Source organism: Sphaeramia orbicularis, unplaced genomic scaffold (genome assembly GCF_902148855.1).
Source record: "Sphaeramia orbicularis unplaced genomic scaffold, fSphaOr1.1, whole genome shotgun sequence".
Taxonomy (NCBI): Eukaryota; Metazoa; Chordata; class Actinopteri; order Kurtiformes; family Apogonidae; genus Sphaeramia; species Sphaeramia orbicularis.
In genome coordinates, this window is record NW_021941584.1 from 129,213 (window position 1) to 201,301 (window position 72,089).

The 72,089-nt window shown below is 40.3% G+C and overlaps 2 protein-coding genes across 2 annotated transcripts; one reads left to right on the forward strand and one right to left on the reverse strand.

Annotated features, from left to right (window-relative positions):
* The first annotated feature begins 10,017 nt into the window (after positions 1–10,017).
* On the forward strand, positions 10,018–20,943 carry cunh1orf174 (chromosome unknown C1orf174 homolog). The gene is made up of 5 exons (XM_030130016.1): positions 10,018–10,315; positions 11,502–11,558; positions 17,558–17,899; positions 18,579–18,715; positions 18,789–20,943. Exons 1-5 carry the CDS (start codon positions 10,307–10,309, stop codon positions 18,847–18,849), a joined length of 606 nt encoding a protein of 201 aa, XP_029985876.1. The 5' UTR covers positions 10,018–10,306; the 3' UTR covers positions 18,850–20,943.
* On the reverse strand, positions 19,717–39,616 carry LOC115416268 (DNA fragmentation factor subunit beta). The gene is made up of 7 exons (XM_030130015.1): positions 39,461–39,616; positions 37,930–38,056; positions 32,765–32,950; positions 28,817–28,896; positions 27,618–27,779; positions 27,429–27,529; positions 19,717–21,276 (listed from the first exon to the last, which is right to left on the reverse strand). Exons 1-7 carry the CDS (start codon positions 39,581–39,583, stop codon positions 21,042–21,044), a joined length of 1,014 nt encoding a protein of 337 aa, XP_029985875.1. The 5' UTR covers positions 39,584–39,616; the 3' UTR covers positions 19,717–21,041.
* Between the last annotated feature and the right edge of the window lie 32,473 nt (positions 39,617–72,089).

Here is a 72,089-nt window from a genome sequence, read left to right on the forward strand (position 1 = left end):
ATACAGACTAAATGTCCACAATAATAGACATTATACAGACTAAATGTCCACAATAATAGACATTATACAGACTAAATGTCCACAATAATAGACATTATACAGACTAAATGTCCACAATAATAGACATTATACAGACTAAATGTCCACAATAATAGACATTATACAGACTAAATGTCCACAATAATAGACATTATACAGACTAAATGTCCACAATAATAGACATTATACAGACTAAATGTCCACAATAACAGACATTATATAGACTAAATGTCCACAATAATAGACATTATACAGACTAAATGTCCAATATAATAGACATTATACAGACTAAATGTCCACAATAATAGACATTATACAGATTAAATGTCCACAATAACAGATATTATATAGACTAAATGTCCACAATAATAGACATTATACAGACTAAATGTCCACAATAATAGACATTATACAGAATAAATGTCCACAATAATGGACATTATACAGACTAAATGCCCACAATAATAGATATTATACAGACTAAATGTCCACAATAACAGATATTATACAGACTAACAGTCCACAATAATAGACATTATACAGACTAAATGTCCACAATAATAGACATTATACAGACTAAATGTCCACAATAATACACATTATATAGACTAAATGTCCACAATAATACACATTATACAGACTAAATGTCCACAATAACAGACATTATACAGACTAAATGTCCACAATAATAGACATTATATAGACTAAATGTCCACAATAACAGACATTATACAGACTAAATGTCCACAATAATAGACATTATACAGACTAAATGTCCACAATAAGAGACATTATATAGACTAAATGCCCACAATAATAGACATTATACAGACTAAATGTCCACAATAATAGACATTATACAGACTAAATGTCCACAATAATAGACATTATATAGACTAAATGTCCACAATAATAGACATTATATAGACTAAATGTCCACAATAATAGACATTATACAGACTAAATGTCCACAATAATAGACATTATATAGACTAAATGTCCACAATAATAGACATTATATAGACTAAATGTCCACAATAATAGACATTATACAGACTAAATGTCCACAATAATAGACATTATATAGACTAAATGTCCACAATAATAGACATTATATAGACTAAATGTCCACAATAATAGACATTATACAGACTAAATGTCCACAATAATAGACATTATATAGACTAAATGTCCACAATAATAGACATTATACAGACTAAATGTCCACAATAATAGACATTATACAGACTAAATGTCCACAATAACAGACATTATACAGACTAAATGTCCACAATAATAGACATTATACAGACTAAATGTCCACAATAATAGACATTATATAGACTAAATGTCCACAATAACAGACATTATAAAGACTAAATGTCCACAATAATACACATTATACAGACTAAATGTCCACAATAATAGACATTATACAGACTAAATGCCCACAATAATAGACATTATACAGACTAAATGCCCACAATAATAGATATTATATAGACTAAATATCCACAATAATAGACATTATATAGACTAAATGTCCACAATAACAGACATTATACAGACTAAATGTCCACAATAATATACATTATATAGACTAAATGTCCACAATAATAGACATTATACAGACTAAATGTCCACAATAACAGACATTATACAGACTAAATGTCCACAATAATACACATTATACAGACTAAATGTCCACAATAACAGACATTATACAGACTAAATGTCCACAATAATAGACATTATATAGACTAAATGTCCACAATAACAGACATTATACAGACTAAATGTCCACAATAATAGACATTATACAGACTAAATGCCCACAATAATAGACATTATATAGACTAAATGTTCACAATAACAGACATTATACAGACTAAATGTCCACAATAATAGACATTATACAGACTAAATGTCCACAATAATAGACATTATACAGATTAAATGTCCACAATAACAGACATTATATAGACTAAATGTCCACAATAATAGACATTATACAGACTAAATGTCCACAATAACAGACGTTATACAGAATAAATGTCCACAATAATAGACATTATACAGACTAAATGTCCACAATAATAGACATTATACAGACTAAATGTCCACAATAACAGACATTATACAGACTAAATGCCCACAATAATAGATATTATACAGACTAAATGTCCACAATAATAGACATTATACAGACTAAATGTCCACAATAATACACATTATATAGACTAAATGTCCACAATAATACACATTATACAGACTAAATGTCCACAATAACAGACATTATACAGACTAAATGTCCACAATAATCCACAATATACAGACTAAATGCCCACAATAACAGACATTATATAGACTAAATGTCCACAATAATAGACATTATACAGACTAAATGTCCACAATAACAGACATTATACAGACTAAATGTCCACAATAATACACATTATACAGACTAAATGCCCACAATAACAGACATTATATAGACTAAATGTCCACAATAACAGACATTATACAGACTAAATGTCCACAATAATACACATTATACAGACTAAATGCCCACAATAACAGACATTATATAGACTAAATGTCCATAATAACAGACATTATACAGACTAAATGTCCACAATAACAGACATTATACAGACCAAATGTCCACAATAATACACATTATACAGACTAAATGCCCACAATAACAGACATTATATAGACTAAATGTCCACAATAATAGACATTATACAGACTAAATGTCCACAATAATACACATTATACAGACTAAATGCCCACAATAACAGACATTATATAGACTAAATGCCCACAATAACAGACATTATATAGACTAAATGTCCACAATAACAGACATTATACAGACTAAATGTCCACAATAATACACATTATACAGACTAAATGCCCACAATAACAGACATTATATGGACTAAATGTCCACAATAATAGACATTATACAGACTAAATGTCCACAATAACAGACATTATACAGACTAAATGTCCACAATAATAGACATTATACAGACTAAATGTCCACAATAATAGACATTATACAGACTAAATATCCACAATAATACACATTATACAGACTAAATGTCCACAATAATACACATTATACAGACTTAATGTCCACAATAACAGACATTATATAGACTAAATGTCCTCTAACATTAACCTTTTTTTTGTAACATAGTATAGCAAACTATTACAGGGCCACAAACAAATTAATTTTACAAAAAAAAAGTCTCCATTTTGAATGTCTGGGGTCGCCAGAAATTTGTGAATTTAAAATGGGGTCACGAGCCAAAACAGGTTGGAAACCACTGCTGTATATTAACTGTAACTTAACTTTATTTACACTTACAACAAAGAGATACATTTGTAGTTTTCATTATTTATAGGTTATTCTGATAGTATTTTACTGGTCTGACCCACTGCAGATTGAATTATCCTAAAATGATTTGAACATCCTTGACTGTTGATGTCTTCAGTGTCATTTCTGCATTTCACACATTCATCCCAGGGCCAGACTGGACCTTCTGGTGGGCTGGATTTGGCCCCTGGGCCACATGTTTGACACCTGTGGACCAGGTGTGTGTGTGTCCAGGTGAATGTTCTGCAGGTAGACTGGTACAGGTGGACTGGTGCAGGTGGACTGGTACAGGTGGACTGGTACAGGTGGACTGGTGCAGGTGGACTGGTACAGGTGGACTGGTGCAGGTGGACTGGTACAGGTGGACTGGTGCAGGTGGACTGGTGCAGGTGGAGTGGTGCAGTTGGACTGGTACATGTCAGTGCCAGCAGTGCGCCTCATCTGTTGAAGCGGTGTGTTGTGGACCAACTCTGCTCTGACCTACTGCCTCTGTTCTGGTTTCTGTTCTGTTCTGGGTGGCCTGGGTGGCCTGGGTCTGTTGTGGTTGACCTGGGTCTGTTCTGGGGTCTGTTCTGGTCGTCCTGGGTCTGTTCTGGTCTGTTTCCGGGGTCTGTTGTGGTCGGCCTGGGTCTGTTCTGGGGTCTGTTGTGGTCTGTTCTGGGGTCTGTTGTGGTCGGCCTGGGTCTGTTCTGGGGTCTGTTGTGGTCTGTTCTGGGGTCTGTTCTGGTCGTCCTGGGTCAGTTCTGGTCTGTTCTGGGGTCTGTTCTGGGGTCTGTTCTGGGATCTGTTCTGGGGTCTGTTGTGGTCTGTTCTGGGGTCTGTTGGGGTCTGTTCTGGTCGTCCTGGGTCAGTTCTGGTCTGTTCTGGGGTCTGTTGTGGTCTGTTCTGAGGTGTGTTCTGGTCATCCTGGGTCAGTTCTGGTCTGTTCTGGGGTCTGTTGTGGTCTGTTGTGGTCTGTTCTGGGGTCTGTTGTGGTCGGCCTGGGTCTGTTGTGGTCGACCTGGGTCTGTTCTGGGGTCTGTTCTGGTCGTCCTGGGTCTGTTCTGGTCTGTTCTGGGGTCTGTTGTGGTCGTCCTGGGTCTGTTCTGGGGTCTGTTGTGGTCTGTTCTGGGGTCTGTTCTGGTCGTCCTGGGTCAGTTCTGGTCTGTTCTGGGGTCTGTTCTGGTCTGTTGTGGTCTGTTCTGGGGTCTTTTGTGGTCGGCCTGGGTCTGTTCTGGGATCTGTTCTGGTCTGTTCTGGGGTCTGTTCTGGGGTCTGTTGTGGTCGTCCTGGGTCTGTTCTGGGGTCTGTTCTGGAATCTGTTCTGGTCTGTTCTGGTCTGTTCTGGGGTCTGTTGTGGTCTGTTCTGGGGTCTGTTCTGGGGTCTGTTCTGGTCATCCTGGGTCAGTTCTGGTCTGTTCTGGGGTCTGTTCTGGGGTCTGTTCTGGGATCTGTTCTGGGGTCTGTTGTGGTCTGTTCTGGGGTCTGTTCTGGTCGTCCTGGGTCAGTTCTGGTCTGTTCTGGGATCTGTTCTGGTCTGTTCTGGGGTCTGTTGTGGTCTGTTCTGAGGTCTGTTCTGATCGTCCTGGGTCAGTTCTGGTCTGTTCTGGGGTCTGTTCTGGGGTCTGTTGTGGTCTGTTCTGGGGTCTGTTGTGGTCGGCCTGGGTCTGTTGTGGTCGACCTGGGTCTGTTCTGGGGTCTGTTCTGGTCGTCCTGGGTCAGTTCTGGTCTGTTCTGGGGTCTGTTGTGGTCTGTTCTGAGGTGTGTTCTGGTCGTCCTGGGTCAGTTCTGGTCTGTTCTGGGGTCTGTTGTGGTCTGTTGTGGTCTGTTCTGGGGTCTGTTGTGGTCGGCCTGGGTCTGTTGTGGTCGACCTGGGTCTGTTCTGGGGTCTGTTCTGGTCGTCCTGGGTCTTTTCTGGTCTGTTCTGGGGTCTGTTGTGGTCGTCCTGGGTCTGTTCTGGGGTCTGTTGTGGTCTGTTCTGGGGTCTGTTCTGGTCGTCCTGGGTCAGTTCTGGTCTGTTCTGGGGTCTGTTCTGGTCTGTTGTGGTCTGTTCTGGGGTCTGTTGTGGTCGGCCTGGGTCTGTTCTGGGATCTGTTCTGGTCTGTTCTGGGGTCTGTTCTGGGGTCTGTTGTGGTCGTCCTGGGTCTGTTCTGGGGTCTGTTCTGGAATCTGTTCTGGTCTGTTCTGGTCTGTTCTGGGGTCTGTTGTGGTCTGTTCTGGGGTCTGTTCTGGTCATCCTGGGTCAGTTCTGGTCTGTTCTGGGGTCTGTTCTGGGGTCTGTTCTGGGATCTGTTCTGGGGTCTGTTGTGGTCTGTTCTGGGGTCTGTTCTGGTCGTCCTGGGTCAGTTCTGGTCTGTTCTGGGATCTGTTCTGGTCTGTTCTGGGGTCTGTTGTGGTCTGTTCTGAGGTCTGTTCTGATCGTCCTGGGTCAGTTCTGGTCTGTTCTGGGGTCTGTTCTGGGGTCTGTTGTGGTCTGTTCTGGGGTCTGTTGTGGTCGGCCTGGGTCTGTTGTGGTCGACCTGGGTCTGTTCTGGGGTCTGTTCTGGTCGTCCTGGGTCTGTTCTGGTCTGTTCTGGGGTCTGTTGTGGTCGGCCTGGGTCTGTTCTGGGGTCTGTTGTGGTCTGTTCTGGGGTCTGTTCTGGTCGTCCTGGGTCAGTTCTGGTCTGTTCTGGGGTCTGTTCTGGTCTGTTGTGGTCTGTTCTGGGGTCTGTTGTGGTCGGCCTGGGTCTGTTCTGGGATCTGTTCTGGTCTGTTCTGGGGTCTGTTCTGGGGTCTGTTGTGGTCGTCCTGGGTCTGTTCTGGGGTCTGTTCTGGGATCTGTTCTGGGATCTGTTCTGGTCTGTTCTGGGGTCTGTTCTGGGGTCTGTTGTGGTCGTCCTGGGTCTGTTCTGGGGTCTGTTGTGGTCGTCCTGGGTCCGTTCTGGGGTCTGTTCTGGTCTGTTCTGGGGTCTGTTGTGGTCTGTTCTGAGGTCTGTTCTGATCGTCCTGGGTCAGTTCTGGTCTGTTCTGGGGTCTTTTCTGGGGTCTGTTGTGGTCTGTTCTGGGGTCTGTTGTGGTCGGCCTGGGTCTGTTGTGGTCGACCTGGGTCTGTTCTGGGGTCTGTTCTGGTCGTCCTGGGTCTGTTCTGGTCTGTTCTGGGGTCTGTTGTGGTCGGCCTGGGTCTGTTCTGGGGTCTGTTGTGGTCTGTTCTGGGGTCTGTTCTGGTCGTCCTGGGTCAGTTCTGGTCTGTTCTGGGGTCTGTTCTGGTCTGTTGTGGTCTGTTCTGGGGTCTGTTGTGGTCGTCCTGGGTCTGTTCTGGGGTCTGTTCTGGGATCTGTTCTGGGATCTGTTCTGGTCTGTTCTGGGGTCTGTTGTGGTCGTCCTGGGTCTGTTCTGGGGTCTGTTGTGGTCGTCCTGGGTCCGTTCTGGGGTCTGTTCTGGTCTGTTCTGGGGTCTGTTGTGGTCGTCCTGGGTCTGTTCTGGTCTGTTCTGTTCTGGGGTCTGTTGTGGTCGTCCTGGGTCTGTTCTGGGGTCTGTTCTGGTCTGTTCTGGGGTCTGTTGTGGTCGGCCTGGGTCTGTTGTGGTCGTCCTGGGTCTGTTCTGGGGTCTGTTCTGTTCTGGGGTCTGTTGTGGTCCTTCTCTTGTACCTGGACGCTCCAGCAGCGACACCTCCAGCCTTCCACTGTATTTCTGTCCACCTCTGCACACACAGACACTCATCCTTTCACGCCTACACTACTGACACACTGATGTTCACTGGATTTTCAGTTGCTTTGTTTTAGATGAAAATGAAAGACCACCTTCTCTGTCTCCACTTTTTTTTGCAGTCTATGAACCAGACTTTGTTTCTTCTTCCTTTCTTATAGTTCTATCATAATCGTGACTCTATCTTTTATTCTGTCCTGCACTTTATTCTTCCCCCTCACTTTTATCACACATGATTTATATTTAAAGATGGACCACAGGATGTTTTTGAGGCTCCAAAGGAAACTGTTGAGACCACAACTATTCCTTGAAAAATGTTAATATTGTAGTGTTTTTAAGAAGAAGTGAAATGCAAATTATGGGTGTTAAGCCTTTCTGGAGACAAAATCTAGTGGTCTCCCATGACAAAAAATGATGTTGAAACTAGCAGCTTTCCATTGAAACATAGCCCAGTCTTTATGCTCTATCAAACTGATGTTGGTTTAGGAGATGAGAAGTGACTCACTGCAGCAGTTAGGCATAAATAACTTATGTGCTTAGTTAAATCCAGCCAAGTCCACAGAAAAACCTCACAACTATTTACTTCTATATTATGTTATGTATTATTATGTGTATGTGTTAAGTTTACATGTCTCTGTTCTAAGAATCTGTCTGAGTGTTTTTAATGCACAACAGAGCCCAGCAGTGTGTAAACAAAACAAAAGTGTGCATTTCTTAAAAAGCTTAACCCATCCAGACCCACACAGCCACTGGTGACCAACATCATCTACTGACCTAAACTGTTTCATACCTGCTGATCCACTATCCTGTAGGGCTGCACGATTTTGGCAAAAAAAAAAAATCCCGATTTTTTCCTCTAAAAACTCGATTTTCGATTTTGATTTCGATTTTTGCGTAAAACTACAAAAGACAACAGAAGTCAGCATGTCGTTTTCGTGAGCAGCCAACAATGCAAGGCACTGCTCTGACCTCAAATCTGTGATGGTATCACGTGATGAACCCACAGAAGTTTATTTGTTCTTAATTAAATTTTTATTGAATGAAGTAGAGTATACAAACAATGTATACAACAAGAAAATAACATAAGTTTGCCAGGGGGAATACACTATAATACAATGTCCAAATCAGAGCAAATACTTATGTTTTTTATACCTTTTTTATACCAGCCTTTTTGTTTCCAGATTTATCGAACAGCTTTAAATAAAGTTCAACATCTTTCAAAAAATAAATAATATTTGGTTTTGTGTTACAGAACTTACATTTGTGAATGAAAAATTTAGCAAGTAAGAGGACTAAATATATATATATATATATATATATATATATATATATATATATATATATATATATATATATATATATATATATATATATATATATATATATATAATTTATTTATTTTATTTTATTTTTATTTTTTTCCTCTGGGTATCTGGCCCACAGCAGTGATACCAGTGTAAGTCAGTGACAGGCATCAGTCGTTCGTGCGTGGACCACGTTATTATGACTGATCCACATGTGGTTCTATTTAAACTGGGGGATCCGTGCGTGGAACAGACCGACCCAGGACACGCTGGAGGGATTCTGTCACTGGAGCTGGTGGATGTGTGTGGGCACAGGGCTGTGTGGGCTCCTCTGCTGAGGCTGATGACCCTGAGACCCGGACCCAGTTCGGAAGAAGACAGTACGGTACAGATCCGGGACAACGCAAGATGAGTGATCCGCATGCAGTTCTATTTCAGTTGCGGGATCCGTGCGTGAAGCCACGGCTTATATTGCTGCAAGTACTGCGGGCTCATGAACAGATTTAACGTCCGGTCATTACACGGACTTCTGTGACAGACATCTGTCACTGAGAGGAGGAGGAGCCTACGGGAGCCCGTAAGCGCGCGGCCCGCAGGCACGAGACAGATGAAATCGATTTTACGATTTCCCGTTTTTAAAAATCGTCCTAATTAAAAAATCCGATTTCGATTTAAAATCGATTAATCGTGCAGCCCTACTATCCTGTCAATCCATGTCAATAATTGGTGTAAATGTAGTTCTTCATCTTTTCATGGTCATCAGAAATGACCCATCTGGACGTTCAGAAGCTCTGTAGTTACCGTGGAAACACCGTCATCTTCTACAGCATTGATTCCCCAGTCAAACCCATGGAGTTGGACCAATGACAGTGGATGGACACACTGGGTTTTACGTTCAGTTACTGATATCTTTGCTGAAAAAGTCATGTTTTATTCAGTTTTCTCTGTTTTTGATATGATAGCCTCAACTTTAATCTGATCTTTTATGAACATCTACATGATCAGTAAATGAAATAAAGGAAAATACATGATTTACACTGAAAAAATGCAAAAAAAGGAAGATAATATTATAATCAGTGGTGATAAATCACTTAAGAAAGGTTTAATACAGAGAAAAGTTCATTTGGGAACTGCCACAAAAGTAGCACCGGGTCTTTATGGTTTAAGTATTAATAGCAAAATGAAAATATTCCACTGCAAGTAAAGATTCTTTCAAATCCCTTTTGGTCAATTCATTGTTTGTTTCCAAAGCTTGAGAAACTTGCGGAAAGAGTGACACTTTATTTTTACAAGCAAATGCTTTCCAAACATCCGGCCCTTCTCTGTTACGTGATATCCACGATAAACCGAGAGTAAGTTTCTCTGGGCCAGATTTAGTTTTTAATAGATAACCCGCACTAGAGTTTTGGTGATCCACGTTACGCAGTGTGTCAGACTACCGCATTTACGCACATGACGTACGGTCATGAAAGCGGAAAAGGGCGGAGTTCATCTCCAAAATAAAACTAAGATATTTTTGGGAGATTAAAAAAAAAAAAACCTGCTTGAGAACAGGTGATCTGTATATCAAACACAATTTGACAGTCGTCATAATTAATAAGAGTATTAAATAGGTTATAAAAGGTCCAGTGAAATAGTGCACGACAGCCTGCAAAGACGCGCATGAATCTCCCGCAGCTGTGAAGCGGCCGTTAGCGGCACTTCCTGGAGACGCTGTGACCTCCGCGTGAACTTCCGGTGCAGGAAACCTACATCCGAGGAGGCGGAGGCACGGAGGCCAGCAGCGACGACGCCACATCATTTGTTTATTGTTTGTTTGACGGTCTGTTCTTCCACTGGAGCCAATTTAAAGCTCTCCTAAAACGGACAAGACAGATAAATTCTCCATTTCCCAGACCAACGGGTCTGGGTGATGCTCAGGGTAAGCTAAGCTAAGCTAAGCTAATTCACCCACAGACTGCTGGTGAATGAGCTCGCGACTGTAGGTTACATTACCGACTAACCTTGATATTATGTCGTCGATAAAAAAAAAATATGTGATGCTAAAGTAGGATTCGCTTGTCGTTTGTTTATTCCGCCTTTCCCATTATCGTGTCTTGTCGTTTTTTCGCCGTGTCAGTTTTATACGTCTGGAATGAAGCTAGTCTTTACGCCTTTTCTCTAATTCATTGTTATTTGGAGAACATACCCTCAGAAGGTGTTCATCCGCTGACCTATTTACATTCATTAGACTTAATCGAAGGCACTTCAAAGCTGATTAAGAAGAAATAGACCTCAATTGAGTATACGTCCACTCGGCGGATTTAACAATACTCAGTCACCTTTGGTCCTCTGACACTATTTTAAGACAAATCTGAGTTAAATCCATGGTGGCACGGTGCCTCAAAGCTCTACAGGAACTTTATAAAGTGTGTTAAATCCCTTTCGGTCTTGAATAATCGCTCATGAGTTCTTCAACACGTAGGGAGGGGTTTGGCAGAGGTTAGGGGCCGTGTTCTGGGTGTCGCATATCTAACAGTTTAGCCCCAAAGCGACTTCTAAAATAAAACCACCCGGTTTAGAGTGACAGTGTGTAAAAGGAAGGCTCATCCCCACACATTAGGACGATCCGATTCTTGTGGAAACTAACTGAGAAGTTGAGTAACAGTGGTGTGTTTTCCAGAGTCTGTTATCGTAACAGATGCCTCCCTCCTCCTTTCAGATCAAGTGTTTTTCCACTGTTCACTCAACTGGGGCTCTCAAGTATTTGAAAGTGCAGTACCACTGAGGAACACTAGGTGACAGCAGTACCAGTAGACCCCAGTAGACTTTTATGGAACTAAAGTTAGTGCGGGGCTGTTCAACGAAAATATCACAGTATTTTAAGGTTCTGACAGTTTCACATACATCTGTCTACATTGGTTTGCAGGTTATTTTGTTGTTAGGAATATAACACACAATAACACACAGGGTAAGGTATCCTTCCCTCTGCCCAAATGTTACTTCTTCCTCTAAAAAGCCAAATCTGTTACAGTCAGAATGCAGTAGTCTGCAATCCAGTGGCATCTGTGGCTTTAACAGACATCTGACGCAATTTACTAAACAAATCTAATTGTGTTGAATTACAGATGCCGGGTCAACTGGACAACCTGAAGTCCAGAAAGAGGAAGAGCAACTCCAGAAAGGTTTGTGTTTCCTGGTTATAGGACACAGTGTAAAGTGAAGACTGAAACAGTATATACCCTCTGGGAGATTTATTTGCTGTAAAACTATGCCCAGTCTGCATTTGACTGTTGTTTTCATCATTTGTTAATATTCATGCGTTTTACTAAACCAGTGAACAGGACTGATGTCCTTTTTGATAGGTATGTGTTTGTCCTGTTAAAGATAAATCAAATATTTACCATTCATTAGTGAAATGTAGAAAAACTATATATTGCTGACTTGAAAACCTGCAACATCAAATGTTTCTACCAATGTTCTGTTTCATTAAGAGAAGATAAACGTCACTTGCAAGTACGTCATCTGAATGAACTGGCATTAGAGCCCGACTGATATGGGATTTTTGGGGCTGATACGATACTGGGGGCAAAAAAAAGCTGATATTTGATATATCGGCCAATAACTGATATTTTGGCCGATATATGAAATATGAGCATTGATATACACAGGAAATATACTGTGCATGAACATAAATTCTTATAATACCCAAAATATGATTCAACACAAAGAAGCAGACGACTACTAAATTAAAATAAGGAACTTTAATTAGTAACACTGTCAACATAAGGACTGTAAACCTGCTGATAAATAAGAAAAGGCAAACTGTAAACAATGATAAATAAGAAAATCAAATTGTAAACACAGTGATATAAGTAAACTGTAAACACAATGATATAAGAAAATCAAACTGTAAACACAATGATATAAGAAAATCAAACTGTAAACAATGATATAGGAAAATCAAATTGTAAACACAGTGATATAAGTAAACTGTAAACACAATGATATAAGAAAATCAAACTGTAAACACAATGATATAGGAAAATCAAATTGTAAACACAGTGATATAAGTAAACTGTAAACACAATGATATAAGAAAATCAAACTGTAAACACAATGATATAAGAAAATCAAACTGTAAACACAATGATATAAGAAAATCAAACTGTAAACAATGATATAGGAAAATCAAATTGTAAACACAGTGATATAAGTAAACTGTAAACACAATGATATAAGAAAATCAAACTGTAAACACAATGATATAAGAAAATCAAACTGTAAACAATGATATAGGAAAATCAAATTGTAAACACAGTGATATAAGTAAACTGTAAACACAATGATATAAGAAAATCAAACTGTAAACACAATGATATAGGAAAATCAAATTGTAAACACAGTGATATAAGTAAACTGTAAACACAATGATATAAGAAAATCAAACTGTAAACACAATGATATAAGAAAATCAAACTGTAAACACAATGATATAAGAAAATCAAACTGTAAACAATGATATAGGAAAATCAAATTGTAAACACAGTGATATAAGTAAACTGTAAACACAATGATATAAGAAAATCAAACTGTAAACACAATGATATAGGAAAATCAAATTGTAAACACAGTGATATAAGTAAACTGTAAACACAATGATATAAGAAAATCAAACTGTAAACACAATGATATAAGAAAATCAAACTGTAAACACAATGATATAAGAAAATCAAACTGTAAACAATGATATAGGAAAATCAAATTGTAAACACAGTGATATAAGTAAACTGTAAACACAATGATATAAGAAAATCAAACTGTAAACACAATGATATAAGAAAATCAAACTGTAAACAATGATATAGGAAAATCAAATTGTAAACACAGTGATATAAGTAAACTGTAAACACAATGATATAAGAAAATCAAACTGTAAACACAATGATATAAGAAAATCAAACTGTAAACAATGATATAGGAAAATCATACTGTAAACACAATGATATAGGAAAAGTAAACTGTAAACAATGATAAATAAGAAAATCAAATTGTAAACACAGTGATATAAGTAAACTGTAAACACAGTGATATAAGAAAATCAAACTGTAAACAATGATATAGGAAAATCAAACTGTAAACGCAATGATATAAGAAAATCAAACTGTAAACAATGATATAGGAAAATCAAACTGTAAACACAATGATATAAGAAAATCAAACTGTAAACACAATGATATAAGAAAATCAAACTGTAAACACAATGATATAAGAAAATCAAACTGTAAACACAATGATATAGGAAAAGTAAACTGTAAACAATGATAAATAAGAAAATCAAATTGTAAACACAGTGATATAAGTAAACTGTAAACACAGTGATATAAGAAAATCAAACTGTAAACAATGATATAGGAAAATCAAACTGTAAACGCAATGATATAAGAAAATCAAACTGTAAACAATGATATAGGAAAAGTAAACTGTAAACACAATGATATAAGAAAATCAAACTGTAAACACAATGATATAAGAAAATCAAACTGTAAACAATGATATAGGAAAATCAAACTGTAAACAATGATATAGGAAAAGTAAACTGTAAACAATGATATAGGAAAAGTAAACTGTAAACACAATGATATAAGAAAATCAAACTGTAAACAATGATATAAGAAAATCAAACTGTAAACAATGATATAGGAAAATCAAACTGTAAACACAATGATATAGGAAAATCAAACTGTAAACGCAATGATATAAGAAAATCAAACTGTAAACACAATGATATAAGAAAATCAAACTGTAAACACAATGATATAGGAAAATCAAACTGTAAACACAATGATATAAGAAAATCAAACTGTAAACACAATGATATAAGAAAATCAAACTGTAAACACAATGATATAGGAAAATCAAACTGTAAACGCAATGATATAAGAAAATCAAACTGTAAACACAATGATATAAGAAAATCAAACTGTAAACACAATGATATAGGAAAAGTAAACTGTAAACACAATGATATAAGAAAATCAAACTGTAAACAATGATATAGGAAAATCAAACTGTAAACGCAATGATATAAGAAAATCAAACTGTAAACGCAATGATATAAGAAAATCAAACTGTAAACGCAATGATATAAGAAAATCAAACTGTAAACAATGATATAGGAAAAGTAAACTGTAAACACAATGATAAAAGAAAATCAAACTGTAAACACAATGATATAAGAAAATCAAACTGTAAACACAATGATATAAGAAAATCAAACTGTAAACAATGATATAGGAAAATCAAACTGTAAACAATGATATAGGAAAAGTAAACTGTAAACAATGATATAGGAAAAGTAAACTGTAAACGCAATGATATAAGAAAATCAAACTGTAAACAATGATATAGGAAAATCAAACTGTAAACACAATGATATAAGAAAATCAAACTGTAAACACAATGATATAGGAAAATCAAATTGTAAACACAGTGATATAAGAAAATCAAACTGTAAACAATGATATAGGAAAATCAAACTGTAAACAATGATATAGGAAAATCAAACTGTAAACAATGATATAGGAAAAGTAAACTGTAAACACAGTGATATAAGAAAATCAAACTGTAAACACAATGATATAAGAAAATCAAACTGTAAACACAGTGATATAAGAAAATCAAACTGTAAACAATGATATAGGAAAAGTAAACTGTAAACACAATGATATAAGAAAATCAAACTGTAAACACAATGATATAAGAAAATCAAACTGTAAACAATGATATAGGAAAAGTAAACTGTAAACACAGTGATATAAGAAAATCAAACTGTAAACACAATGATATAAGAAAATCAAACTGTAAACAATGATATAGGAAAAGTAAACTGTAAACACAGTGATATAAGAAAATCAAACTGTAAACACAATGATATAAGAAAATCAAACTGTAAACACAGTGATATAAGAAAATCAAACTGTAAACAATGATATAGGAAAAGTAAACTGTAAACACAGTGATATAAGAAAATCAAACTGTAAACACAATGATATAAGAAAATCAAACTGTAAACAATGATATAGGAAAAGTAAACTGTAAACACAGTGATATAAGAAAATCAAACTGTAAACCCAGTGCTAAATCAGTAAATGTGTAGTGTTCTTTGCTTTGCTGGTGCTGGAGCCCTGGCTAACTCTTGTACTGCAGATGTTCATCTAGCTCCTGTGGGGTCTTTTGTGAAGAGGCTCCACACCTTCCTCTTCCCCTCTGCCTGTGAAATGAAAATATATACATTTAATGCATTTTGGTTAGTAGCATAGAATTTGATTCTATAGTTGGCCATTTTAAAATGAAAACAAGTGGCTGCATTTAGCTGGAAATGATAATACATAGGCTAATGTGAGGTGTTTTTAAACTAATGCATGATGTGTTTTTAAAAGGCTTATTCACTAAAACATCTTACCAATATCAATTAGTCATATTTACTAGCTAATGAAAAGTTCCATCTGCAGCCACTGGGTATTTGCAAACAGCTCAAAAATAAATACTGAAGCAAACATTAAAAAGTGACAAAAAGTTGTCTACAAACAAAATAAGTCTAATAACATGATGCATGTTTGGATTATTTCTTAACTACATTTTATGTAACAATGTAACTGCTTTCAAAACATGCAATACATAAAATTACAACTAAATACATGACTTGGAACCTTTTCAAAATTATTTTAATGAAGACATTAACTTGTGAATTTATGAGCCCCTGTAAATCCTGTATGACTGTATGAAGTGAAATGGGACGCTGTATAGTAGTCTGATATGAATGATGGACAAGGGAGTGAACAGGTGCATAGATCTGTATTTCACAAAGATGCAATTTACATAACTTTAAAACACTGAATAACAGTCTGATATTAGATAATAGTGGACATATTGATTTACAGTTGTATATGTGTTTATTTCACAGAGATGCAACTTACATAACGTTAAAACGCTGTCATCACTCTCTAAAACTTGTGTGGAAAAAAATTAGAATGTTGTCCTTGGCGTACCCTGACAGTGTTTCTGCAAGGACGTTTTTCTCATGGGGCACTCATGTGTAGTGTTGTTTTACAAAGTCACATCTTACCATGCAGTAAAATAAATGCTGTTTCTTACCTCTTCTTCTCTGCTGCAGCCCAGTGAGTGTCAGAGGTGTAACTGCGCTGCACTGGTCTGGGAGGGGCAGGGGGGGCAGGGGAGGGGCCAGGTGCTGGGGCAGTGTGCAGCACACAGACACAGGAATGGAGCGACAGAATCTCCTTGCAGCGAAAAACTTAAATTAATATATCGGTTACAAATCGACCAATGTTGATTAATCGGTGATCAGCTCTCAGTGGCATAGTGTAAATTTGTTGCTAAATGTTCTGGTAGTTCAACTTAAATGTGTGATCTCTCATGTACATGTTGTGCACGAGTCACATCACAGATTTTTATAGCAAAGATGGTGACAGGAGTAACTCCAGTTATCTCGGTTTTGTTTTTCAAGTTTTAGCATCACATGCTGATTTAGTGTTGAAATAATGTACAGAGTACAACGTTTGGTGTGTGTTCAGTTTGCAGACAACAAACCACAGAAGGAATTCAATTCAATTCAATTTTATTTGTATAGCCCAATATCACAACAAGATTCTCAAAGGGTTATATTGAGTTGGAGTCTTTCAAACAGGGACTCCTCAGCTGTCACTGTCTGTCAGATCTTGTAGTTTGTGACTAAAAACTCAGTGAGTGATGACACATTGCCTTTAGATGTGAGAGGGGATGTGTGTGTCAGGTATTATTCTACATAACGGTGCTCTGGAACTGGATTATGTCAGTGGATTCAGAATGAGGTGGTGAGGAATGCTCAGCCCATGGACCACTACTCATCCTTTGTCAGGGGACATAATACATCTTTTCTGCGAAGTCCCACTGCAAGAAATCTGAGTGCACAGCAGCTCCTGTGCACCATGTTAGCGGTTGTCAGCTGGCAGGGACACAGTTACTTCTGTAGAAATGTACACAGAGAAGAGCTGCTGTGGAAGGAATGCATCCAGATTAAAGAGAGGATTTTTGTCACTGTATTTTTTATCCTGTAAACATCTGTGAGCCTACACTGTGTGGGGAAACATGACAACCCTCCACTCTGTGTCACTTTGTTTCCTAGGCATCTTCTACAAAAAAGAAGAGTCACAGACGCACCTCGGCAGCGTTGGACACCAGTTGTGTGGTCCGAGGCTCCAGCACGGACAGACTTTCCAGCATCAGCTGTGAGTGCCACCAGTCTGCCGGCAGGAGGTGCTCAGGTTCTCCAGAGCCGGAGAACCTGGAGGGGAAGGAGAATGAGCGGAGGATGGGGCTGGACCTAGACAGCTGCAGAGTGTACAGCTACAAATACGTCACAGACCTCATGGACTACGAAGACAACAGCAAGAACCTATTCCCAGATGACGACAGTAACCAGATTCTGCCTGTGGAACACTTCTTTGGGAACTTGGATGCTTTACAGGTGACGGGGGTTGTTTTTTTTCTGCTCCACTGCTAGTAGGGATGCACCGATACCACTTTTTTCCAGACCAAGTAAGAGTACTTCCATTTGAGTACTTGCCGATACCGAGTACTGATACTAGTCCTTAACTCTTTCAGTGCCATGGGCCGATTAAATCGGCTTTACGAATACAACCTTTAAAGTGCCGCGGGCCGATCAGATCGGCTTTGGAGAACACGCCGGATGTTACCGAGCGGTTTCCTGCAGGATTCTTCAAATATTGTAAAAACGACGCAAAATACTGAAAAATTCTGTGGCACTTTTAAGGCTTATTAGCCCCTTAACTGTCTGGCACTGAAAGAGTTAATAATCCCATTCCAGTTGTTGGTTCCTTTTGTAAATGTGCTTTATTGTTGTTGTCACAGACAGCATCGCGGGTCAAATCTCAGCGTCGGGGGGGGGGCCCCCCAGGGACAGCATCAGGGGCCCCGACGTTCAATGACGCTAGCGAGAACCCTGGGATTACTTTTACAAGTACGAGAACGCTGAGTATCAGAGCCGATACCTGATACTGGTATCGGATCGGTGCATCCCTAACTACTAGTTTTGAATTCATCTTCATCTTTTATTCTAAATGACACCTTTTTGTCAAATAATTTTGCTTGGTGTTAAAACATGCGGGCTGACTTTTTTCCTCCAGGATTTCCCTCAGAGATCAGCAGCAGCGTCGACCCGTGTGCAGAAAGGCCACAGGAGGAGACATTACTACGCACCAGAGGACAGCGACCAGGACGAGGGGGAGCACAGCAGCATGCAGCAGGAGTCCAGAGGGGGGGGGCCCAGAGGAGGGGAGTCCAGAGGGGGGGGGCCCAGAGGAGGGGAGTCCAGAGGGGGGGGGCCCAGAGGGGAGGCCTGCTGAAGAGCAGCTGCACCAGGACTGTGGACGGATCCTGCTGGTACACTCACACTGATGGTGTTCAGAGTTGGACAGATGACATCCTCCACTTTCAAATGTACATACTGTTAACAAACTGCACACCAGTGCACTGACTGATGGCAATCACCACCACGTCCATCTGTTTTACAATGTGTGTGTGTGTGTTTGAGAATCACCAGGTGCTTACACATGCAATTTGCAGCCTGTAAACTCTGACGAAAACCGTCCAAATGCCCAAAAAAAACTCATTCCTCACCCAAAACATGTGGTCTGAGCTGTAACATTTAGGGTTGGGCAGTATGAACAAAAACTAAATGTTTTGAAAGTGTTCCTCCTGACTGAGCGTTCCAGTCCAGTTTGTCCTGTGCTGACATCACATCCACACAAACATGGATCAGGTCTTTGCCAAACGTATTGCCTAGCCCTACTGCCACTGTCTGTACATGCACAACATATTCCAGGTTTGTTCTGAAAGGGAACATTCCGAGTATGCTTGGCTACTGAAAATATGTATTCCACCAAAATTCCTGTTGATATTCATCCAATAACAGAGTCATTAGAACTAGAGAAAGCCCAGGTCATATGGATATTCTGCATCTACTGAATAAACGTCCAAAGAACTGGTATAAAACTGAACATTTGATATATGGAGTATCCTGTGTACATGACCGGCATCACACTGACAATCCTGTCAAATTTGGAACAATAGTGGAATATGAATGCGCATGTGAATGTAGTGTTGAATTCCGAAATGGGATGAGTCTGTCCACTTGAGGGGAACGTGTAGTTGAGCTTGTTTTCTTATTTATTGACTTTCTGAGGCTGTGTTCACAGCACTTGAATTTAATGCTGTAAATTCTCTGCAAATGTCCATATTTGTACAAAACTAAATAGAATGATGCAGTTTGAGAAAAACAAAGTTGAATACAAAGACGTCACTTTAAAATAGTTATTTTTCTGCTAAAAAGCTTTACATGTCAGAGCAGTGGAAATGCCACGTCATGTTCAGATGGAATAAACGGGGTGAAGAGCAGACTGACCAAAGAGCAGCTCCGAAGCAGGACTTTCAGATCCAGTTCTACGAGGATTTAATGTCAGCAGGAGGGTTAGGGTGAGAGGCTGAAAGTGTTAACATGAGGAAGACTTTTCCATCAGTGATGATCATCACCATCAGTGGGTCTGAAGCTTAAAGGGTGAGTTTCATCCTCAGTCAAAGTTGATGTGAAACTTCTTTATGGCAGTGCATAAAACATTCATACATACAGAGAACTAGAGGCAAAAACACAGTTACAGAAGTACAGCACGTCATTTTATGTGTGAAATTTGATAGAAAATATGAAAGTACAAAAGGCAGCATCAAAAACTATTCACTCTGACACGTCTTGGAATATTGAGCTTTTTTCTCAAAGACAGTTACAGCTTTTGTTGTAATTTCTATCTTGTAATATTGCTTTTTTTTTTTTTTTTACCCCCAGTGGTACAACTCTTATTTTCAAAAAGACAGTTTTTTTCCACAGTGCAGTCCTCCGACTCCTTTGAACATTCATAACATGATAAAAATAGTCTGTTTCATAAACTGTCGAACTGGTCTTGACTGTTTTCTATCTAAACACTGAATCATTTAGTGTTGTAGCTCAACACAAAATGACTTCAGATGTTTATGGTGATGATTGTCATTCTCTTCATCCTGCACTCAGCAGGTGTCATTCATTTAACAGCACATCTGTGGCAGCTGGAAAAAAGTATCAGTACACACTTAAGACATTTACCAAAATTCTGTTCAAGATTGTACAACTTTAAAAGAAAAAAAAAAAAAAAAAAGAGTAAAAACACTGATTTTGCAACGTACTAAGTGAACTGTGGAAAACCTAACTGATACTTAGAGAATCCAAGCCTGAGGTTCACAGTCATTTGCACAACCATTGTTAAATTTTGTATTTTCTGATCCAATCAGATGTTTTCTATATTTTTACTGCCTTTGAGCTCATGCCTTATTTATACAAGCGCTTCATACTCTGCTATGCAATTGTTGGACTGAGTAAATGTTTCATTGTATTCAGACAATGCATCAATGTCATGACAATGTCATTACTGTGCCAACATGGGAACAAATAAATGGCTTTCGTGATTTTGACTCTGGACTTGTGTCGGCTCGGTAGTTTGGCTCCAGATCCCCTTCACTCAGCCGAGCGGTGTCGTGTCACCTCATCGAACGGATTCAAAGCCTCAGTTCAAGCGCCTCCTCTTCCCTCCGGCCTTCTGCTTCGTGTTCCCTTTGTAGATCTTCTGGTCGTCACACAGCAGGTTGTGGGCTCCCTTCTTGTGACACACGATCTGGACCAGTTTCAGGTTGTCCCTGGTGAACAGCATGCGGTAGAAGTAGTCCAGGTTCAGGTCGCTGCTCGGGTGGTTTTGCAGCGCTCCCAGCAGTGCCGGGATGATGGCCCTCTTCTTCTCAATCCTGAACACGACATGAACAAGAAAGATCGATTATGGACGATTGGAAACCTGGAACACATTGACAGCACAGATGTAATCCAGCGGAACGTCTCAGTACGAGTTCACCGCAGAACCACAAATTCACTGTACAAGCTGCGGCTCTGGAGAAGTTCTGTCTGGAAGTATGAGCGGGTGTTCCTTCAACAGGTGGAGGTGGTGGAGGTTATCTGGACCAGGAAATGAAAACAAGTGTTGGCAAAGTGCACAGAGGATTCACATTTAGCTGAAAAAAATCCTCCAGACAAAGTCCAGGCAGTGGAGCTGCTTTTACTGACAATGGTCTGGAGCATTTTCACATTTAAAAAGCACAACAAAGCACATTTCTCTGGATAAGTTTATGATGAAATGACCTGAAGAGAAGAGAACCTCATGAATTTGGTATATTTGGTTTTTGTACTTCATATATTATTAGCACAAATATGATGAACTACTTTTACTGTCTACTTTTGGAGTAATCATACTCAAAAATCCATTCCAAGCTACAAGAGTCTTTGTTTTTTCATCTGAAATAGGCTTTAAGACTAAATTCAATGATGAATAAAATTAATTTTTCTAATAACTTCCTCATGAATTCAGTATATTTGGTATTAGTACTTCATATACTATTAACACAAACACCTTTATTTCATGGACATGAATGCACCACCACAGGGATTCACATATTCAGTCATTTTTACACCGTTTAAACTCCAGAAGGAAGGAAACAAACAAATGTAAACACACTGAAAAAAGGGGAAAGGGAGGGTTGTTCACTTTTCAAATATGTACTTGGCATATACAACATAAATGTCATCACCTTCCTAAAATAACTGTCTAAGTCATTAAAAAAAAGACTTTTCTGGCTAAATCCTGCCTAAGTCCAACTTCTTTTAGTTCTGGGGCCAGGTCCAGCCCAGTGTGACCTCCAGTGGTCCGGACCAGTACAATAAGCCCGTTTACAGCGATGCGTATTTGTTTTATTTGTCTCAAACTTTGAAAGAAAAAAGAAGTAAACAAAACAATAAAATCAAGAAGTCAATTATATATGCACCCATCAATGGTCATTAATCACAGAAAAAGCAACAAAATACAATAAATGTATAGATCATAGTGACAGGCAGAACACTGTTAAAACTGGGCTTATTTTTCTGAAGGAACGTCAGGTTGTGTTTGTTTAGATAATTCCCATTTTTTGTGAAAGGATGGTTAGTAAATGTAAACATTTTCCTCATGTAATTTTACTTTTTTCACACTAGAACTAAAAAAAAAAAGAAAAACGAAGTGGTCATAATGTACAGCGTAATATAATATGATGGTGTTGGTGTGATGAGATCCTGTTGGCCTGTCTGTGGCCTCTGAGCTCACACAAGTTCAAGACCTTCAGTGTTCATGTTGTACTTGGCATATTCATACGGTGGGCCGGACCGGACCCTTTGGCAGGACGCTTTTGGCCCACGGGCCGCACGTTGGACACTCCTGCACTAAATCATCAAATACCCAATTTCAGGTTCAGTTTGTGTTTCCTGAAAATCTGAACAAATTCTGTCTTTCAGGAAGGTGGTGATACCAAACCTTCTGGTTCTACATGACAGTCTGGGCTTTCTGCGCACTTCCACAACAACCCCCCCCCCAGGAAGCACACCTGATAGCTGTCGGATACACCCCGGAAACTGTCACCACGTCATCATCACCTGATTCGCCCGCAGGTGGCGGCAGTTTTTAAATACCTCCCACATCCGCATTCCACGGTCGCACAGAGTCGACACGACACAAGAAGGTAGAAGAGTCAGAGCCAACGCCCACAGAGAAGACCCAGGACGGAGGTTTGACCCCAGGACCAGCACCAGCACCAGCACACGGACCAGGACCAGCACACGGACCAGCACACGGACCAGCACCAGCACACGGACCAGGACCAGCACACGGACCAGGACCAGCACACGGACCAGCACCAGCACACGGACCAGGACCAGCACACGGACCAGCACCAGGACCACAGCCCACTGCTGCTTCAGCCATTCATTTATTCCTCTGCCGGTTCATCCAATCATTCGTTCATCTGCCGGTTCATCCAATCATTCGTTCATCTGCTGGTTCATCCAATCATTCGTTCATCTGCTGGTTCATCCACTCATTCCTCTGCTGGTTCAGCCATTCATTCATTCCTCTGCCGGTTCATCCATTCATTCATTCATCTGCTGGTTCATCCATTCATTCCTCTGCCGGTTCATCCATTCATCTGCTGGTTCATCCAATCATTCGTTCATCTGCTGGTTCATCCACTCATTCCTCTGCTGGTTCATCCATTCATTCCTCTGCTGGTTCATCCATTCATTCCTCTGCTGGTTCATCCACTCATTCCTCTGCTGGTTCATCCAATCATTCGTTCATCTGCTGGTTCATCCATTCATTCCTCTGCTGGTTCATCCACTCATTCCTCTGCTGGTTCATCCAATCATTCATTCATCTGCTGGTTCATCCATTCATTCCTCTGCTGGTTCATCCACTCATTCCTATGCTGGTTCATCCAATCATTCGTTCATCTGCTGGTTTTTTAAACTGGTTTTAACTTTTCAAACAGACTCTGCCCCTAACTATTGACACAATTCTAACTATAATTAATACCTCACTAGTTACTGGCTACGTGCCACAATCTTTTAAATTTGCAGTTATTAAACCACTTCTGAAAAAACCTACTCTAGATCCTGACCTCCTGGTCAGTTACAGACCTATATCTAATTTACCCTTCCTCTCAAAAGTTCTTGAAAGAGTGGTAGTTAAACAGCTGTGTCAGCATTTACAGGACAATAGTTTATTTGAACACTTCCAGTCTGGCTTTCGTGCTCATCATAGCACTGAAACCGCATTAGTCAAAGTAACTAATGACTTGTTATTAGCTGCTGACGATGGTTTGGTCTGGATCCTGGTCTTATTGGACCTGAGTGCAGCTTTTGACACTATGGACCACAGTATCTTACTGCAGAGATTAGAATGGGACAGAGGCATTAGAGGAGCAGCCCTCTGCTGGTTTAAATCCTATTTATCTAATAGGTACCAGTTTGTTCATGTAAACCAACAATCATCAACATATTCCAGAGTTAGTTGCGGCGTGCCACAAGGGTCGGTCCTCGGGCCCATTTTGTTTACACTATACATGCTGCCTTTAGGTAACATTATTAGAAAACATGGCATTAATTTTCACTGTTACACAGACGATACACAACTGTATTTATCGATTAAACCTGATCAGACCAGACAAGTAGATAAACTAAGTTCCTGTGTCCGTGACATTAAAACCTGGATGAGCGCTAATTATCTTTTACTTAACCCTGAAAAAACAGAGGTCATTCTAATAGGCCCTAAAAATGTGACAGACTCCCTAACTGACCAGATAGTCACTCTGGACAATGTGAGTGTAGCCTCTAGCACCACAGTTAGAAACCTAGGAGTTCTATTTGACCCAGATCTATCATTTAAACCACATATTAACCAAGCCTGCAGAACCGCCTTCTTCCACCTGCGCAACATAGCCAAAATTAGAAATATTCTATCTAAAAATGATGCAGAAAAATTAGTTCATGCGTTTGTTACATCTAGATTAGATCACTGCAACTCCCTTCTCGTAGCATGTCCTAAAAGCTCTCTAAAAAGTTATCAACTGGTTCAGAACGCGGCAGCGAGACTACTAACAGGAACAAATAGAAGAGAACACATCACCCCTGTGCTCCAAGCCCTTCACTGGCTTCCAATTGAGTTTAGAATTAGATTCAAAATCCTCCTCCTCACATACAAGACCATTAATGGTATGGGCCCCTCCTATCTCAGAGATGCTCTGGTGCCGGACCATCCCAACAGAACCCTTCGTTCTCAGAATGCAGGTCTACTGGTAGTTCCCAGGGTCTGTAAAAGTACAGTAGGAGCTAGAGCCTTTAGTTACCAAGCTCCTGTTTTATGGAATCAGCTTCCAGTTATCATTAAAGAGGCCGACACAGTCTCTACATTTAAGGTCAGGCTAAAAACATTCCTATTTGAAAAAGCTTATGGTCAGGCTAGTTCAAACCAGACTAAACCCACAGTTCAGTCTAAGCTGCCCTAGGAGCAAGAATGCTGGGGGAAGTCCAGGCACTGAGTCCTATCTCCTGTTTCTGGTTCTACGTACCATTCTGGTCTGCACTTATATTTTTAATATTTAGCCAACTTAGTTTGTGCAGTGCTATTCACCCGATGTCCCCTTTCCCCACTCCCCTCCGGGGGAGTGGCTACTTTTTCAGTTGTAACCACTTGGGAGCCAATGATGGCAGGATCTGCGCTGACCATCTGTGTCCTGCCCTGTCCTGTGTCCTGACCCCCTCCCCCACCTGTCTGGATGGACGTCCTCGGCCTCACCACTGTGGATGGGCCTCCTCGCCCCTGCCTGTCTCATCCAGCGGGATGGACCCCCCATGTGTCCACCCTACTGCATCCTTGTAGACTAGAACTACATCTGCAAATGGACGTCCATCAGTCCTGGTGCATCTATAGCCTGTCCGTCCATGGGAGTGGATCTCTCCTTCACTGTGGTTCTCCCCGAGGTTTCTCCCTTTTCCCACTGGGTTTTGAGTTTTTCCTTGCCGAGAAGGAGGGTCTAAGGACGGGGGATGCCCTGGACATGACTCATGTTCTGCTGTTTATTTGACTGTTGTTTACTCCAACTGACTCTGTAAAGCCCTTTGAGATAACCTGGTTGTGATATTGGGCTATACAAATAAAACTGAATTGAATTGAATTGAATTGGTTCATCCATTCATTCCTCTGCTGGTTCATCCGCTCATTCCTCTGCTGGTTCATCCGCTCATTCCTCTGCTGGTTCATCCGCTCATTCCTCTGTAGGTTCATCCACTCATTCCTCTGCTGGTTCATCCATTCATTCCTCTGCTGGTTCATCCACTCATTCCTCTGCTGGTTCATCCATTCATTCCTCTGCTGGTTCATCCACTCATTCCTCTTCTGGTTCATCCATTCATTCCTCTGCTGGTTCATCCATTCATTCCTCTGCTGGTTCATCCACTCATTCCTCTGCTGGTTCATCCACTCATTCCTCTGTAGGTTCATCCACTCATTCCTCTGCTGGTTCATCCATTCATTCCTCTGCTGGTTCATCCACTCATTCCTCTTCTGGTTCATCCATTCATTCCTCTGCTGGTTCATCCATTCATTCCTCTGCTGGTTCATCCACTCATTCCTCTGTAGGTTCATCCATTCATTCCTCTGCTGGTTCATCCATTCATTCCTCTGCTGGTTCATCCATTCATTCGTCTGCATCAGAAGCCGGTCATCTCATCTCATACCAGTACTCCAGCAGCCATAACCTGGACTGGATTCCAAACTGACTGGACTGGACTGACTAAATGACAGGACAGGGTGTGAACACATTGGGTTTTTTTGTTTGTTTTCTCTAAAGCCCTGAAGTGGAACTGTGCATTTTTTGAAATTATTATTTTACTAATGAACTGAGATGAACTGAATTATTTTTTTCCTGAGAAACTGTGAAAAACCTGGAATGGATTTTTTTTGTTGAAATGAACTGAACTGTTTTTTTTTTTTGCCTCTTCTGATGATGAACTGATATAAACCCAGAGTGGACGTTTTGTGTTTGATTTTACCTGGTTGGTGGATTTTTTTGAGTTTGGAGTTTGGGGGCGGGGGGGGGGGGGGGGCTGTGTGCTTGAATTTGTGTATTTTTGTGCAATCATTTAATACATGATTCTGAATTTGAAATGGTTTAAATGTGTGATTTCTTTTTCTGTCATTTCATGTGTAGGTGTTTGTTTAATTTAGACGTGCGTCCTTTGTGTGGTTTGAGACACGACAAACAGACAAAGACTAAACTGACTTTACATCTTACATGTCAGGAGACAGACCTGGCTGGGACCCCTTAAAAATCATATAGTGTCGAACTCAAACTGTCACAGCATGTTGGAGGGGGATCTGGACCCTGTTCAGTCCTATCAAGCAGGACTTTGGAAACCCAGCGGAACAGTCTAAATAAAGGTCATCAAAACTGACAAGCACTCATTTCAACTGCACATATTTGAAAGCACTAAACTGAAGGCAGTAGAAGGGTGTGTGGAGGCCGTGCACGGTGAGCGCTCTCACCTGTGGTCCAGGTTCCACATGCTGAACATCACCCTGCTGTCTCTGCTGCTGTAGGGGTTGATGGAGTGCAGAGACAGACACGCCGCCTGGTCAAATGGTCCCTGAGGAGGTGGAGCAGAGGAAAAGCCTGGCATGAGTGAGGGTCCCAGTGGAATCCTGCCGGTCAGTGTGTGCTTCCGTCTGTCCAACCTGGCAGGTGAACCATCCCTCCCCAGTGCAGAGGCGATGGCACTCTTTTTCTGTCCTGTCGAAGTAGCGGCCGTTGTACCCAGCCGACTTCAACATGTGTGCCAGCTGCTCTAACACTTTCACAAACTCTGCTCGAACTGCAGCTTTGGCAGCGTTGTCCACCTGAGGACACACACAATGCACGAGTTCAGTAACAGGAACACACACACACACACACCAAGGTTATGATCGTTAACCAAAACTAACCAAATAACCAAAACTAGAACTGAAAAAACATTTTCATTAACTGAAAAATAAAAACTAGAATTAAAAGAAAAAAACATAATTAACTGAAACTGTATTGTGTGTTTACAAAACTAAAACGGAGAAAAATTATGGATAAAATTCCTTTCGTTTTTGTCAATGTTGGATTGATATGAAATCAATTTATTTCACTCTAGCAATTTTAGCCGCTGGCACCATACGACACTTGACGGTCCGTCACTTCTCATCATTCGTCGTTTAGAGTCGGCCTCTCGTCCACATTCTACCTTTAATCATAGAGATTAAAGCTGGGAGAAAGCAGCAGAGTCCTGTCTGAGATTTATTTGAATACGACGGCGAGGAAGAGAAAAAATATGAAAAAACTAAAGCTAATACTAAAACTAAGCATTTAGAAGAAAATGAAAACTAATAAAAACTATCAAACCTGCTCTAAAAACGAATTAAAATGAACTGAATGAGAGAAAAAAAGTCCAAATTAAATCAAACTAAACTAGAATGAAAAATCCAAAACTATTAGAACCTTGACACACAGACACACGCAAACACACACACAGACACACACACACACAGACACACACACACACACAGACACACACACACCCACACACACAGACACACACACAGACACACACACAGACACACACACACACACAGACACACACACACACACAGACACACACACACACAGACACACACACACCCACAGACACACACACACAGACACACACACACAGACACACACAGACACACACACACACACAGACACACACACACACACACACAGACACACACACACACACACACAGACACACACACACACACACACACAGACACACACACACACACACACACAGACACACACAGACACACACACACACAGACACACAGACACACACACACACACACACACACACACACTGCAGGATCAGGCTGACCTCTTTCATGTAACTTCTCATTCTGCTTTCACAGTTGTACTTCATGTAGGCAGACTTTGTCTTAAATCGAGCTTCGACACCTGAAATAAAAGCGAACAAAGCCAACAGGTCATTCTGTTGATCATCTCCAACACAACCTGTGATGGAGAAAAGTGCATGACATTTATTTATAATACCTACTTAGAAAACTGAGGATATGTGGAATTTTATTTATTTAAGTGAAACAATATAAGATTTTCACCATACAATAAGATCAGAAAATATCATGGTTATCAATTTGACAATAAACCTTAAAGAAATAAAACAAAGTCTTTTTGGTTTGAACAAACACATTTTTAAAATGGAGTTACACAAAACAGCTGTAGATCTGCTTGAAGAATTAAAGGAGCAAGACATAAAAAACTGGTGTGTTCAAAAACAGCCTCAGCTGTGCAGCTGTATTTACCACTGCCTACATCTGACAGAACCACAGGAACAGCAGACACAGGGTGGAAACTGGGGCACAGGACTATTTGAACATTCAACATTTTTAGTTTTGGTACAGATGTAGTTCAGGTTGCATGATTACAGTAAACAGTCAGCTACAGCTATTAAAACTACTGAGGTTGTATAATATATCCACCAAAGGCAGGACGCTGTGTGCAGAAAATAGTTCCAATGTCCTGCATGTCCTGTTCTATCTGAAGCCAACCCCAGCTGAATGTGTGAGCTTATCAGGTTCTGGTTCTGTGTTCTAGTCCTGGTTCTGTGTTCCAGTCCTGGTTCTGTGTTCCAGTCCTGGTTCTGGTTCTGTGTCCCAGTCCTGGTTCTTTGTTCCAGTCCTGGTTCTGGTTCTGTGTTCCAGTCCTGGTTCTGGTTCTGTGTTCCAGTCCTGGTTCTGTGTTCCAGTCCTGGTTCTGTCTCTGTGTTCCAGTTCTGGTTCTGTGTTCCAGTCCTGGTTCTGGTTCTGTGTTCCAGTCCTGGTTCTGTCTCTGTGTTCCAGTCCTGGTTCTGGTTCTGTGTTCCAGTCCTGGTTCTGTGTTCCAGTCCTGGTTCTTTGTTCCAGTCCTGGTTCTGTGTTCCAGTCCTGGTTCTGGTTCTGTGTCCCGGTTCTGGTTCTGTGTCCCAGTCCTGGTTCTGTGTCCCAGTCCTGGTTCTGTGTTCCAGTCCTGGTTCTGGTTCTGTGTCCCAGTCCTGGTTCTGTGTCCCAGTCCTGGTTCTGTGTTCCAGTCCTGGTTCTGGTTCTGTGTCCCAGTCCTGGTTCTGTGTCCCAGTCCTGGTTCTGTGTTCCAGTCCTGGTTCTGTGTTCCAGTCCTGGTTCTGGTTCTGTGTCCCGGTTCTGGTTCTGTGTCCCAGTCCTGGTTCTGTGTCCCAGTCCTGGTTCTGTGTTCCAGTCCTGGTTCTGGTTCTGTGTCCCAGTCCTGGTTCTGTGTTCCAGTCCTGGTTCTGGTTCTGTGTCCCAGTCCTGGTTCTGTGTTCCAGTCCTGGTTCTGTGTTCCAGTCCTGGTTCTGGTTCTGTGTCCCAGTCCTGGTTCTGTGTTCCAGTCCTGGTTCTGTGTCCCAGTCCTGGTTCTGTGTTCCAGTCCTGGTTCTGTGTTCCAGTCCTGGTTCTGGTTCTGTGTCCCAGTCCTGGTTCTGTGTTCCAGTCCTGGTTCTGGTTCTGTGTCCCAGTCCTGGTTCTGTGTCCCAGTCCTGGTTCTGTGTTCCAGTCCTGGTTCTGTGTTCCAGTCCTGTGGTCTGGATGCACATCAGTCTAACAACAGAAGTGGGTGGGACTTTGACTGGAGGAGAACTCAACTCATTCAACCAAAGTTCTATCAGTGATCAGTAGGAACTATAGGAACTATACCACAGCTGTTGGTGTCAGACTGCAGTGGAAGCTCCTCTGACCCTAAAATGACTCCCATTAAATGCTCAAATCTGTTCAGTTGTTTTCATTTCATTGACTCCAAATGTGTTGGAACACGTTCATCTCTCAGACCAGTTGGTTCAGAATCAGTTTGATCCCAGATCAGTGGACTGGATGTTGTTCACTTCTCCTCCATTCCCGTGTCTGTGTTTGTTCATTCCATCTCTGCTCAGTGCATTTGTCGTAGACGCTCAGCGTCCATGCACTTCAATGGGACTGAGTGGAACTGCTGGAAAAACCACTACAAACTGGACCAGCACTGGACACATGACACCGTGTTGTCCCGCCCCCGGACGCTCGGCGTCTCCGGGGGCGAACGGAGCTGTGGGCGGAGCTCGGCCGGGCCGGACGCTGAGCTTCCACGTGCCACTCGGTCCAAAGGCTGAATGTGGTCTGATTGACAGCTGTTTTCAGATGTGCTCCTTCACTGACACAGTTCAGTTTAATACGTCACACATTCTGCTGTGGAATCACAGAAACCAAATGAACTGTTCATTTACTGACCTGGAAGAAAACACAAGCACTGGACTAACTGGGTTCAATTTAACATAATTTCAACATTTTCTTGTTTACTTGGCACAATAAGGTCACTGAGCATTTTCTTAAAAAGGAACGAAGGGACAAATTTATGTTTAAATAACCTGACTTTTTTTTTTTTTTAATGTAAGCCGAAAATGAGCTTCCCCTGTCTGAAAGACGAACAGCCGACACTGGACTAGACTGATTTCTGTAACCATTTATATGTTATAAACCATTAAAATATGGACCATTAGAAGGAAAGACACATTTTTAATATTTAAAACATTCGCCAAAAATAAAAAAAAATATATAAATATCTCAAAACTGTGAACAAACTTTGTAGACATTGTCCAAAAGAAGCTACGAAAAAAATTCTAAATAAATTTGACCAGTAGTTTGGTCACAGAAGATGTTTGAAGAAACTGCTGACGAAGACGACGGCAGACACAGAACTGTGACTGTAGCTCAACGCTGATCGGCCGGTGAGCTAAAAAACCGAACGCACTGATCTGGAAATGTCAGAAATCCCTGTTTACAATAGAACATAGAAATATGTCGAATGTTTAAAGTGAAAAAACGTACCATTTTAAGAACAAAACAAGGTCATGTTGAATTTGATGGCAGTCACATGTGAATAAGGCTGGAGAAGTCAGTGGTGATCCAAAGTAACTGGAGGAACATTTTACTCCTGAGTAGGTGAGTTATGAACAGGTCAATAACATGATTGGGTCTGAAAAGAGTAGGTCCGAGTCTGTCAGAAGGACAGATGGACAGAGGTTCACCAGTATGACAGAATCAGTCCTATGTGAACAGGACGCACAAACACTGCAGTCTTCTCTGGGCCACAGCGCATTTCAAACGGACTGAGGCAAAGTGGAAAACTGTTGTGTGGTCACAACCAGTGAAACGTGGAATTTGTGGAACTTTCTGGAAACCACAGACGCTGCGTCCTGAAAAAGGGGAGCAGGATCATCTGGCTCATTACGGATGTTCAGTTCACACACACATGCATCTGGAGAGTCTAGTTTGGACCAGTTCTATATGTAGTCTGTCATCAGATAACTTCTGTTATGACTTTGGTGCTACAGAAATAAAGTTTGATGGATCTCTGATGGTATGGGGCTGCATTAGTGCCCGCTTGCACATCTGGAAAGTACCACAGGTACTTAGCTTTTCATGTGCACTTTCAGCATTTTGGCTTCATTTTGATTAAAAAATAATTAAATAATGACACAGTGGAATCTGTTGGATTTTTACATTTGAGGTTAGAATGAATAACTGCAGAAGCTTGTGAGAACTTACCAATATTTTATTACACATTCATTCATAAAAACACAGAATTCAAAGACAGTGTACTCTCTGTTTCTCATGAGTGTGTTTGAAGTAGAACTAAAAGGTAATGCAGAGTCATACGGATATAACATTTAATGTGAATTCTAACAAAAATAATCCAAGCTCCATACTGTGGCTTCACTGTCAAATATCTGTGACAGGTATTCATCAACTCACGTATTGTGACAGTGGTCATGTGACTACAGTACCTCTGAACCAGTCCTGGTCCTCCTCTCTGCTCTCCTGCTCTGATCGATCCTCCAGGTTCTGGACCATGTCACTCAGGATTTTACGCCATTTTGGAGACTGCTGCTCCGCCAGAAGGCGCCTGGCGGCTGCGATGACGGCATCTGCGTTTGGATCCGTGCTCAGTAACTGACTGATGTCACACACAACTGAAATAACAACACACAACTGAAATAACACAACTGAAATAACACAACACACACAACTGAAATAACACACACAACTGAAATAACACAACTGAAATAACACAACACACACAACTGAAAAAACACAACACACACAACTGAAATAACACCACACACACAACTGAAATAACACAACTGAAATAACACAACACACACAACTGAAATAACACAACTGAAATAACACAACACACACAACTGAAATAACACCACACAACACACACAACTGAAATAACAACACACAACTGAAATAACACAACTGAAATAACACAACACACAAAACTGAAATAACACAACTGAAATAACACCACACAACTGAAATAACACAACACACACAACTGAAATAACACACACAACTGAAATAACACAACTGAAATAACACAACACACACAACTGAAATAACACAACACAACTGAAATAACACCACACACAACTGAAATAACACCACACACACAACTGAAATAACACCACACACAACTGAAATAACACCACACACAACTGAAATAACACCACACACAACTGAAATAACACCACACACAACTGAAATGACACCACACACACAACTGAAATAACACCACACACAACTGAAATGACACCACACACACAACTGAAATAACACCATACACACAACTGAAATAACACCACACACACACAACTGAAATAACACAACACACAACTGAAATGACACCACACACACAGCTGAAATGACACCACACACACAACTGAAATGACACCACACACACAACTGAAATGACACCACACACAACTGAAATAACACAACACACAACTGAAATAACACCACACACACAACTGAAATGACACGACACACAATTGAAATAACACCATACACACAACTGAAATAACACCACACACACAACTGAAATAACACCACACACACAACTGAAATGACACGACACACAACTGAAATGACACCACACACACAACTGAAATGACACCACACACACAACTGAAATAACACAACACACACAACTGAAATAACACAACACAACTGAAATAACACCACACACACACAACTGAAATAACACAACACAACTGAAATAACACCACACACACAACTGAAATGACACACACAACTGAAATAACACAACACAACTGAAATAACACACGCAACTGAAATAACACCACACACACAACTGAAATAACACAACACAACTGAAATAACACAACACAACTGAAATAACACCACACACACAACTGAAATAACACAACACACACAACTGAAATAACACCACACAACTGAAATAACACACACAACTGAAATAACACCACACAACTGAAATAACACACACAACTGAAATAACAACACACAACTGAAATAACACACACAACTGAAATAACACAACACACAACTGAAATAACACACACAACTGAAAAAACACAACACAACTGAAATAACACAACACACGACTGAAATAACACCACACACACACCTGAAATAACACACACAACTGAAATAACACAACACACACGACTGAAATAACACAACACACACGACTGAAATAACAACACACACAACTGAAATAACACAACACACAACTGAAATAACACAACACACACAACTGAAATGACACCACACACACTTGAAATAACACAACACACACAACTGAAATGACACCACACACAACTGAAATGACACGACACACAATTGAAATGACACGACACACCAGTGAAATAACACCATACACACAACTGAAATAACCCCACACACACAACTGAAATGACACCACACACACAACTGAAATGACACCACACACACAACTGAAATAACACAACACAACTGAAATAACACCACACACAACTGAAATAACACAACACAACTGAAATAACACAACACAACTGAAATAACACCACACACACAACTGAAATAACACAACACAACTGAAATAACACCACACACAACTGAAATAACACAACACAACTGAAATAACACCACACACAACTGAAATAACACCACACACACAACTGAAATAACACAACACATAACTGAAATAACACCACACACAACTGAAATAACACAACACACAACTGAAATAACACCACACACACAACTGAAATAACACCACACACACAACTGAAATAACACCATACACACAACTGAAATAACACAACACACAACTGAAATAACACCATACACACAACTGAAATAACACCACACACAACTGAAATAACACAACACACAACTGAAATGACACCACACACACAACTGAAATAACACCACACACAACTGAAATGACACCACACACAACTGAAATGACACAACACACAACTGAAATAACACCACACACACAACTGAAATGACACGACACACACAACTGAAATGACACCACACACACAACTGAAATGACACCACACACACAACTGAAATGACACCACACACAACTGAAATAACACCACACACAACTGAAATAACACAACACACAACTGAAATAACACCACACACACAACTGAAATGACACGACACACAACTGAAATAACACCATACACACAACTGAAATAACACCACACACACAACTGAAATAACACCACACACACACACAACTGAAATGACACGACACACAACTGAAATGACACCACACACACAACTGAAATGACACCACACACACAACTGAAATAACACAACACAACTGAAATAACACCACACACAACTGAAATAACACCACACACACAACTGAAATAACACAACACAACTGAAATAACACCACACACACAACTGAAATAACACACACAACTGAAATAACACAACACAACTGAGATAACACACACAACTGAAATAACACAACACAACTGAAATAACACCACACACACAGCTCATTCACACACTGGCAGGTGACGGAACAGACTGGAGCAGCCAGGATTAGGGTTAGCCCCAGGGTTAGGGTTGGGGTTAGCCCCTGGGTTAGGGTTAGCACCAGGGTTAGCGTTAGCCCCAGAGTTAGGGTTAGCCCCAGGGTTAGGGTTAGGGTTAGCCCCAGGTTTAAGATTAGCCCCAGGGTTAGGGTTAGCCCCAGGGTTAGGGTTAGCCCCAGGTTTAAGATTAGCCCCAGGGTTAGGGTTAGTGTTAGGGTTAGCCCCAGGGTTAGTGTTAGGGTTAGGGTTAGCCCCAGAGTTAGTGTTAGGGTTAGCCCCAGGGTTAGGGTTAGGGTTAGCCCCAGGGTTAGGGTTAACTCCACGGTTAGGGTTAGGGTTAGCCCCAGGGTTAGGGTTAGCCACAGGGTTAGGGTTAGCCACAGGGTTAGCCCCAGGTTTAAGATTAGCCCCAGGGTTAGGGTTAGCCCCAGGGTTAGTGTTAGCCCCAGGTTTAAGATTAGCCCCAGGGTTAGGGTTAGCGTTAGCCCCAGGGTTAGGGTTAGCCCCAGGGTTAGCGTTAGCCCCAGGGTTAGTGTTAGGGTTAGCCCCAGGGTTAGCCCCAGGGTTAGGGTTAGCCCCAGGTTTAAGATTAGCCCCAGGGTTAGGGTTAGCCCCAGGGTTAGTGTTAGGGTTAACCCCAGGTTTAAGATTAGCCCCAGGGTTAGGGTTAGCCCCAGGGTTAGGGTTAGCGTTAGCCCCAGGGTTAGGGTTAGCCCCAGGGTTAGGGTTAGCGTTAGCCCCAGGGTTAGGGTTAGCCCCAGGGTTAGCGTTAGCCCCAGGGTTAGTGTTAGGGTTAGCCCCAGGGTTAGTGTTAGGGTTAGCCCCAGGGTTAGGGTTAGCCCCAGGTTTAAGATTAGCCCCAGGGTTAGGGTTAGCCCCAGGGTTAGGGTTAGCCCCAGGGTTAGGGTTAGCCCCAGGTTTAAGATTAGCCCCAGGGTTAGGGTTAGCCCCAGGGTTAGGGTTAGCGTTAGCCCCAGGGTTAGGTTTAGGGTTAGCCCCAGGGTTAGGGTTAGCTCCAAGGTTAGCGTTAGCCCCAGGGTTAGTGTTAGGGTTAACCCCAGGGTTAGTGTTAGGGTTAGCCCCAGGGTTAGGGTTAGCCCCAGGGTTAGGGTTAGCGTTAGCCCCAGGGTTAGGGTTAGCCCCAGGGTTAGGGTTAGCCCCAGGGTTAGCGTTAGCCCCAGGGTTAGCGTTAGCCCCAGGGTTAGTGTTAGGGTTAGCCCCAGGGTTAGGGTTAGCGTTAGCCCCAGGGTTAGGGTTAGCCCTAGGGTTAGCGTTAGCCCCAGGGTTAGTGTTAGGGTTAGCCCCAGGGTTAGTGTTAGCCCCAGGGTTAGGGTTAGGGTTAGCCCCAGGTTTAAGATTAGCCCCAGGGTTAGGGTTAGCCCCAGGGTTAGGGTTAGCGTTAGCCCCAGGGTTAGTGTTAGGGTTAGCCCCAGGGTTAGGGTTAGCCCCAGGTTTAAGATTAGCCCCAGGGTTAGGGTTAGCCCCAGGGTTAGTGTTAGCCCCAGGGTTAGGGTTAGGGTTAGCCCCAGGTTTAAGATTAGCCCCAGGGTTAGGGTTAGCCCCAGGGTTAGGGTTAGCGTTAGCCCCAGGGTTAGGGTTAGCCCCAGGGTTAGGGTTAGCCCCAGGGTTAGGGTTAGGGTTAGCCCCAGGTTTAAGATTAGCCCCAGGGTTAGGGTTAGCCCCAGGGTTAGCGTTAGCCCAGGGTTAGTGTTAGGGTTAGCCCCAGGGTTAGGGTTAGGGTTAGCCCCAGGGTTAGTATTAGCGTTAGCCCCAGGGTTAGGGTTAGCACCAGGGTTAGGGTTAGCCCCAGGTTTAAGATTAGCCCCAGGGTTAGGGTTAGCGTTAGCCCCAGGGTTAGTGTTAGCCCCAGGGTTAGGGTTAGCCCCAGGGTTAGGGTTAGCCCCAGGTTTAAGATTAGCCCCAGGGTTAGGGTTAGCCCCAGGGTTAGCGTTAGCCCAGGGTTAGTGTTAGGGTTAGCCCCAGGGTTAGGGTTAGGGTTAGCCCCAGGGTTAGCGTTAGCCCCAGGGTTAGTGTTAGCGTTAGCCCCAGGGTTAGGGTTAGCCCCAGGCTTCACTCACCTCCAGTCCATGTCTGCGGTCTGGACAGAAGGACCAGCTCAGTGTTGTCAGGCAGAGTCTGGAAGTATTCCTCTGTCACTTCTGTTCCATCAGAATACAAACACACATGTGCACCAGCAAGTGGGATCTGGAAATGAACACACACTTGATTTTATACAGTAATAGATTACACAGGGTGTGTCTGTGATTGACTTGGACTGGAGTTCACTGTCATTATGACAAGGTACATGTTATTCTAAATACCTCAAAAACCGTTGGTCTGATTTTGCTAAAATTTGAAAATTTGGCTTTTCTGGCTAGGATTTACCTATAAACCAATTTTCAGTGAATTTGGAGGAGGTGGGGTTTAAAATGTCTTTTTTTTTGGGTGATTTGACATGGAATGACCCCTTTGGATTTATGAAATGCGCCAAAATTTGTCAAGTGGTTGTCATGTTCCATGAAAAATAATTTAAAATCACAATGTAATCACATCACATGTAATTTACTAACATTATAAACGTTAAAAGATAAAATGACTCAATTAATACACAGTAAACATCTTTTCTCGTTATGGGAACATTTTGGTCTGCATCGTCCAGCCCAAGCCTTTTGCCAAATAACACAAATAAACCGTAAACCCTCCATAAACCCACGGAAAGCCGAGGAAATAGTGTAAATCTAACTGTTGTGCCTTCGTTGTACCTTTGTTTGAAGCTAGCCACATTCAGGGAATAATCCTTTTTTATCCTAAACACTGGTGCAGACAGTTAAACATACAGTCAAAAGATGACGGGGAAACTACTGAATGTTCGTGTTCAGACGGCTTAGAAAACAGGCACAACTTAGAAAAGAGATACAAATATACAGACAGAAAACACCAAAAAAGAGACACAACTACACAGACGGAAAAGAAACACAACTACACAGACAGAAAAGAGACACAACTACACAGACAGAAAAGAAACACAACTACACAGACAGAAAAGAGACACAACTACACAGACAGAAAAGAGACACAACTACACAAACAGAAAAGAAACACAACTACACAGACAGAAAAAAGACACAACTACACAAACAGAAAAGAAACACAACTACACAGACAGAAAAGAAACACAACTACACAGACAGAAAAGAAACACAACTACACAGACAGAAAAGAAACACAACTACACAGACAGAAAAGAGACAACTACACAGACGGAAAAGAAACACAACTACACAGACAGAAAAGAGACACAACTACACAGACAGAAAAGAGACACAACTACACAGACAGAAAAGAGACACAACTACACAGACGGAAAAGAAACACAACTACACAGACAGAAAAGAGACACAACTACACAGACAGAAAAGAAACACAACTACACAGACAGAAAAGAGACACAACTACACAGACAGAAAAGAGACACAACTACACAAACAGAAAACAGACACAACTACACAGACAGAAAACCCCTTCCAACAGTCACACAGTTCTTTCGTGTACAGCTGCTTCCTGTGCTGTTCCTTCAGTACAGAACCTACAGAACCTACGGGAGCTTACCTTCAATAACTTGCATCCCTTTTTAATTAACTCCTTTACATTTTGTGCTGCGACTCCGTACTTTTTGTTTTCGCCATAACTCCTAATTTTCACTGGTTTGTTTTTGTCGGACAGTCCATACATGGCGGTCTTTCAGTTTGGAAAAAGCCGCTTCCGCTTTCGTCTTCTTCTCGGGGCTGGATTCCACTGTCGTCAGCCTGCTGCTGCCCCCTGGTGTCCGCTGCCCCCTGGTGTCCGCTGCCCTCTGGTGTCCGCTGCCCCCGGGTGTCTTCTGCCCCCTGGTGTCTGTCCACTGTCATGACTAAACGCCGGTGTGCAGGTAACCAGCTCAGGTGTGGACATACAACAGCAGATGTCAGCAGTTTAAAGCCGTGCCTACTACAGAAGTTTTACGTATATGAAACCACAGTTCACTGGTAAATAATCAGAAGAAGATGTGCACTTCACGTTGTGGAGTGGTTTTCTGGAATAGAATGAAACAAAATATCAGAGTGAAAACATCACAAAATTTAAGAAGATGTGTAAAAGACAGATTTTCTACATACATAGTAACAATGAACGCAAATACAACAGTAGTAGTTACTGATGGTATGTAATAATTTGTTTTCTTTACAATAATTTAATAACTGACCTATTAGATAGAAACCAAGGTAGTTGGTGAATGGTCACCATTTATTTATTGGAAACACTTGAAAAATTTGGTCACTACTGACACTAGATATTCTCTAACAAACAATAAAGCCAAAAGTACTGAAGAGGATAAGGGCCTCCGGAAAAAAAAAAAAAAAAAAAAAAAAAAAAAAAAAAAAAAAATATATATATATATATATATATATATATATATATATATATATATATAAATATATATATATATATATATATATATATATATATATATATATATATATATATAAACTTAATCCCCGCCCCCCCCCCCCCCCCCCCCCCCCCCCCCCCCCCCCCCCCCCCCCCCCCCCCCCCAGTGGCTCTAATCCTCTTCTGTACTAAAGACATCATTGCTATTTCTGAATATAAAAATAAAATTATATGATAGGTCAGTTTCAGTTTTCAAATTTGTAGAGTAAGTGTTCTGTACTCTTGCTGAAATGTAACATTTTTTCAGTGGAATTCAAGCAGTATATTACCTCCTTAACTCTCACCAGCTCTTCTTATGAACACTTGATCTTTCATGAATCGACTTTTTACGTCTGGAAACTGTTTACATCCACGATGTTAAATAAGTAAATAAATGTATGAATCAAACAGTTTGTGGCTGATCTATTTCCACTTGAAGCAGCAGTATCTGTTTCTCTCTAAAAAAAAAAAAAAGACAGCTGACAGTCTGACAGCTTGTTTTCTCCATTTAGTAAGCTGTCTGCGCGACAACGTGGTCATTACCATAGTAACAGATGCTGTTCGATGGGATATACCAAACTGAAGGGTTACTGTAAAAAAACAAAAAAAGGATTAGAAGCTGTAATTTAGAAGTTCTCTTGTTGATTTGATTCTTAATAAACCTCAGTAACTATTGTAATGTAATATAATTGTACTTGTTATCTGGTGCCTTCATAAATACCCGTCAGTAAAATGTAAATAATTCGGTCACCCCTCTGACAAACATGGTACAAGCCCATTTCAATATGGCGGCCACACATGTAAAACTGTGAACGGGCAGAAGAAGTGTTTTTCACACTTTGAGCCTGTTAGTAAAAGAATATGGTACAGCTGGAAGACCTGTCCACCGTGGCTGGCGACTGGAGTGAGGTGTTTGAGAGCAGCCGGCTGGTTCCTCCGCCCAGCCACAGCAGCCGCCTGGCCGCGGAAAGCCGCTTGGAGTCCCAGGGCTTCAGGCTCAGCTTCAGCCGGCTCACAGGCGCTCACCTGCCGCAGGTGAGCGCTCCAGCTAAGGCCTCTGCACCGGCACCGGACACACGGCTAGGCTCACAGGTTACTGACAGAACAAGCTGGTGGTCCAGCCAATAAATATGAGAAAATAGCATTCGTTTTTAACAGGAGGATTAGGAGCTAACAGCTGCTAAAGCTAACAGCTGCTAAAGCTAACAGCTGCTAACACAGTTTGTGGAATGAAGTCACAGTCAGACATGCGCTGTCAGTGCTTCAGTCAAGCTGTGTCCACCTAGATAGAGTACTTTTAGCTCTGTGGAGAGTAAACCAGCACTAACAGTAGTGTTAAAAGTCAGTGTAAACTTCTGCACAGATGCACTGTTAAATTCAACTCTACAGAGTGATAATTAGTACCACTCTCAAGCATTGCATTGTGGGTACTGGACATTTTACGCATTGTGTTCTATTTTATATCCAGGGGTTCAAATGTTTATTTAGGTTAATGTGTCTGTTTTCCAGTATTTATTTGCCTTTTTAACTTTATTTATTTTTATTAATGTGACACCGTTAGTCAAACCTGTGGGCAGAACAATATATGTTCTGATTGTCTCCATAATGTTTTAATTATTTAGTAAAAGAAGAAATAGTTTCTGTGATGTGAAATCAGTTTTGGTTGTCATTGAAATCCATGGAATGACTCTTCTCTCTCTTAAGTAAAGTAATAACTCTCCTTATCTCTCATTATAATTTGAAGAGCTATTTTAGGACATTTCTGATGTTTGTGGTCTCTCCTGACCCCCACCCTGGGAACCCCTGCAATTCCACATTAGGAGTCATTTTTAAGCTAATTTTGGTGTAAAATAAGTCTATAAAGTGTAATCATATCACTCTAACAGTGTGAAAACACCACGGTGTTAAATATTTTTTACACATTTCATTGTTAATTTTGACACTGAATTGAGTAAAATTAACTCTGAAAATTTGACACTGGCCATAGAGTTAATTTTACTCTAATTCTGAGTGGGACCAAATGTTGTCTGAATCAGAGTTAAATTCCACTCTAAGAGTTAAATTGACACTCTTTTTTACTGTGTAACTGGACAACTGTTTAAAAAGTCGGCCAACTGAGGGTGACCTTGCATTTTTGGAAAATGTACATAAGACATAATGAGTATAATTACACAGACACAAGTCCCTAATACATCTGGAGGCATGTTATGGTTTAGTGCAGTTTGGTGGCATACAACTTTGAACTGGAGTGGTATGCAAAATGTACTGTCTTCTCATTTTCTGACTAATGTTTTCTGTAAAACAGTGGGTTCAGAACACTCTATTAAACACAAGTAGAACAGTAATTGTACCATATGTACTAGCTAACAATAAAAAGTTTAAACTATATATGAGACATATTTAGGTCTCCACTCACTTACAAGTAATAAACATACATTTTTGTTTTGGACATGCTTTTTTGTTGATGCGTTTAGTTGTACCTCACTGTATGTCCTCACAAGAAATATACTTACAATGAAATCATGAACACGTCCGATTATAAGCCTGCGTCCTGAACACTGTACACTTCCTTGGTATCATCAGTCAGTAGACTTTAACCTTAAGTTAAATTATTATCCAACGACCACTTCCAACAAGTGGAGGCTGATAAATTGTTTGCATGTTGCCTCCATCCTTTACTCTGAAGAAGATCCAGCAGAGTTGAAGTTCCTCTGTTTGCACCATTAAAATCTACTGAAACTGTCAGTGTTCTCCAGCCTGTTTTCCCTTTTAGCCTCAAGCCTATTTCCCAAACTGACAAGCACCTGATTGGAGCTTTTGTCTGCTGAAGGATGTGCTGAACCCGTTCCTCTGCTACTTCATCTTCTTCCCTGTTGTGGGAAGTGACATGATGTTGTAACATGATCATGTTATTGGGCTATTTTCCATCAGAAATCACCTGTGCACACTGATGTGAGCCTCAGCATTTTATATTTCAAATCATTTTTATTGTGTTTTCAGACAAATACAAAAGAAAAACAGCAGGGTTAGGCAGTTACATTGTACATAGACAAAAGAAAGGTAAGAGTTTGTGGACTTAACGTAGGTGAAGAGTGGTGATCTGGTTAGGAAGACATGTTTGCACACCCCACCCCAACACCGTAGAACTCAACAGCCTCAGCATTTTAAAGAGGGTTGACTCAGTGCTATTCACTCTTAATGTTCCATCCTTTTGCACTATTTTATTAAGAATGTCCAGTCAACGTGTTTTATATCTATATATCTGACCTGTTCTAAACGATCTCTGTTGAAAGTTCAGTTAATAACCGTTGCTCACTCAAAGATTATCAGCTGAGTTATTTCAGAATTTTCCACCTTGTGGCATAATTGACTGTCCTCCAAGTTTTCATTTGTTTAATGCCCAGAGCTCGTCCAGATTTTAGTCCTAAAAGTTCCACATATTGCTACTCTACATACTTTTCTAGCATCACAGACCCTCACACATTCAGCAGTATGGGGTTCAGTGTCTTGCTCAAGGACCTTGACATGTGGACAGGGGTCAGGAATCAAACTGCCAACCTTCTGGTTTGTGGGTGACTTGTTCTTCTTGGTTCTGAATGAGCAGTTGGAGTGATATTCTTCTTTTGGCTGCACAGCTGGTTGAATGACGGTCATAGAATCAGCCTGTGCAGTTACATGATGGTCAAATCCTGTCATTTAAAACTCCACATTTAAGAAAATGAAGGCTGATCGAATTGCATAAATGGGTCCAAAAAAAAAAAAAAAGTGTGTATTGATATTTTAGATTAAAACTGAAAGTCATAACATGTCTTTTGTATGTGGGTTTCTACCTTTATTTTTAGGTTTGCTTGTGTGACTTCATATTTCAGAATGTCTAATCTATCCATTTTCCTGGATGAGCTATCGAGTCATCTCAACAATTTTACCCACAATTGTCGTATTATGACTTTTTCCACCAAACTGTGCTGTCCTATTTCCCAGCATAAGGCTGTGAAAACATTCAGTTTTGACAGGAACATACAGTAGTTACATATTAAATCTGCATATAAAACATTTACAGTTATTTCACTGTAATTGTAAAGTGCAGTTGTGGAAAAGACACATTCTCCAAAATACAGAATATTTGAACTCAATGTCCTCAATGATAGTAATGTCCTTTTTCTACTGTTTCTTTCACACACATAGGAGGTCTCTGAGGGTCAACAGGAAGTGACCTACCAGCTGCGAGTCACCCTTTTTGATAGGAGACACCAGCAGTTTTTCGGGAAGACGTGGAAGAGTTTGGCCCAGAGGATGAAAAACAACAAGATCACTTTCAATGAGGTAGTGTCAGTATGACAAGCCTTCCACTGCTACCGTTCAGTCTGCTACTGTTTTCATCTGCACTGGATTAGTGATTATATAGTATCATTTCCAATGAAGTAAATCAATACCCATTCGAGCATAAATGACATTTATTTAGCACTGTCATCATTTAATGAGAACCAGCTGAAAAGCTCCGTCACTCCACTTGTGAATGAACATGCTGATGATGCTATGTTTCATTACACTCAACCTAAACACAGACTGACATGCTATCCTGATTTCAAAAACACTGATTGCAGAGGAACCCGCTGCTCCGATGTAATAAGTTACATTCTTTACAAATGAGAAAATGTCAGTTATTTTAATTCGGTGATAACCTGTGAGAAGTCCTAAAACCCTGTGTCAGTGGTTTATCTGTCTCTGTGTAGTGTTTTGCTCTCTGGAAAACTTTGAAATTTAATTTTGGACTAGACTTTATTATATTTACTGTCTAAATGGTACCTGAAGCAAAACACAAACCCCTTTAATTTAGATAAATTGGTGTTGTAACATAAACTAATATCCTGTCAGAACTGGAATGCTCAGAGTTGCTCATTAGAACTGTGTAGGTGGGATTGGATCAGATTTGGTGGACATAAACAAACAACGGCTGAAAAACTTATGGATGTAATTGAAGTCCTTTATCATTTTTCTTGGTTTCAGTTATCACGTTAGTCTCATAACAGCTAATCAGGCCCATTATGATAAAGACATTTAAGAGAATGACTTTTTGTGCTCATCTCATGCAGTGTGGTATAAGCCTAACCATAGTTTTACTCTACTCATACAGCTATCCAAAAACAGCCTTTTAGTGGCATCAGACATGACAGCACAAACATGAAAAGTGCGTTTCTGTTTTTCTAAGCTCTGTAAACACAAACTGCACTGGGTTGATGTGATATAAATGATAACTTGCAGTTTTTGTTCAAATAAAAGAAGGAACTGATTATAAAGCAGATCTCTGATCACTATAAGGGTCGTAGCTGAAACAAATGAAGGCTCGCCCCCAAATCCAGCAGAACTCAAACACTGAGGATTTTGCTGGGGCAGGTAAAATGCCATTATAGACAACTACATTTGGAAACACAACATGTCGTCTTTAACAAATATATTGGAGCATGTTGTGGATGTGGGTTACTCCACCTATAAAACCACATACATATAGAGTAGAGATGTGCCAGTGTATCATCCAAACAACAGAATCAGGTGACGTTGATTCTATTATTATTGTCTTTTTGCCTATGGCAGTGTCAGATATTGATGTGTCGTGTTATTTTAACTCTTTCATGCATGAATTATGACAACCTTAGTTGAGATTTTTGTCCTGAGTGTTTTTATTCTTCTTTTTAAATCAATATATATTTATTGATTTTTCTGGTGTGAAGGAAAATATACAATATTTGTTCAATTGAAGACGTTTTTCAGCACAGGAAACAAACATCAGACTCCCAACAACCAAAACTAGACAGAAAAAAAATCCTCTTTAGACATGAAACCAACAATGTGATTGAAAGTTTTTTTTATGAACTTATTTTTCATGGAGTTACAAAAATGTCCACTCAGCTGGACACCATGGGTTTAATTTTATGAAGCAAAGAAACGTATTTAAAACGCAATATCAGAGTGATAAACTGTGTGAAAACTATGAAATAAAAGCATTTTAATGCAGCTCATCTGATGTTTTCTCACATTTGAACATATTCTCATATTAGTTATTACCTACGTCATGGATATAATAAACTAAAACAACCTTTTTTTTTAAGAAAACTGTTAATTACAGTCTAATAATAACTAGCAATTGATTTATAGTCAAACATATCACTGCAGATCAGGTTTATCAAGAACAGCACAGTTCCAGTAATTGTGTAGGATGGTGCATAAGTGTCCACTGTGTTGGCTGATATGGAACTAAAACAACCCAATATACAAGAGAACAGCTGGAGAAGAACTGTCCACTGGAGTGACCACTGGGGTGACCACTGGGGTGACCACTGTGCATGAAAAGGTTAGACTTTTTCATGGATTTATAGTTTGAACCAAGGTTATTATCGTTAACGAAAACGAACGAAATGACGAAAACTAAAATTGAAAAAACATTTTCGTTAACTGAAATTAATAAAAACTCTAATTAAAAGAAAAAAACGATAACTAACTGAAATTGTATCGTGAACTTACAAAACTAACTAAAACGTATAAAAATTATGGATACAATTCCCTTCGTTTTCATCTTTGTCAATGTCGGATTGATGTCAAATTAATTTATTTGGCTCCAGCAGTTTGAGCTGGTGACACCATACGACACTTCACAGTCTGTCATGTCTGCTCACTGGTGGTTTCCAGTGGTCTTCTGGTCCCCACTCTACCTGGAACATACAGACTAAAGCTGGGACAAAGCAGCACAGTCCTGTCTGGGGTTTACTTCAGTGATACATGGGTCGGGTTTTTTTTTTTTTTTTGGCGTACCGTGTGTGTGCGCGTGAGTGACAGAGACAGAGCAGAGCTAAAGGACAGAGTCAGTGTTGAACTAGCATCCAGGTTAAAACTGGAGAGTTTATCACCATGAAAAGGCCTTCCAAGGCCTGAACTGCACAGTTTAGAAGAGGAGAAAAGAGGAGGATGAAAACTAATCCAATTACAGAGGTATGGAACCTGTTAGAATGTTCAAAAACGTTTGATGTTACTAGCAACAGCTAGCTGAACTGAACTGAAGCAAAGTTGGCTAATAATGGAACTGGAGATAATTAAGAGATGAGAGATCTGCTAAGGTGTGGTTTACTGATGAGGAACTGGGTTATATATGTTTATAAGTGGTTTATATATGTTTCTGTCTGCTTTAACTGCTGGTTAGCTGGTTTATATATGTTCCTATCTGCTTTAACTGCTGGTTAGCTGGTTTATATATGTTTCTGTCTGCTTTAACTGCTGGTTAGCTGGTTTATATATGTTCCTATCTGCTTTAACTGCTGGTTAGCTGGTTTATATATGTTTCTGTCTGCTTTAACTGCTGGTTAGCTGGTTTATATATGTTTCTGTCTGCTTTAACTGCTGGTTAGCTGGTTTATATATGTTTCTATCTGCTTTAACTGCTGGTTAGCTGGTTTATATATGTTTCTGTCTGCTTTAACTGCTGGTTAGCTGGTTATATATGTTTTTATCTGCTTTAACTGCTGGTTAGCTGGTTTATATATGTTTTTATCTGCTTTAACTGCTGGTTAGCTGGTTTATATATGTTTCTATCTGCTTTAACTGCTGGTTAGCTGGTTATATATGTTTCTGTCTGCTTTAACTGCTGGGTAGCTGGTTTATATATGTTTCTGTCTGCTTTAACTGCTGGTTAGCTGGTTTATATATGTTTCTGTCTGCTTTAACTTCTGGTTAGCTGGTTTATATATGTTTCTATCTGCTTTAACTGCTGGTTAGCTGGTTATATATGTTTCTATCTGGTTAAACTGCTGGTTAGCTGGTTTATATATGTTTCTATCTGCTTTAACTGCTGGTTAGCTGGTTTATATATGTTTCTGTCTGCTTTAACTGCTGGTTAGCTGGTTTATATATGTTTCTGTCTGCTTTAACTGCTGGTTAGCTGGTTTATATATGTTTCTATCTGCTTTAACTTCTGGTTTGCTGGTTTATATATGTTTCTATCTGCTTTAACTTCTGGTTAGCTGGTTTATATTTGTTTCTATCTGCTTTAACTGCTGGTTAGCTGGTTTATATATGTTTCTATCTGCTTTAACTGCTGGTTAGCTGGTTTATATATGTTTCTGTCTGCTTTAACTGCTGGTTAGCTGGTTATATATGTTTCTGTCTGCTTTAACTGCTGGTTAGCTGGTTTATATATGTTCCTATCTGCTTTAACTGCTGGTTAGCTGGTTTATATTTGTTTCTATCTGCTTTAACTGCTGGTTAGCTGGTTTATATATGTTTCTATCTGCTTTAACTGCTGGTTAGCTGGTTTATATATGTTCCTATCTGCTTTAACTGCTGGTTAGCTGGTTTATATTTGTTTCTATCTGCTTTAACTGCTGGTTAGCTGGTTTATATATGTTTCTGTCTGCTTTAACTGCTGGTTAGCTGGTTTATATATGTTTCTGTCTGCTTTAACTGCTGGTTAGCTGGTTATATATGTTTTTATCTGCTTTAACTGCTGGTTAGCTGGTTTATATATGTTTTTATCTGCTTTAACTGCTGGTTAGCTGGTTTATATATGTTTCTATCTGCTTTAACTGCTGGTTAGCTGGTTATATATGTTTCTGTCTGCTTTAACTGCTGGGTAGCTGGTTTATATATGTTTCTGTCTGCTTTAACTGCTGGTTAGCTGGTTTATATATGTTTCTATCTGCTTTAACTGCTGGTTAGCTGGTTTATATATGTTTCTATCTGCTTTAACTGCTGGTTAGCTGGTTTATATATGTTTCTATCTGGTTAAACTGCTGGTTAGCTGGTTTATATATGTTTCTATCTGCTTTAACTGCTGGTTAGCTGGTTTATATATGTTTCTGTCTGCTTTAACTGCTGGTTAGCTGGTTTATATATGTTTCTATCTGCTTTAACTTCTGGTTAGCTGGTTTATATATGTTTCTATCTGCTTTAACTGCTGGTTAGCTGGTTATATATGTTTCTATCTGCTTTAACTGCTGGTTAGCTGGTTATATATGTTTCTATCTGCTTTAACTGCTGGTTAGCTGGTTATATATGTTTCTATCTGCTTTAACTTCTGGTTAGCTGGTTTATATTTGTTTCTATCTGGTTTAACTGCTGGTTAGCTGGTTATATATGTTTCTATCTGGTTTAACTGCTGGCTGCTTTGTGCATCTCCTCTCATGCTTTGCACATCTTCGCATTGTTTCATGTAAGTGACGTTGTGTATGGATTGCACCCCCCCTCAACCTGCTATAGGGAATTTATACATTGTACGGTACATTGTGTCTCTGCTCAGTCCATGAGCCGCCCTAACCCGACCGCCAAATAAAGTGTCCAGGGTAACCCATATCCATGCCTCACTAATTTCTTTGAATAGGATGATGAGGAAGATAAAATATATGAAATAACTCAAACTAATATTAAAACTAAACTAAACTAAACTAAAACGAAGCATTCAGAAAAAAAATGATAACTAATAAAAACTAACAAACCTGCTCTAAAAACTAATTAGAACTAACTGAATAAGAGAAAAAAAAGTCAAAACTAATTAAAACTAAACTATAATTAAAAATCCAAAACTATTATAACCTTGGTTTGAACCTATGTTCATTCAGGTGATGGACAGAAAGATTTTAAAATGAGAACTGTTTATGTGTTTATTCTGTAATAAAATGTCTTTGATCAGGAAGGATAAACAACAACAAAAACTAAATGTAGAAACATTAATTAACATTACTACTATTGGTATTGGATACTGGCCAAAATGTCATTTTAGATATTGGTGTCGGTATCGGCCAAGAACCGCTGCATTCTTAACAGAGTAAATCCTGATAAGTGCCTCTGTTTGCAGAGGCAGCTGGACTACAGGTTAGAAGCTGGGATTGTGGAGCTGAGCTCGGATTCAAACAGTTCATCATGTGTTTGGGACAAAAATCTGATGGCTTCATTTATTTTTGGACTGATTTTTATAAAACAACTTGTGTTATGAAAACAGATTGTTATCCTGTGCTTAGCAGACCACAAAACTGGATTTGTTAAAATGTCCCTAGGCCTGCGCTGTTCCCTCTCCAGTCTAAGAGAGATGTTTTTAAATCTGGGGCCCCTGATTGGTTCTGCCTGTACATGGTAATGCCGTTTGGTGAACAGAGGACACCAGCTGTCTGTCAGCTCTGTGGAACACAGACTTCAGTTGGGTTTAACAGGTTACCAGACTTATCTGGTGGGCATTGTCGTTAATTCTAATTAGTGGGATGAGCACATTCAGCAGCTTTATTCCTCATTTAAATGTAATTTGATCTTTAGTTGGATTATGTTAATAATTTGAAACTTTATTTTCAAAGGTTGCTCATGGTAGAAAACTTTAATTTGACACAACTTGCCATAATGACAAATGTCAGCTGCTTTTCATACATTGAACTGGTCTAAGTTCCTAGGCCAGGCCAGACCAGACCAGACCAGACCAGGCCAGGCCAGGCCAGACCAGACCAGGCCAGGCCAGGCCAGGCCAGACCAGGCCAGGCCAGGCCAGGCCAGGCCAGACCAGACCAGACCAGACCAGACCAGACCCTGCTTTACTCACTAAGGCTGACAGAGCCCCTCATCAGTCAAATGCCCTGCTGGAAATCAGGAAACTTAGACACAGTTTTTATAGAAGTCCCTTCGAAAACTCACCTCTTTAGATTTGATTAGATTAGAGTAGAGTAGAGTAGAGTAGAGTAGAGTAGAGTAGAGTAGATTAGATTAGATCCAACTTTATTTTCATAACGCCTGTAGCAGGTAATGAAATCCAATTTGGCATCTAACCAGAAATGCAATCAGTAGATATAGCAACAGTATGTACATAAATATACAGAGTAGATTGTTGGGGTGATACAAATATATTGTCTGACTGAATAAACAGATTATAATATACAGTAGTAAAGTACAATGAATGTGTTAATAGACATAATAAATGGATATATTTGAGTGGCACAGATATAATATACAGATTATGGACATATTCTACAGGTGGATAATGGCATACAATTGGATTGTGTGGGCCAAAGTAGATGGAACCAAAAGTGTGTGTGCAGAACCAGAGGAGTGATGGGTGTGTGTGTGTGTGTGTGTGTGTGTGTGTGTGTGTGTGTGTGTGTGTGTCAGTGGTCAATAGGGAAACAGCTCTACTTTAAACTTTATTTGTATTGATTTGGCTATTTTGTTATTCCATTATTACTCCACAGATTTCAATGTTACTTAGTTTATTAGTTTTACAAAAAACTTGAATAGTTTTAAACTTCCTATGAAAGGTGCTATATAAATAAATATATAAGAAATGTCTTCTTAGTATTATCTAATTGGGAATATGTTAATATCTGAAATAAACACATAGTTTCTGGGTCTCATGATAGAAGGATTTAAGCAGAATTCTGATGTGAGTCATGTGTACAAATTCGACACTGATGAGACACATTTAAGACAGAAGCTCACAAAGGTGACAGCAGGGCACAGACAACTGGGCCTTTTCTAGGGCTGGAAGAAAATATCACTTCTGCAATATATTGCGATATTTAATTTCACGGTATTGATATTAAAAAGTACTGTATTGATATTTGTAGGTATTTATTCAAATGCAGACATTGTGGAGGTTCATTTTTGTTTTTTGTTTGTTTTATTTATTCTTATTTAACACTCCTTTATTAAATAATATTAGTTCCTTTGTTGGGATTGAACTCAAATCCTGTTCTGATGTTAGTTGTGAACTAATAGAATCTGAACATTTAAACAGGATCTGAAACTGGAATGTCTGTAAAACAGAATTTCAGTTTGAACACAGTTTGAACATTTTATGATCAAACATTAGATCCTGTTGGGATCAAATAAAAATGTGTTTAGTATTTGTGCCGATTTATGGTGGAATTCAATTCTTCAAGGAAATAATCATTTAAAAAAAGAGAAACAAACAAAAAGTTGCCTTTTTAGCAGTATCGTGATATATTGCAATGTATTGTACCGTGATCCTAGTATTGTGATTTGTATCGTATCACCAGATTGTCCGTTTTCAAAGTCATGCTTGAATGGCAGCTAAGACAACTGCTAATAAATGTCACCATTAACTCTAATCTAGTTATTTGATAAACACTAATGGATGAAAGCCTTTGTTTAGGGGCTGGCAAAGACATGGACTTCAGACAGGTAGATTTGTGGCCCACTAGCTTAGTTGAGGAAAAAAAAATGTCGAGGGCCAAAAAAGTATTGGTAAAGTTGCGGTGCCTGTCAGACCACTACCACCACACACGGAGTCTGTTTACATGCACACCAGTACTCCAGTCATTGTTTGATTTCTGTAGCTGTCAGATTATTAGTGAGCATGTAAACCAGGGCTGGCAAACTCATTCAGTTCAGGGGCCACATTCAGCTACATTTAATCTGAAGTGGGCTGAACCAGTAAAATAATGTCATAATAATATATATAAATGGTGTCAACTCCAAACTTTCCTCTATGTTTTAGTGTGAAAAAAGTAAAATTACATTATGAAAATGTTTACATCGACAAACTACCCTTCAAAACCGGGTGAATAACATGAACAAACTGAATAAATAACTGCAATTTTTACAACATTATGCTTCAGTTTATCATTTACAGACGTAATATTATTAAAATTGTACTTACTTCTCTTAAGACATTTCAGGTTGTTCATATTTGCTCAGGTTCTTCACAGTTTTTTTGCGAAATTATACTTTGTTTTAGTGTAAATACATGAAAATGTTTACATTTACAAAGAAAAAAATTTGGAGTTGTGAGTATTTATAGGTTATTACCGTAGTATTTTACTGATCCGACCCACTTTAAATTATATTGATCTGAATGTGGAAACTCAACTAAAAGGATTGTTAATATGTTAGTGTAATTTTTGCATTTCACACATTCATCCAGAGGGCCGGACTAAATCCTTTGGTGGGCCGGATTTGGCCCCCAGGCCGCATGTTTGACACCTGTGATGTAAACAGTATAATCTGATTCTGTTTGATCAGATAACAGCAGTAATCTGATTATGAGAAATCATATTAACACACCTGGATTTCTCTTCAATACTCCGATGTCTTCCTACATATACAGGTTAATCTGATTTATTTTGTTCCTGTACATCTGCGCATGTGTGAACACAATTACAATCGAAGAAAATGGAAGTTACGTATTCAAATGGGAGTGGAAGACGAAAGCAGTAGGAAGTTTGAGTCTGAATCTGTGAATCCGATAATGGACTCAAACGTCTAAACCAGGGTTTATCGATGATCACATTACTGACGTGCATGTAAAGGCATCAGATCTGATTATTACAATTATCTGATTACTCCCCGTTATCAGATTTTTACGGCTACGTAAACAGACTCATTGTCTTGAGCAGCAGTTCTGTGACGCATGTCAGATTGTCTTAATCAAATCATCAGATTTTTAAAGCATGAAATAAACAGGCTAAGGCATTGTCTTTAAAATGAGGAAACCCAGGCCAGGCTGAGGTCCGCAGGGGCTGCCCCCCCCAGGGACATCCAGCCACAGCCTTTATCCGGTTGGAATACATGAAACAAGACATGAGGCAAGTTAAAAAAAAAAAAAATTAAAAAAAGAAAGAAATACATGAAACCATATTTCTGTTACAATTATAGCAAAGTGAAAAAAAATATACAAATGTACAGATTGTGAAATTCTGTGCCAGTAAACCACCTGTATTTCATGCTGGTCACAGCTGTTGGTGAAATGATATGCCAATAGCTGACATTTATTGTGCACTTCCACAAAATAATTTGCTATGATAATCATAATAATGATGGTAAAGGTTGATTCTTAGGTTGCTTCCAAATGTTTTGAGCCTCCCTCCTTTAGAGTTCCTTTGAGCAGTAGAACTCAGTCCTTCTCTGACCTTACCTTCCAGATGCTGCTAACCTAAATAGCAAAGCGGATTACTGTGTTGTTTGAATTTGACCCTATTTTTTGTGTCACTATATATAAATGACGTACTTGTCTAACTTCCTCCTCTGGGGAGATAAGCCCTGAGGCATCTTTGCATGTTTCCAGACGAGTGTGTGCAGAGGCAGGAGTCCAAAGGCAGACGGTGTCAGCGTCTGTCCAGAAGGCCTGGTCAGCTCCACATGGAGGTTTACTGTGTGCTCTGGGAGGGCGTGTCAGCGCTGTTAACCCAGGAACTGTGTGGCGTTTTTGGAACATTCAGGCTTTTACATCGCCTGTCACCTCACATCCAAAACACACCATGTGGCTGATCTTTGAGAAACCAGTTCTTAACATGAAGTGACGCAGGCCTTGTACATGGTTATTATTTATTTATTTATTTTATAATATAGTTCTTTATTCTTCATTACATGTTACTGTGCTGTCTTAAGTTACACTTTAATGGAATTTGGGAATGGGATGCAACTTCTCAGTCTGAGTGATATGATCTGAGATCCAGGACATGCAGTACGACATGAGCAAAATGAAATGGAAACAAAAGCAAACGTATGAGCCGTGCCTGGAGCGTCCCTGTACCAGCCATTTACTGAATACACACTTGTTATTGATGAAATGTGTGTCTCAGTGGCTTTTTTCTGTTACAGGTATCCTGTGTGATGTTTGAACGCTTCATCATTAATCACTTTATTGACCATGTCATGGTCACTCCACCTTTGTTTGAGGTTTTCCACTGACGGTGACAGACTGGCTGTGGATTGGACTCATTTACAGCCGTGTCAGCACTGACACAGTTGAACCGGGATAGTTCTGCTTTTGTTTCACTTACTTTCTTCAGGGTTTATTTGCTACTGGCACATTTGTTTGCTGCATTGTCCTGATTAAAAAGCAATATGCAACCATTTGGGGCACAGTCCTCCCTGGTTTAAAAGTAACTTAAGTGTAATATATTGTAATTAACACCCTCTTTCGGCAGTGATAATTTCTTTGTCTAAAGAATCAGCTGTCACATTGACCTCTGAGCTGACCTCTAGAGTGTTCTATAGTTATTCCAGTGAGTCAGTGCGGATAAAGTTGACCTATAGCTAAGAGTTGCCTTCTACTGTTGCGTAGAAATGTTCTCTCACTCTTCGTGGCACTTTTTCCATTTCTTTGAGTTTTCCTTTCTCCTCTGTAATTATCATTAGACAAAGGGAACAAAGAAACACATTTCTGATGTCAAACTGTGAGATATACTCTTTGAAAAATTTGCTTTGATGATGCAATATTCAATTACTTGTTGAAAATGCTAACGAGAAAGTGTTAGCGATGAACAAGGTGGGATAGATGAAATACATGATTGTGATATTGAAATGAAGTCTGTTCTGTCCATGGTGTCTGTTTAAATTGAAAGGGAGTCTTGGATTCAGACAGATGTTGGCTTGTCCTGTGTTCCTTCGGTAGTTTGGAAGGAAAGTTGAAGCTGACTTGGTGCATCTCTGTGTTCATGTGCACGTTTCTGTGGGAGGAAAGTGGGTACATTTAAATGACAGTACTTGACATGATTTATGCCATGTTTGCACTGTGTACAGTGAGTTTACTGTGGATAACAGATAGAAAAACATTTGACTGAGTATGAATCCTGTTTTCAAGCTAAATATTTAAAGGTGTAGGTTTGGCGTAGCTTTTAACCAGCATTATTAAACACAACTACAGAGTGTATGAGAAAAAACTATACATTTAGAAAAATTACCTCCAGTTCTGCATTTGATAATTTTTGGAGTTTTCTTTTGTGGACGTCAGTAGGGGATTGGTGGATATTTGTCCAAATTTACAGACCCAGGTTTACATGCATGAGTGAGCAGGGGCAAAATGCGCAATCACAGTTAAAACTGGTTTGGGCAAAGTAGTGGAGGGATTTAATCCAATCAAAGGTCATGGGAGGGGGCAATGGGAGGGGCCAATGGGCATCCATCTTGTTTTCCACAGAATTACCAGGTTACAGCTTTAACACTGTGGACACCATGTCAGTTTCATTCGTTTACCCATGGCAGCTGTTCCTGACTTTCAATGTTAATTCAACAGGTTTAGGCCTGGAAATGTCACTGAGGACGGGCCCGGTTAGGGTTAGGGTTAGGGTTAATCCTAACCTTGGAGGTGCAGATCCATCCTGCCACACTCATCTTTCTGTATCTCCCTCCATCCCATTTTCAGGAACTTGAACTTGACATGTCTTCCTCCTTTCCTGGAGAGTAGGTATTGGATAGAATAGTATAATACAAGACTGTATATGTCAGTGGTGGACCCTTTGTAATGCCTTGTTTAGGCCTTGACATGTTGCCGTCATGTTTATTGTAACTAAGTGTCCTCATATGCTATCAGGAAGAAAATCCTTTCCAATAGTGAATTCAAAAATACGTTTGTGTTGTGTTCAAGTACTTTTGCTGTAGCAAAATGAAAAAAGCTGACACACAATTTATCGTGACCTGTGACTTGGGTAAAGCAGCTCTGGACGTATTAATTCATCTGCTACAGCAATTTTTTTTTCCAGATTTTTTTTGTGCAGATTGTGTATTCTATAAATGTGCAAAATCCCCAGCCAACAGCAGCAGAACGTTTATAAAAATATTGTTTATCATTTGTGATGAATCCCTCATTGCTCTCCACCATCTTGAAAAGATCAATGGTTATTTTCTCAGCAGCTTGTGGATGACATTTTTTTCCCAGTTCTCCAGTGGAAAATGCGAGGTGAGGGAGCATTCATGTGCAATTTTTGAGTTCTTCACTAGTATTTCCCATAATTCCTTTAGAATGTAAAGGCAGGATCAGAAGCTGAAACTGAAGAAGAGCGAGGGATAAAACCAAAACATAGTGATCACATTAAATGACAATGTAATATTAAACACCATCAAGTCATTTCAGCTGCTTCACACATTGAGCTGTTGTTACTGTATTTTATAGCAATAAACATTTCACATCGTCAACATCAAACACACTAATTATGAGCTAATTAGCATTTTAGCTGACAGGACTTTTCATCTAATATGAATTAATGCTAACATCAGCTAATGCAGCTAAGTTATGCCTGTTATTGTTTGCAGGTGTCAGTAAACTTTGTGATGGAATCCTCTGATGGCCTTAAACACAACAATAGCAGAGCTGCCTGTCAGGGACAAAAATCAGTATTTTAATATTTTGATAGACAAGAGCCTCCAACCCCTGACTTTGTTGCTGAACTAACGCTAGCTTTCAATCAAAGCCAACACTTGGGCTTTGGCTTCACTTTTCAACCCTGTAGGATGCTGCTGGGTATTAGTGACAAACACAGACTGATAACCAGTGTTTGGAACTGGTATGCATGAACAGCAACAATTTAAATCTTTAGATTTACAATAACAAACTCATGAAAAAGTGCAGCAATTAAACTGAAAATACCTGAAAATCTAAATGAATTAAAAGTGAGTCAGTATACCATTCATCCTTATGCTACCGGTAGGTAGAGACGTAACGATTACTGGTATAACGATAAACCACAGTAAAATTCCAGACAGTATTCCTCTTTAAATTCTAATTATCATGATAACTGTGTTTGATTACCACACTTTGAAAAGTCATGGTACTGGTCATTTCCTGGAGAAGCAGCAGCATTCCAGACTCTGTCTCTATCTATCTGTCTGTCTGTCTGTCTGTCTGTCTAATCTCTGGATAAAAAACTAAAACAACTTGAACTTGATCTGTAAAATGCTCAGACAGTGTCCACACAGTTCCATCTTTAATACACGTGTATGTTTGGTGTTTACGTTAATATTTGAATGTTTCTGCAACAGAAAGTACACTGTGCCAATTATTTTATTTGTTTTTGTTTGTTTGTTTGTTTTTTCAAAATCCAACTTGGTTCAATTCTTTCAGTGTGTGTATCAGTACTTTTTGAACATTTTGAGCACAATTTCAACAATACTGCGATAATAATGATAACCGTGATAATTTTGGTCACAATAACTGTGATCTGAAATTTTCCTCTGGTTACTGGTAGGCGTTCAGACTTACATCTGGTCCACTCATTGGCTGTGAAACTGAGCAGGTGGATGCTTAGACACTTCAGTTGTATAGTTGTGGATTGTGACACCAAACAACGCTAGTTGTAGTATTTGTGTGAGTAACACAAAGCCAACGTTTACTCTGTCTGAGAAAAGCTTTTGAGCTGAATTCATTTCCACTCATTTTCTTTCCAATAATTAATTAGTAGAAATTATAAATAACCTTGGAGCAAGTATTAAAACCTGGGCTGAATGGGAGGAAGCTGATGCCTTTGCTCTTCTGATCCTCCAACACCACATTTGACATTTTCGGGCTCCTGCTCATGCATCAGGGGAACACAACAACCAGCAGCGGTGTTTATTTCTTTATTTATGTGCTTACTTTTTTACACAAACCCAAATGTACCCCCTCTAGTGAAGTCTGGGTTTTGGTTTCTCGCTCGACACATCAACTGGTGGCTTTGAGTTGAAAGATGCAGCCAGAGGAGAATCTTGTAGGAAAAACAAAAGACCAGTGTTTATGTAGTAGAATCTGTCCTATGTAGTCGTATCGCTTGAGAATGTTCCTCCCAGCATCGTGTTTACCGTGTCTTGTGTTTAGTTTTGTGCAGATCTGTGTCTGTGTTCCTTCTCAATCAGACCTTTAAAGTGGTGCTCGGAGGCCAGTCACCCACAGCTGTTACGGCTCTGTCAGAACGCAGACTCCTGATCTACTTATAGCATGAGCTGCTGTACAAGATGTTTTTGGAGGCTGTTTGGAGATGACACAGAAGCTGGCTGTTAAATGCACAGCCTTATGTAGGCTAAGGCTTTTTTTTTTACAGAGCGACCAATGAGTCACAGCTATGGCACATTCTGATTTCCAGTTTTGTCACCATCTGTTTTCGCCTCTTTTTTTTTCCCCCTCTGCTTGATGTTCCTTTGATCGAACAATCTCTCACAGTGTATGGCCTCGTTTGATCTGCCATAATAGTCATAGCCTGTATAAAAACCCCACTTGGTATCCCAATAAGCATCCAAATCCCATTATCCATCCAGGGTAATAATATAAACCACATCATATCCTATCAGGATGATAAAGTGGGCTTGGCCCTCTGTGTCGTGCCGCAAGAGCTGCACCGGCTTTTTTATTGGATTGCTTGCTGGTGTTTATGAGTGGCAAATTGCTGTTTGATATCCAAATAATGTCAGTGGGGGGATTCTCTCCTGAGTTACAGGACAGCAGTGAAAATTGCAAGACCCCCCCCCCCCCCCTTCTTTAGTCAGCCATGATGGATTGGTTTTAATATGTGGTGAAAAAACAGAAGATACAGTGATTAAAGAGAGAAAGGGAGAGCACTTACTACATTTATTTTCTTGCTTTGCCTCTGCATTTCTCCCACTGACGTCTTGACACTGGGGACGTCTGCTGCGTTTTGCTTCTTTTCAGTTGTTTTTTGAGTTGTAAAATCTGACTTATTACTCTGAAAGCTGATATTTTGAAAGTACGGTGCACTTTTTGAGCAGAGAAGGGTTTGTCAGCGCTTTTAATGCATTACAAATGCAGCAAGAGCTGCTTTTATGTATAGAATATATCAAGTACAGTCTAATCGTCCCACTGCAGATGTTTACCTGGACAGACAAAGGGAATATTTGGTTATTTTAGGGGTTAGGGTGGCATTTGAACCAGGCTTGAACTGAAGTGGTTGGGTTTTTGCCATGTTAAACTGGATAAAGAGCCATTTTAAAGGAAATGTAATAAATGAATTTGACTTGATGCACATTTACTCTGTCATACCCTAACTGCATAGGGTTAAGGAGCCATGGAAAGGTATGATGATGTTAATGTTGTTTGACTAGACTGTTGTTCCAAAGGAAGTCCAGTGCATTCATTTTGGCCGTACTCTTCTGTTATGAGCCAAAGTGTTAGGGTTCCATAAAAATGGCAGATGGTAAAAGTTGAAGGAGTAGGGTTAAGGGTGCATTTTAAGTTGTGATTTAGCTTCATGCTCAACACAGAAATTAGAAGATATATCTTAGACTTAGAGACTTAGACTTGGACTTCCTTTTATTGTCATTGCACAAAAAATACACAGCAGTGAGATTTTGGCAACGAAATGTCGTTGCTTGGCTTCCGGATTCCACAGAATTAAAATATAGTCTATACAACTTTAAAAAACAAGCTAAAAATAATGAGTGCAGTAAAGAATAAATAGATAAACAGAATGTAAACAACAGAATAAATAAGTAGTGCAAAACAGAATAACCAGTATATAAATTGTGTGAACAGTCAGAGACATTGTAGCAGCTGGGAGGGCTATTGCACTGTTGCACTATTGCATTTCAAGATGGCGGTGCCCTGTCCAGCTGCGGCTGCTGCGGCTCCCGGTTAGATATATCCTTTCAAAGGAAGTGGAACATGCATTTTCTCCATACATTTCTTCTGTTATAAGCCTAACCTTGAGTGAGAATCCCATGAACATTTACTTAGGGTTCCATGAAAAGGGTGGATGTAAAAAGCTGTTCTTTGATGGAAAGCTGAAGTGAAGAAGGTCATTTTATAATGTCAGCCGTTTTTTGTATGTAAAAATAACTCAAAGCACAGTCAAATGTGAGGATGACCCTTTCCACTGTGCTTTTGTTATCTCCGTCTGTCCTGGTTCCAGGTCAGTTGCTGGTCTTCCCACATTGTGACTCAGACTGTTTGACAGCTGTTAGACTTTTTGCTCCTGGGTGGCGTCTCAGGCGTCCTGCAGTACAAACAGCAGCCAGTAGAGGGCAATGTTGCACTGCAGACGATGTGCTTGGCTGAGGCGTTGAGAGACGGGAAGTGGCAGAAAGAAATGTGCATGTTTGTGCATTGTCTCTGACTGTGATCACTCCATTTGAACTCCCTGCCTTCACAGGGAGCCAGCGGTTCCTTCTCATATGTGCAACATTATCAGGCCGACAGCTGGGCTTTAGAGAAAAGGCCAAGTTTTGTTCCTGTCCGTGCAACCTCTTGTTTTTCCGGGCCTGTGCATGCTATTCGGCATGATGTTCGAATTCCAACCGAATACACACGCATCCATGTTTGTTTTTTCTGTTATTACTTTGCACCTGCTCCTAACCTTTAACCGCATAAAGGACGCCAAAGCCAAATCTGATGTTCAATCCCAACAGCGTACCCTCACGAGACACGCAACTGTCCACACGGCCTTATTACATGACTCCAAAAAGCAGAAGACATTGCTTTACCGGAGGGAAACTTTTCAACATCACTCATACAATTCTTCCACTTTTGTTTTTTGAATAGTTGTTCTCTAAAGAGCAAACTGCTTTCACAGTAGAAGAGTCCCATATGGTTCAAACTTGGGCTTGCAGTAATGAATACGTGGCACTCGGCACATCCTGTAAAGCATAACATTTCTCTTTAAAGCGCACAATAAGTTGCCAAATATAAGCTGTCAGCGCTGTAACGAAGCTCCAGTTAAAGCCTCCTCTCTCCCTCCCGTTTCCACACAAAAGAAGACACAGACTCCAGAAGGGCTGGCTCAGCTGAAGAAAAACTTGTATATTTTTATTTATTTATTCATTTTTTTGAGTCTGGTATATTTGTTGTTGTGCATGCTAGACTCTGTTGTAGTCAACCACGTATGATTGCACACGATTCATGTCTATTGAAGCGTGTCCACCCAGCTGTCATATAGAAAGAAGCTCTGGCCTTTTCTCCAGAGTTTAGAGAAAAGGTGAAATTAGATGTCATTATGACTCTCGTGTCATACACAAATCTGTATTTGGCCTCACAAGGATAAAGTATACGAATGATTAGAGGATAAATGAGGTTTCTCTTTGTTGATAATTTGTCATTTGAATACAAGTACACATCTGAGCACATCCCAGTGTTGGTAACGTACTGTAGTTAAGGTGGATAGCTGGATATTTAGTATTTATAACAGCCATGGATCATACCATACCTGTGGTGAAAGTTTCTGTTTAACTCTTTAAGTGCCAGACAGTTAAGGGGCTAATAAGCCTTAAAAGTGCCACAGAATTTGGCCGTTTTTCAGTATTTCGCGTCGTTTTTATAATATTTGAAGAATCCTGCAGGAAACCGCTCGGTAACATCCGACCGATTGCTGATTAGATTCAAAACGCACCGGACGCAGCCGATTCATTATTGATCGTAATTTGCATAATTTATAATAATAATAATAATAATAATCTTTATTTATATAGCACTTTTCATACATTAAAAACTGTAGCACAAAGTGCTTTACATATCAGTTTAAAAATCAGTACCGCCCCCCACCCACACCCACCCACTCACCCACACACACACACACACACACACACACACACACATATACATGCAAACCCACAAGCTCACACATACTTAAGAAGACTGACTGAGCACGGGTAGACCAGAACAAAAATGTACAAGTAAAAGTAAAACATCAGTTTAGGAGGCGCTGTCTCAGGGAGCCATCCGCACCAGGAGGCAGCCGCCGACCCCGGCGACCAGGCACCAGCAACACAGCCCCACATCCCAACCAGTGGGAGAGGGCCAACTGGGACCCCCACCCACCAGAAAGGAGCGGACCCCAGTGAGAGAAGGCGCCACAGCCCCCGGAGTCCACAGCCGCCCCCCGGCATGGAGGGCTCCCTCTGATGAAACACCGGAGAATAAGAAACATTAAAAAGATATAAAAATATTATTCGGTCGCGTGACCTCAAATTCCCGTCTGCTTGGTCTCAAAAGGGGGACACAGAAAGAACGTCATCGAAATGTGACAAAGAAATGGGGGTGGATGGTTTGTTTGTACACAAATGTGGCGTGTTCTCCAAAGCCGATCTGATCGGCCCGTGGCACTTTACAGGTTGTATTCGTAAAGCCGATTTAATCGGCCCATGGCACTGAAAGTGTTAAAGGTGTGGGAGACTTTCATGTCCAGTGTTTCCTCAGATCTGTCCATCCTCAGTCAGATCCTCAGTTTCATTCGTCTGTTGGTCTGTCTGTCATTCCTCAGCTGAATCTCTTCCTAATGCTGAACAGTTTCTTAGTTCCATCTGCCACAAACAAACCATGTGTTTACATTCAGAGTCTGGAGGAACTGGGCATCTGAGGAATTTTGTTGCAATGTGCATTGTGGGAAAGGGAGGTTCGTGCAGTCGCCTGGCAGCGGCAGCGCAACCATATGATATTATATGAATGAAACAAACACGGCACAGAAACGACTGAAACGCGGATATGGCTGAAGGAATATGCATAGAGGGAAGGGAGCTCCTGCCGTTTCTGCCTCGTGTCTGTTCCAGCTGCTGCTGTCAGGTGACTGAGCGAACCCCCCTTTCCCACAATGCACATTGTGACGAAATTCCTCAGATGCCTGAGTTCCCTACTGACTCTGAATGTAAACACATGGTTTGTTTGTGGTGGATGGAACTAAGAAACTGTTCAGCATGAGGAAGAGATTCAGCTGAGGAATGACAGACAGACCAACAGATGAATGAAACTGAGGATCTGACTGAGGATGGACAGATCTGAGGAAACACTGGTCAGGAAAGTCTCCCACACCTTTAACATTAATTCTTTGTATGCATAGAAGTGGCATGCCACATATTTACCTCTCCCTTTAGTAAGTTACATTTATTTGATAAACATAGCAGTAGCATTGTAAATACAATATACAATCATGCACAAGCACCAAATGCAATGCCTTAAGTCAAAGTCAAACATTTTTTACTAGTATTTTGTATTAGAATCCTCTCTTTAGTGGGATTAAACTGGTGGTTGCTTATAATGACTCGATGAGGATATTACTGAGACGTTCTAGTGCCAGTCAGATGTTTGTGGATTGGGATGTTTGATGCTGTGTGGTCCCTATATCACATTTTATTTATTCATTCATGTGCAGAGTTACAAAATTATCAAACTCAAATGTACAAGCCCTGGTCTGTCCCAAGATTACCGTACTTTCCGGGCTATAAACCGCACCTGACTAAAGGCGCAGGTGTCCGCGTTGTGACAAGAGATATTTACACAGAAAGATGGTAAACAGAAAGATTATTTAAATATTATTTCCATCCCTTCACTGCTTTTTTCCAAACAGTGCCTGTAACACGGCAGGAACAGGCTGGTTAAAAACCCCAGAAAAGTCACTGATCTGTATCCTCATCTTCCTTCTGCTCATTGAAACCACTGCAGTCGTCTTCTTCAGTGTTGGAGTTGAACATCCTCAAAGGCTCCACATCCTCAGAAAGGCTCCGTCATACACCTTCTACATCTCTCCTCCGTTGTTGCTCAATGGCACTTATGTGCAGCAGCTCTATTTCCTTCTTAGACAGCTGTATCATATGCATTTCTTCATGTGTTTTCCATGATGAGGGTTTGTACATGACACGCAAAATGATTGTTAAAAATTAAGATTTAAACTTCTCCTCTTCATCACCTCTTGCACCCGTCTCTCACTTTTGCTCTTCCTGCTAGAGCGCCCCCTGGAGGCCGTTAGCTTGTATAAATCTATACTTGAGCTGCATCGCTGTATAAGCCACAGGGTTCAAAACGAGAAAAAAGTAGCAGATTATAGTCCGGAAAGTACGGTGGTTCTGTAAGGTTTACATCTAAAATGTGGTCTCACTGGCAATCGAGCCTTTATGTGTAAGTAACATATGGATTTATGCTCTTTCTTTTCTTTTTTATTGTGTGTGTTTTTTTTGTCTTATCCTATGGACCTAGTTCTTGTGTCCTTAATAAAGCTTGAATGAATCAGTGAAAACTTGTAGAAGTGAGAGTGGTGCTTTAGTGGCACCACAGTACATGAGAGACACCAGAAGTTCATCCACATTCATTTTTACCCTGGATCTATTTGAAGACTTGCTTTTTTGGGCTTGTGTCCACCTAGCCCACATGTGTGACTGCCTAGCCATAGGTACAAAAGTCAAACAGATAATGAAACCACAGACAGACTGACAGATACAGACAGACTAATATGTGCAGTTGAACAGTGGTGTAAGCAGACCATGCCATCCAAACTGTCCAGTGGATAACATTAGCTTTGTCCACTGACATCACTGACTTCAGTGAAAATAACATTTTCAGATTTTTTGTTTTTATGTCCAGTTGCTGAGGTATTGGTTGATTTCTTTGAGCTTGTTGTTCACTCTTGCATTGTCCAGTTTCTAATAATATTCAATCAGTTTCTGGGCGTGCCGGATTAGTTTCCAGACTGAGGCTGTGTGGATCACTCAGATATCAGCTTTTTCTCCAAATTATTTGATATTTTATTGGCCTTTAAAGTTTAAAGCTGACCTCAGCTATTGATGAAAGTGCATGGTGTTTTATGGCCATTTTGCTATTAAATGTTACTTGCTGTTCTGTTATTAATTCAAAAACCACTGCAGTCTCTGACACAATAATTGGCTAAATAATCTGTTTCTATTTCACTTCTTCACATTTATGTTAACTTTCCAACTCTCCCAATATTTCTATTGCTTTTTTTTTTTTCTTAAAATGCAAATAAAATAGCTGGATGGAAATGCTCCTACTGAGTCTTTTTGATTAAAGAAATATTAAGTGTGCTCCACACTCTAACATAGACAGTGTTAGTAATGAAGCTCAACACTGAACGCTGCCCTCGATAAAACAGAAAAAAAGGAGAAGACACAGTGATGCAACATGGCAGTCTCCATGAAAGGTGACCTGCTGCCTTTGTAGATACAAACGCCTCATTCTCATTCAAATAGAATTAGATTCCCCCTTAATCTGTACAAACCTGTAAAAGTCAGTGGTATTCCTATGTGCCACGATCTATTTAAGACTGTGTTTTCAGTATATGTGCTATGAAGTGGATCATAATAATGGTAACAGAACAGCCCAGCAGAGGGGTTTGTTTTCTACATGTGATCATACATGAGTGTGTGCATGTTTAGCTCACAGATGAGTGTGTGCATGTTCAGCTCACAGATGAGTGTGTGCATGTTCAGCTCACAGATGAGTGTGTGCATGTTCAGCTCACAGATGAGTGTGTGCATGTTCAGCACACAGATGAGTGTGTGCATGTTTAGCTCACAGATGAGTGTGTGCATGTTTAGCTCACAGATGAGTGTGTGCATGTTCAGCTCACAGATGAGTGTGTGCATGTTCAGCTCACAGATGAGTGTGTGCATGTTCAGCTCATAGATGTGTGTGCATGTTTAGCTCACAGATGAGTGTGTGCATGTTCAGCTCACAGATGAGTGTGTGCATGTTTAGCTCACAGATGAGTGTGTGCATGTTTAGCTCACAGATGAGTGTGTGCATGTTCAGCTCACAGATGAGTGTGTGCATGTTCAGCTCACAGATGAGTGTGTGCATGTTTAGCTCACAGATGAGTGTGTGCATGTTTAGCTCACAGATGAGTGTGTGCATGTTCAGCTCACAGATGAGTGTGTGCATGTTAGCTCACAGATGAGTGTGTGCATGTTTAGCTCACAGATGAGTGTGTGCATGTTTAGCTCACAGATGAGTGTGTGCATGTTTAGCTCACAGATGAGTGTGTGCATGTTTAGCTCACAGATGTGTGTGCATGTTTAGCTCACAGATGAGTGTGTGCATGTTCAGCTCACAGATGAGTGTGTGCATGTTTAGCTCAGGCCATTATCACAGTCATTTAGGAACAAACAAGTAGACACAGTGTTGTACTTTTGTTGTTGTTGTTTTAAGTAGGTTGGCAGGGCATCATTGTTTTATTAAATGAACCTTCTATTAGCCTTAATTATTGAATAGTGTAGGTGGTGTCTGCTCTTATGGTGCAATTATCAGCTTTTATTTAGTATGCTTGGCTCCCATTCTGTAGCCTATGGGCTTTTAAATCTGCTGCGATAGATTTACATAACACCATAACTGGGGATGTTGATGAAAAGCATGATAAGCCATGTGTGTTTTTTTCAAGTGTAAAGATGAATTAGACTGGTGTATTTTTGTCAGTTTTTAAGAGTTTGAGCCCTGAAGTTGATTCTGTGGGTTCAACACACATGCACATCAACAGATACAAATGACTGACGCCAATCTGTGCTGAAAATGTGAATGTGTGAAGTTTGGGATTTATACTTCTGGCCTGGGCTTTGTCACCCAGTAGGTCATGTAGAAACCCACGGCCTTTATAGTGGACATTATGACTGATTCATTTGAGTTTTACCTTAAGGCTTAAGTCTTTTCCTAAGACTGAGAGGTAAGTGTGATCAGCCACTCTATGCAACATGAATTGAATAAACTTGTAATATGTATGCAGACTGTGTGATGATAACATGGAATGAGTCTCAGAATCAGAGTCTGTAGTTGTAAACTGTGAGGCTCAGTTAATGATTGCATTCTTACAACTAGAAAAGCACTCGTCCACCACGGCAGATCAGCCCCGCCCATCACCACCAAAATGTCATCATTTGTTCCTTTTGCCAGAGTCAACATTTCCTGAAAATTTCCTCAAAATCCATCCGTAACCGTTTGATCTATCTTACAGACAGACAGACAGACAGACAGACAGACAGACAGACAGACAGACCCCAATGAAAACAGAATCTCTGCTGTTCCTTGGCAGAGGTCATAATAATAATAATGATGGAATTTCTATGCATCATATGGAAAACAGAAACTAAAATGATGAGAAGAATGTGAACCTAGCCATGATTTCAGAAAGGAGACAAACTGATGATGTGAATTTATCAAAGGAAGTGTGAGATTAGTGTTTTTTGTACAGTTTACAGGAATTCTATCTGTCCGTCCGTCCGTCCAGAGTTTTGTCCAACGCATTTCTCGAAGGCTGTTCACCTGATGCTTTTCAAATTCGACACACGTTCTTTACCACTAGGGGAGGTTCAATGCACAGTTTGACGGCAGATTTTAGATTTTTTGATTTTTTACAATTTTTTTTGAAAATTTGTCAAGCACAAAAAGTTTTAGAAATTGAGATTGAAAGTTAAGACTCAGTTTGTCCCTTGGTAGGCGGAACATCAGTGAGCATATATATATATACACACGCGTGTGTGTGTGTATGTGTGTTGCGTTGTGAACTTCTTTGGGCTCTGTGGAACCCACGGTGGACTATGAACTGTCAGTCAGTGCAGATGTGACGTGTGCTCAGAGCGTCCGGTGTGCAGGTCTTTGTGGTGTCTGTGTTCTCTCCATCACGGCTCAGAATGCCTTTTGAACCGTCATTTGTGTGTAGTTTGACTACGGCTCTCCACAGCGATACTAAACCCTGTGTTTCCATCAGCTCTATATGAATGACGGTTCTTGATGTGACGTTGTCTGATGGATCACATATCATGGTCTTGGCTCCACCACTTGCCCTTTACGCACTCATATTCCCAAATTGTTCCCGTTCCAATTTTTTACAGCCTGAATGGATGCACATGTACAAATGAAAGGAAAATCATCAGACAAAACATGAAATTTGTTGTATTCACACTGTCATACAATCACATTTTTAAATACTGCTGCATTCTTGTTGTCATGTGCGTTTTGGGGTTGTACATTTTCAACATGTCTTCAGACGACTCCAAACACAAGCTAATCATGTCAGTTGGTGTTGGCTTTGCAGAGTTTGTTTTGACATATGGACGCAGACTTCCCCCTCTTCTCCTTTAACAGACTGTTGGCTCCTTCACTCTGGCTGACAGCCCACAGGAGTCTGTCACCCCCTGTTTTGCACTGAGAAGTGCTCAGATCAAACACCCAGTAAAAAAACACAAATTCAGTTTTGCATCCTCTGTTTTCTTTTACAAATCTTGGCTCTTATAGTTAAAGTAGTGAACTCATGGAACCTTTCTGTGTGAAAAGCCATATGATTGATGGACAAAGGAGCTGCTATGGCAACAGCCACAGGCCTTCAGCTCACCTCACTGCCTAATTCCTTTTCCCAACTGGCATGCCATACTAAGAGATATACACTTCAATTATACATAGGGATAGCAGGGGCACAGACTGCACTGCGCTGCCTTAGAACTGATCAATATTTCAGCTCCAAGGGGAACAAACATCTAGCGGAGCAGCTGCTGCTTAACAGCTTTCCACACCAGAGTGGCACACCCTGGAACATCCAACCAAATGTAGGAGTGGGAGTTTGAGGGAATCCAACGGCCACAACAGCACACACACACACACACACACACACACACACACGAAATGTTCAGAAGATACTACACTGAGTCCATTTACATGACCATAAAAATCCAATAACTTAGTAATCTGATAATTGCTGTAATCAGATACAACACGTTGTGACATGATCACTGGAACAGTCTGAAAACTGCAGAAGTGGGATGATGATGGGAGTATTGGTGTGCAGTGACATTCACTTTGGGGATGCTTCTCCTAACCTGATCAGAAGTGGGTTAAATGTTGAAACCTGCTGTCAGTATGGACTGTTTGTGATGTTCCTGTTCAGACCTTGGATTAAATGTGAGCGCAGGTGTCCAGCTGTACGTGCATCTGTGCTCAGCTGCCACATGTGTCTGGAGTCATCACTTCTGACTGGATCTGACTTCTCTGCTTGATATGCAAATGATGATGCTCATCTATAACCTAAACCAATGGGCACATCATCATTTCAAGTTCAACAAACTGGCTTTGTACTGTCTCTTTAATGGACTGTGCTGCTGGAAGGTGAACGGCAGTGGAATGTTTTCTGCTTTTACTTCGGTGATGCTGTGAATCAGTCCACGCATCTTAAATATTGATTTCACAGCTTCATCCATTCTGTGTTTTTATTGGCTCTTGAATGTCATCTGCTTTAGTGTTGACTGACACTTCAAACTCCTAAAACATGTTCATGAATTTCTACTGAATTGTGCAGTCTGTGAATGCATTTCTCCTGATGTCATGGAGTACAGACACATGCAGGTCGTGGATGACGGCATCTGACCAGTGACTGTCAGTCATGTCCTTAACTCTCCTGCCTGTCTGAAAACGTCTGTTATTAGCCAAAAATCAGCATGACGAGTAGATTTTCTACAGCCTGAAAACACAGACAGGAGTAGAAGTCCCCGTATGTCTTCTCCAACAACTTGAATTGTAATACGCTCAAGGGTAGAGATCGATTTTTTTCCTCAGTGGCACTAAAAACGATCAAAGACTGAAGCTGTAACTATTATTTTCAAGTCTGTTTGAATTATTGTATTTCTGCTCAGTTTTGTCATTTACTTCTTCCTCAGACCCAGCTTGATCATTTTAATCCATTCCAGGGGGATAATTGACTTTTATTTTCATTTTGCATCACTGCACACCTTCCCAACACCTCTTCTAAATTCTAAATGTTGTTGATTTAGAACCAAGTCTAAACGCACACAGAAAAAAAAAAAACAGTCACGGTAGTTCCTCACAGAGGAGTATTATTCAGGTGAGTCTGAAAACAAATATACATTTTCATGTTTTTTTTTGGTGTTCTTTTTTGTGTGAAATTTTTAAATGTCTTCTTCAAAACAGTTGAGTATGACACCACTGACATGGTAGCCGAAGATATGTTTAATGTTGTCATGAGAAATGGGAAAACCTTGTCAGAATTCCAACAGTGTTATTAGATACAGGTACATGCATATGAAATCTGGTACCATATGACAAGATGATATTTGGATACCTGATGATATGTAAGCAGTTTGGTCAGTGCCATAAAGGTTCAGCACCCAGCTACAGGCTTAATGCTCACATTGAATGACCGACAGCGGGGGTGTCAAAGTCATTTTAGTTCAGGGGCCACATACTGCCCAATGTGGTCTGAAGTGGGCCGGACCGCTAAAATAACCTATGTATAATAATCCAATTTTCTCTGTTTTAGTGAGAAAAAAGTCAAATTACATTATGAAAATGTGAATAACCTGAACAATAGGGTTGTAACGGTGCACTTGTTTGTAACGAACCGTTTCATTTCGGGCCTTTGGTACAATACAGAGTTGTACCGAACGAATACCTGTAGCTTATGTGAAGAACGCAAACACTCGGGAAGCAGGGTGGACACAAGCAGAACTATACACATTTGCTGCTGCTGAATTCTCAGCGCTGCTGCAAAAAAACAAATTAAAAGGAAAAAAAAACACTTTATTCTGGGGCTGAGGTGCTGATAAAGGGGGGGTAATAATAGAATCACAGGAGCCAGATGGGACTTTTGAAGCGTGTTAAGTTTCACTTTTGGTTTTTGGTAGTTACAGACCACCCCCCCCCCCCCCCCCCCCTTCACTGGTCTCCTTACCTGGACCAAAAATGTACTAAAAATGTATGAAACTGAAGACTCCTGTACCGAAAACGTAGTGAACTGAAATTTTTGTGCCTTCACCCCCCTACCGAACAACCATGTACATGTATCTGAAATGTATTAAGAAAAATAAGTGCAATTTCAACATATTATGTCTCAATGTATTATTAACTCAACTTATAGATCACAGTAGATCGACAAATTTGTACAATATTTAGTAACTGGCAGAATACTGTTAAAATTATAATTATTTTTCATCACGTTTCAGGTCCGTATTCGTTCATATTATTCACATTTTATTGTGAAAGGATAATTTCAAAATGTAAATATTTTCATAACGTAATTTTACTTTTTTCACATTAAACCAAGAAGAAAATGTGGAGTTGTCATTATTTATAGGTTCTTATGCTATTATTTAGGCTGCATGTGGCCCCTGAACTAAAATGAGTTGGACATTGTTGACTGTAAATGTCCTCAGTGCAGTTTTTTACGCTGAAGGGCTGGACTGGACCATGTGGGGGCTGGTTTTGGACTGCGGGCCATGTGTTTGACACCCCTAATGTACAGAATGTGTACTTGCGTTTTGCCTCCATAAGGGTGCTCACAGTTGGACTGTTTAAACATGTTTGAATGTCAGTCCTGTT

What these genes read in the sequence shown, in the direction of transcription:
- cunh1orf174 (XM_030130016.1), top strand. An exon ending in GGAACTTGGATGCTTTACAG is followed by an intron (nt 17,900 to 18,578) that starts GTGACGGGGGTT and finishes TTTTTCCTCCAG; the next exon opens with GATTTCCCTCAGAGATCAGC. An exon ending in CAGGAGTCCAGAGGGGGGGG is followed by an intron (nt 18,716 to 18,788) that starts GCCCAGAGGAGG and finishes CCCAGAGGGGAG; the next exon opens with GCCTGCTGAAGAGCAGCTGC.
- LOC115416268 (XM_030130015.1), bottom strand. Translation starts at nt 39,583, where the DNA reads ATGTATGGACTGTCCGACAAAAACAAACCAGTGAAAATTAGGAGTTAT. An exon ending in ACCGCAGACATGGACTGGAG is followed by an intron (nt 32,951 to 37,929) that starts GTGAGTGAAGCC and finishes TTGTTATTTCAG; the next exon opens with TTGTGTGTGACATCAGTCAG. An exon ending in ATGTGGAACCTGGACCACAG is followed by an intron (nt 21,277 to 27,428) that starts GTGAGAGCGCTC and finishes TGTCGTGTTCAG; the next exon opens with GATTGAGAAGAAGAGGGCCA.